Raw genomic sequence first — 71864 nt, 5'->3', positions numbered from 1 at the left:
TGTGGGTTGATCAACTTGATTCACTCTTTGACTTAGTCTTGATCAACCTCTCACAAGACCAATCTTTAGGTAATTCCTTGAATAGCACCTTGGTCAACACAAACTCTCCTTAAACCCAACACATGTACTCCAAGAAAAGCCTATGAACAAAACCTTCAAATATAACTCAAGGCAACCATTAGTCCATAGAGATTGTCATCAATTACCAAAACCAAACATGGGGGCACCACATGTTCTTTCATCAAGTTCTACTTTCCTCCCACTCACTTCTTTCGAGAGAAACTCCTTCTCTAGAAAGGATCCATTCTTAGCAACGAATGTTTTGCCTTCGGATCTGTGATAGAAGGAGTACCCAACAGTTTCTTTTGGGTATCCTATGAAGACACATTTCTCCGATTTGGGTTCGAGCTTATCAGGTTTAAGCTTTTTCACATAAGCATCTGTAACATCCCCAGCATCACACTACTGTAATCCCTTATGATCAGTGCCAAGTCATCTTGACTTATGAAGCTTAACCATGTTGGGATAATATCTCATTTCAAATTCCTTCTCTGAATTCCATTCAAATAAAAAATGCAAAATGAAGTTGATCAAAACTTGTTAGAAAAATGTTCACCTTTTAGCAAATAAACCAAAATTATTTACTGTTAAGGAACACAACATCATCTTCAACTCTAAATGGGCCTAACACATTTTAACAGAGCAAAAATAGCCTTTAAAATGCCCTTTTCTTTATTGTATAAATTCAAATGAACTCCAAAAATGCCCAAACTTTTTGTGGCAGTGCTGGATATTGCAAAGTAATTATGTGACCAAGTTTCACATTTTTGCAAAATCTTATGGAAGCTCAAAATATTACTAAACCCCTTTCTGTAAAAAGAAAATAAAAAAAGGCCACTGTGCACTGGCCTAAGTGCACAGTGCCTAGAGCCCAGCCCACCACGGCCTCCTCCTCCTCCCCCCTGTTCTCTGTTCAAGCGACCGAGGCACGCCCGCCATCGCCGCCAAACCTACCTTGCCGGCCACGCCCCTATAGGTGCCGCGGGTGGATAAAGATCCACCTCTCCTCCCCCTGGCCTCCTCATCCATTCGCCCCCTCCTCGCTCTCCCTCGTTCACCCCTCTTCTTCTCTGTCTCGTTCGCCCATGCGCGGTCGTCGACGCGCCGCCATCGATCCCGCGGCCACCGCCTCCCGATCTCCTCGCCGACGCGCCCTAACGCTCCGCCTCGCTCAGCTGCCTCGACTACACCTCGTCATCGAGCTCAGGAACGACCGCACGCTCGGGATCGACCTCACCTCTCCTTCTCGGTTGCCGGCGCCCGCCGTCGTCTCCGTCCAATGCTACTGCTCCTAAGCTCGCACGGGCCTTTCTTGGCCGCACGGTGAGCTCTTCCCTTCCTCCTTTCCTCTCCTCGCGTCGTGCATTTCGCCGTAGCTAGCTCGCCTGCAAGCCGAGCTCCGCCGTCCGCCATTGCCGTCGTAGGGCTCGCCACCGAGCTCCTCCGCTCGAGCTAGTAGCTCTGACGAGCTCCTGGAGCGCCGTAGACCCCGCCTAGTTGGTTAGTTTGGCCGCTCGCGCGCTCTAACGCTGAACCCGCTCGCGCCCGTACTCCGGCGCCATTTCTACTCGTCGTCGGCGCCGTTCCGGTCGTTCCCGGCCCTGGTCGTCGCCTCCATCTTGCGTACGATGTCGAACCGCGTCGAACGCACCTAGCTACGACCCCGGAAACCTCCTGACGCGCGCCGCCGCGGGAGGCTCGCCGGAGCACTTCCGGCACCGACGCCGGCGAGGCTAACCTAGCGCTAACGTATGGGGCCCGCTGAGCCACTGACGGGTGGGACCAGTTGACTCGTTGACTGAGTCAACGCACTGACATGTGGGGCCGAGTCAATAAAACGATTTAGATAAATAGAAAATCTGTTAATTAAATTGATTAATTAATCTATTCACCAATTAGACACTGATAGTGGGCCCCGCTTGATAATTAGTATTAGATTAGTCCAATTAACACTGTTTAATTAGTCCAGTCACTGACTAGTGGGTCCCACTGGACCCACAGGTCAGGTTTGACCCCAGTCAACCGTCCTGTTGACTGCTGACACCACCTCTACATCATGCTGATGTCACATTCCATTTCTATTAATATAAATAAATCCAGAAAATTGTTTAAACTTTGAAAATTAATAGAAAATAAACCGTAGCTCGGATGAAAATGTTTTCTACATGAAAGTTGCTCAGAAAAATCCAACGAAACCGGATACGCGGTCCGTTCATCTGTCACATGCCCCTAGCATGCTGAACATGGAACATTCCCCCTTCAGTCATCTGTCTGACACAGGTCCGGAACCGGGAAAACCTTCCCGGTTGAATTCCCCCTTCACCTATAACGTCTAGGACCGCGTTAGAACACATCTAGCTATGCTTGTTGTCCTGCTATACACTTGCTTGCTATGTATTTACTCTCCCCCCCCCTTCTCTTCGGTAGACCCTGTGGCGGCTGTCGATACCGCTGTGATCGACTACGTCACCGACGACCCCTCCTTCTTGTCTGAGCAACCAGGCAAGCCCCCCCCCCTTTGATCATCCCGATATCGCCCATTCCATTCTCTCATGCTTGGATTAGATTTTTGCTACCGTTATTGTTTGCTCCTATTCTGATGCATAGCCTGCTTTTGTAACCTGCTCATTGTTACCTACCTGCTTATCCTAAACTGCTTAGTATAGGTTGGTTAGTGACCCATCAGTGACCCCCACCTTGTCCTTGTTGCCCCTGCTTCATCATTGAAGACCCGATCAATGGGATCAAAGACCAGGCCCCGGTACCGCACATCACTTTCCCCTTAGTTGCTCGACACTACTGGGTTACTATAGAGTGCCGAGGGTGAGACCTCTTCAGCACTTCTGTTGTTAACCTGTAGTGATGCTATTCAGTCGTGGTAATCGAGGGTGATTTCCTCCTTAACCACTTCCGACACGGCTCTGTCGTGCAACCCATCAAGTGTGAACCTCGAGGGTGGATCCTCTTACATTCACCTTGATGATTACATCGAGTGGAATTCACCGGGGGTGATTCCTCGGGTTTTCCCCTTGATGTTTGGACACCCGGATACTTTAACTTTACCCCTGTTACTTGGAAAGACGGGTCGACCCTGAGGGGTACCCGCGCGAGCTTAATTGCGAGTGATGTGGAGTCGGGTTGACCTGGAAGGTGCCCACGAGATACTTACGAGGCGTGGCCGGGCATTCTTAGCCCTTGCCGCAAGTACTCGAGATGGGGCGACGGGGTCACATCGATCGTGAGTCTCTGCTCATTACCGTGTGCTCCTAATCCACTACGATTTGGATATTTGATCCGAGGGGCCTCTAGCCTGATAGCACTAACCATCACGTGGGCATAGTATGGGCGTTCTGCGTCGTATACATCAGTCGAAGCTTAATAGACGTCTGCGACTGAGCGGCGCGCGCGGGTTGGACTGGTAAGCACCTACCTTGTTGAAGGAGGTAGCTAGGTATGCTTACCGGCCACGTACGCAACGTGCAGGAGTTCCCGAGGAGATGGCCCATGACCCCTGGGGGCATAGGTTTAGACCGGCGTGCTGGCCTCTCTATTAAGCCTAGGTCAGGTTGCGGCGTATTGTTTGGCCGAGGCCGGGCATTACCAAGGAAAGTGTGTCCGGCCAGAGTTAATCGAGCGTGGTGGGTAAGTTGGTGCGCCCCTGCAGGGAAGAAAACATCTATCGATAGCCTGTCCTACGGTAACGGACACTTGGAGTTGTATCCCGATCGATACAACTAGAACTGGATACTTGTGATGAGAAATGAATGGATTGTGATGAGAAATGGATGGTGATGAGAAATGGATAGTATGGCTCTGGGATTGCCTTCTCGCGGGGAGACGAGAAGGGATCTCTGGCCGAGGTTGATAACACTACTACTACTTTACATTATGTTGATCTGTACTCTTCTATATGCTGCAAGATGCTTGAAGATGCTAGTCTTCAATAGGCTAGGCTTTCCCCTTCCCTTGTGGCATTCTGTAGTTTAGTCCACAGATACAACCCATTCCTTTGAGACAGATGCATACTTAGTTTAGATTTGATGTAAGTCTTGCGAGTACTTTGGATGAGTACTAACGGTTGCTTTGCTACTTCTTTTTCCCCCATACCCGATTGTTGCCACCAGATGATGGATCCCAGGAGCCAGACGACGCCACTGATGACTACTACTACCCGGAGGATGCCTACTACTACGTGAAGACCGCAGACGACTAGGAGTAGTTAGGAGGCTCCCAGGCAGGAGGCCTTGCCTTTTCGATCGTTGTTGCTTTTGTGCTAGCCTTCTTAAGGCAAACTTGTTTAACTTATGTCTGTACTCAGATATTGTTGCTTCCGCTGACTCTTGTGTATTCGAGCTTATGTATTCGAGCCCTCGAGGCCCCTGGCTTGTAATATAAAGCTTGTATTATTTTAATTTGTGTCTAGAGTTGTGTTGTGATATCTTCCCGTGAGTCCTTGATCTTGATCGTACACATTTGCGTGTATGATTAGTGTACGATCAAATCGAGGGCATCACAAGTTGGTATCAGAGCCGACTGCCTGTAGGTAGCCCCCTTTCCAACCCCTTGGCCGAAGTCGAGTCTAGTCACTACAAAAACTTTTACTAACATGGTTGTGTGTCTTACGGGCCCACATTGCCATTGGGTGGTATTAGGATCTTTTACTCCTCGTCTATACTCCGATGCCTCTGCATTATTTCTTCTCCTGATTGAATATCGATACTCACATTAGCTTCGTTGTGGATCGCCAGATCCATTATTGGATTATCATCCGACAGTGTCCTTCATATTCAGAGAACCTCGTGAAGTTCTTTCCCAAATACATAATGTCTTTGGTAATTGTATCCTCTCCTTTTGTCAACCATGCTCTACTTTTGAGCTTGTGTTGTTTACTTTTGGAGTTTGTGGAATAGGTTCCTAAGATGCCCCTATGGGTTGAACCTATGCCATCCCTAATCCGTGTGAACCCGGGAGTTTTCACGAGTCATACTCTTCTGGTGCTTCACCAGATAAATCTTCCGCACTACAAATTCTTCGAAAACAAGGAGTGAATGGAAAGTTATGCATTGAAGAAGTGGGAGTTGACCTTGAACTTTGTGTTCATGCCCATGAACCCGATGTGGAACTTATCATGGAAGCTTCTTGTGATAATAATAATCCCCTTATTATAAGTTCATCTGGTATCTATGTTTGGTCCTTTGCAACCATGGTTCTGACCATGATTGTTCCCCTTTGATTCCTTTTCTCGGACAAGTTAAAGCACTTGTCTTCTACAGATCAATGCATCTCCTCAACCTCTATTTTGATATTCCTTCGAGTATTACCCCTGGTATCCCGAGGATATCATGACATTGCACTACATCTTATGAACTTTTGATGAAGCACTACTGTCGGTGTCAAAACCGGCGGATCTCGGGTAGGGGGTCCCGAACTGTGCGTCTAGGCCGGATGGTAACAGGATGCAGGGGACATGATGTTTTACCCAGGTTCGGGCCCTCTTGATGGAGGTAAACCCTACGTCCTGCTTGATTAATATTGATGATATGTGTAGTACAAGAGTAGATCTACCACGAGATCAGAGAGGCTAAACCCTAGAAGCTAGCCTATGGTATGATTGTATGTTGTGATTGTTGTCCTACGGACTAAAACCCTTCGGTTTATATAGACACCGGAGAGGGTTAGGGTTACACAAGGTCGGTTACAAAGGAGGAGATATCCATATATGTATTGCCTAGCTTGCCTTCCACGCCAAGTAGAGTCCCATCCGGACACGAGACGAAGTCTTCAATCTTGTATCTTCATAGTCTAACAGTCCGGCCAATGGAGATAGTCCGGCTGTCCGGAGACCCCCTAATCCAGGACTCCCTCAACTACCTTTCCCTATCATTGTCACTTCACGGGTTCTGGGTTGTTTATCAATCAAGAACACCGATAAGTGAATCGATTCCGCACTCTGATTCAATAACTCTAAGTAAATTACGTTGCTTACGAGTTTAATAATCGTTCAAGTCATTCCTAGCCTGATCGGCTATATCATTATTGTGCTAAATTTTAACTATGGTGCATGGTCCTTCTTCCCGGAGCACAACTTTTGATGATGAGCTAAGCCTACGTCGATCCTCCTCGTCATATCATTTCATCTTGAACAGCAAGCTTGATTTCGAGTTTGTGTCGTACCTGTGGTTCCAGTAACCTTTCACTTCATCATTCCTTTGACTTGATGTCATCGCTGATCGATTACATCTTTGTGAAATCGCTCGACAAATGTGTCGTGATCATCATCAACATTCTGAGCTCTTTCAGGATATCAATCTAATTCTTGAGGAGAAATACCATCCTTGCCCATCGATGATTCGTGTTGTCATCAACACCATCCTTGACGTCATGCCAATACAGACTTGATCATGTTTTAGTTATATCTTACATTCCATGATATTCTTGGAAATGTTCCTTCATAGCTCTTGTGATCTTCAGATCCAACCCTTACTTGGACTATGTTATTGCTACCTCAAAGCATCACAAAGGTATTCCGAATATCAACAAGAACATTGGAAGCTCATTGCCGAATGTTTCTTGATCTATTATCCAAACACCGTTGTATGGGTAATATCATGATTCTTACCTCATCCCTTTATATAAATGCTTTTTGAACTTGCTGTCATATCATGTATATCCTACTCCGCTTCCCCCTTGGGAAGGATATACTCCCAATTCTTGTGTGTAAACACATTTTCCTTTCCAATGTTCTGATTAATCTAATGATCACCTTTTCTTTTCCTTTGTTTTGTTTAACCTTTCTTGTGGTTTATGAGATCTAAGCAGTAATAGTTCCCTGCTTATGAAAACACCTCGGTGTACAATCCGTGTCAGTAAGACCCTGTTACTATAGTTGATAACATTTCGGTAGCCACTGATGGACGAGAACTTTGCCTATTGGTCCACCTCGTTCAACAAGCAGGAAAATAGTTCTCTCCGTCCCTCGCCCTTGGTACCAATGTTGTTGACCACATAACTGATAGTCTATCATCTGACATGCCTTGCTATCGGCCCCCTTCCTACTCTTAACCCACATGGTGGGCCCATAACCCACAGTTCCACAGGATTGAAACCTGACTCTCCTGTATGTCCTTTATTATGAAGTATCATTTGTTCTTGGCTTTGTGTGTTGTCACGAGCCACCGTCCGAGAGATGATCTATTCATGATGCTCTGAACCCTCCTCACACTCTATTCAGGTATCGATCGTTTGTCCATTCGCTTGAAACTCCCTATTGTACCTTCATATTTTGCTCTCGATGTTTTCTTAAGTTTCTACTTGAGAGATACTTCGGTCACATTTCCTGCATTGTTCACCAGACAATTAACCCCCATAAGGGTCAGTACACCCGAAGTTACTCTTTACTTCCCCACTTAAATCTCGGGACGAGATTTCTTGTAGTGGAGGAGATTTGTAACATCCCCAGCATCACACTACTGTAATCCCTTATGATCAGTGCCAAGTCATCTTGACTTATGAAGCTTAACCATGTTGGGATAATATCTCATTTCAAATTCCTTCTCTCAATTCCATTCAAATAAAAAAAATGCAAAATGAAGTTGATCAAAACTTGTTGGAAAAATGTTCACCTTTTAGCAAATAATCCAAAACTATTTACTGTTAAGGAACACAACATCATCTTCAACTCTAAATGGGCCTAATGCATTTTAATAGAGCAAAAATATTCTTTAAAATGCCCTTTTCTTTATTGTGTAAATTCAAATGAACTCCAAAAATGCCCAAAGTTTTTGTGGCAGTGCTGGATATTGCAAAGTAATTACATGACCAAGTTTCACATTTTTGCAAAATCTTATGGAAGCTCAAAATATTACTAAACCCCTTTCTGTAAAAAGAAAATAAAAAAGGCCATTGTGCACTAGCCTAAGTGCATAGTACCTAGAGCCCAGCCCACCACAGCCTCCTCCTCCTCCCCCCTGTTCTCTGTTCAAGCAACTGAGGCACGCCCGCCGTCGCCGCAAAACCCACCTCGCCGACCACGCCGCTACATGCGCCGCCGGTGGATAAAGATCCACCTCTCCTCCCCTGGCCTCCTCATCCATTTGCCCCCTCCTCGCTCTACCTCATTCACCCCTCTTCTTCTCTGTCTCGTTCGCCCGTGCGCGGTCGTCGACGCGCCGCCATCGATCCCGCGGCCACCGCCTCTTGATCGCCTTGCTGACTGCTACGTCTTGAGCTTGCGTTGGTTTTCCCCGAAGAGGAAGGGATGATGTAGCAGAGTAGTGTAAGTATTTCCCTCAGTTTTTGAGAACCAAGGTATCAATCCAGTAGGAGCCCACGCTCAAGTCCCTCGTACCTGCACAAATCGATAGCTACTCGCAACCAACGGGATTAGGGGTTGTCAATCCCTTCACGGTCACTTACGAGAGTGAGATCTGGTAGATATAATATTTTTGGTATTTTTGGTATAAAGATGCAAAGTAAAAAATTAAAAGCAAAGTAAAAGCAAATCAAGATTAAAGTGATGGAGATTGATATGATGAGAATAGACCCGGGGGCCATAGGTTTCACTAGTGTCTTCTCTCAAGAGCATACGTATTCTACGGTGGGTGAACAAATTATTGTTGAGCAATTGAAAGAATTGAGCATAGTTATGAGAATATCTAGGCATGATCATGTATATAGGCATCACGTCTGTGACAAGTAGATCGAAACGATTCTGCATCTAGTACTATTACTCCACTTATCGACCGCTATCCAGCATGCATCTAGAGTATTAAGTTAAAAACAGAGTAACGCCTTAAGCAAGATGACATGATGTAGAGAGATAAATTCATGCAATATGAAATAAACCCCATCTTGTTATCCTTGATGGCAATGATACAATACGTGCCTTGCTACCCCTTCTGTCACTGGGTAAGGACACCGCAAGATCGAACCCAAAGCTAAGCACTTCTCTCATGGCAAGAACTACCAATCTAGTTGGCCAAACCAAACGGATAATTCGAAGAGACTTGCAAAGATAATCAATCATACATAAAAGAATTCAGAGAAGATTCAAATATTATTCATAGATAGACTTGATCATAAACCCACAATTCATCGGTCTCAACAAACACATCGCAAAAAGAAGATTACATCGAATAGATCTCCACAAGAGAGGGGGAGAACTTTGTATTGAGATTCAAAGAGAGAGAAGAAGCCATCTAGCTACTAACTATGGACCCGAAGGTCTGAGGTAAACTACTCACACTTCATCGGAGAGCCTATGATGATGTAGAAGCCCTCCGTGATGACGGCCCTCTTCCGGCGGAGCTCCGGAACAGGCCCCAAGATGGGATCTCGTGGATATAGAAAGTTGCGGTGGTGGAATTAGGTTTTTGGCTCCTCTTCTGATCGTTTGGGGATACGTGTGTATATATATGAGGAAGAAGTATGCCGGAGGAGCAACGAGGGGCCCACGAGGCAGGGGGCGCCCTAGGGGGGTGCGCCCCCCACCCTCGTGACCGCCTCTTTTGTTCCTTGGAGCAGGGTCCACTTCTCCTGGATCACGTTCGGTGAGAAAATCACGTTCCCGAATATTTTATTCCGTTTGGACTCCGTTTGATATTCCGTTTATCCGAAACACTGAAATAGGCAAAAAAACAGCAATTCTGGGTTGGGCCTCGGGTTAATAGGTTAGTCCCAAAAATAATATAAAAGTGGAAAATAAAGCCCAATATAGTCCAAAACAGTAGATAATATAGCATGGAGCAATCAAAAATTATAGATACGTTGGAGACGTATCAGGCATCCCCAAGCTTAATTCCTGCTCGTCCTCGAGTAGGTAAATGATAAAAAGAGAATTTTTGATGCGGAGTGCTACTTGGCATAATTTTAATGCAAATCTTCTTAATTGTGGTATGAATATTCAGATTAGAAAGATTCAAGACAAAAGTTTATATTGACATAAAAATAATAATACTTCAAGCATACTAACAAAGAAATTATGTCTTCTCAAAATAACATGGCCAAAGAAAGTTATCCCTACAAAATCATATAGTCTGGCTATGCTCCATATTCACCACACAAAGTATTTAAATCATGCACAACCCCGATGACAAGCCAAGCAATTGTTTCATACTCTAACTTTTTCAAAACTTTTTCAATCTTCACGCAATACATGAGCGTGAGCCATGAATATAGCACTATAGGTGGAATAGAATGGTGGTTGTGGAGAAGACAAAAAGGAGAAGATGGTCTCACATCAACTAGGCGTATCAACGGGCTATGGAGATGCCCATCAATAGATATCAATGTGAGTGAGTAGGGATTGCCATGCAACGGGTGCACTAGAGCTATAAATGTATGAAAGCTCAACAAGAAACTAAGTGGGTGTGCATCCAACTTGCTTGCTCACGAAGACCTAAGGAAATTTTGAGGAAGCCCATCATTGGAATATACAAGCCAAGTTCTATAATGTAAAATTCCCACTAGTATATGAAAGTGACAACATATGAGACTCTCTATATGAAGAACATGGTGCTACTTTGGAGCACAATATATGAGACTCGCTATATCATGGTGCTACTTTGAAGCACAAGTGTGGAAAAAGGATAGTAGCATTGCCCCTTTTTATTTATTTTCTTTTTTTTGGGCCTTCTTTTTTTCTTTGGCCTTTCTCTTTTTTTTGGGGACAATGCTCTATTGAATGATGGTCATCACACTTTTATTTATTTACAACTCAATGATTACAACTCGATTCTAAAACAAAGTATGACTCTATATGGATGCCTCCGGTGGTGTACCGGGATATGCAATGAATCAAGAGTGACAAGTATGAATAAATTATGAACGGTGGCTTTGCCACAAATACTATGTCAACTACATGATCATGCTAAGCAATATGACAATGATGAATGTGTCATGATGAACTAGATGGTGGAAAGTTGCTTGGCAATATATCTCAGAATGGCTATGGAAATGCCATAATAGGTAGGTATGGTGGCTGTTTTGAGGAAGGTATATGGTAGGTGTATGATACCGGCGAAAGGTGTGCGGTATTAGAGAGGCTAGCAAAGGTGGAAGGGTGAGAGTGCGTATAATCCATGGACTCAACATTAGTCATAAAGAACTCATATACTTATTGCAAAAATCTAGAAGTTATCAAAGCAAAGTATTACGCGCATGCTCCTAGGGGGATAGATTGGTAGGAAAAGACCATCGCTCGTCCCCGACCGCCACTCATAAGGAAGACAAACAATAAACAAATCATGCTCCGACTTCGTTACATAACAGTTCACCATACGTGCATGCTACGGGAATCACAAATTCTAACACAAGTATTCTTTAAATTCACAACTACTCAACTAGCATGACTTTAATATTATCACCTCCATATCTCAAAACAATTATCATGCTTCAATCTTTTCTTAGTATTCAACACACTCAAAAGAAAGTTTCACAAATCTTGAATACCAAGCATATTATTATTAAGCAAATTACCATGCTATTAAGAGACTCTCAAAATAATTTAAGTGAAGTATGAGAGATCAATAGTTTATTTAAAACAAATCCACCACCGTGCTCTAAAAGATCTAAGTTAAGCACATAGAGCAAAATTATCTAGCTCAAAAGATATAAGTGAAGCACATAGAGTAAAACTACTTAGCTCAAAAGATATAAGTGAAGCACATAGAGTATTCTATAAAATTTTAATTCATGTATGGCTCTCTCAAAAGGTGTGTATAGCAAGAATGATTGTGGAATACTAAGACACAAAGACACAAATAATACAAGACGCTCCAAGCAAAACACGTATCATGTTGGTGAATAAAAATATAGCTCCAAGTAAATTACCGATGGAAGTGGACGAAAGAGGGGATGCCTCCCGGGGCATCCCCAAGCTTTGACTTTTTCGTGTCCTTGGATTATATTGGGGGTGCCATGGGCATCCCAAAGCTTAGGCTCTTGCCACTCCTTGTTCCATGATCCATCAAAAGAATTCACCCAAAACTTGAAAACTTCACAACACAAAAGTCAAAATAGAAAACTCATGAGCTCCGTTAGCGAAAGAAAACAAAAGACCACTTCAAGGTACTGTATTTAACTCATTCTTTATTTATATTGGTGTTAAACCTACTGTATTCCAACTTCTCTATGGATTATAAACTATTTTACTAGCCATAGATTCGTCAAAATAAGCAAACAACACACGAAAAACAGAATCTGTCAAAAAAACAGAACAGTCTGTAGTAATCTGTAGCTAGCGCAAGCTCTGGAACACCAAAAATTCTAAAATAAATTTCTGGACGTGAGTAATTTATCTATTAATCATATTAAAAAAGAATTAACTAAATATCACTCTTCAAATAAAAATGACAGCAGTTCTCGTGAGTGCTATAGTTTCTGTTTTTTACAGCAAGTTCAACAAGACTTTCCCCAAGTCTTCCCAACGGTTCTACTTGGCACAAACACTAATTAAACACAAAAAACACAACCAAAACAGAGGCTAAATAATTTATTTATTACTAAGCAGGAGCAAAAAGCAAGGAATAAAAATAAAATTGGGTTGCCTCCCAACAAGCGCTATCGTTTAACGCCCCTACCTAGGCATAAAAGCGAAGATAGATCTAGGTAGGGATGAAAACGGAGCGGAAACGGACGGAACTGGGTGCTACCATATTTGTTTTCATATTTTTTTGCAGAAGTGCAAATGAATACGGAAACCCCGGAAATGAATACGGAAACAAATACTACCGGAAACAGACACGGAGCGAATACAGAGCGGACACGAAAACAGAACGGTGTGTTGACTGGAACTTAAAACCCCCTTGAATCATAGAGAAATACACACAAAAACAAAGAAATTTAAGAAATTTTTAACATGGCTACATGATAATATGGTTGTGTTGGTAACATAGGGTAGTATTGTAATAGTACATGACAATTCCGTATTGTGTCTAGTTGAGAATGTGTGTGGAAGTAAAAGTTGGTCCTCAAATGATCCAGTCTGCTCATTGTGTCATTGTCTGTTGTTTAGTAATTGGGCTACAAAGCAGCCATGGGCCTATAGTAGAAACAGAAATTCCATATTCACGGAAACGGAAAGTTCTGTTTCCGCGTCTGTTCCACCGGAAAACACCGTTCCGTTTTTGTTTCCGTTTCCGCATAAAAAATTCCACTTCCATTTCCATTTTGCAAATTTCCGTTTCCATTTTCATATTTCCTCTCTGTTTCCATTTTTCCTCCGGAAAAGCGGAAACTTTCCACTCCATTTTCATCCCTAGATCTAGGTATTGCCATCTTTGGTAGGCAATCCATAAGTGGCTCTCATGATAGTTTCATATGGTAATTTTATTTTCTTTCTTGGAAAGTGTTCCATGCCCTTTTTTAATGGAAATTGAAATCTAATATTCCCTTCCTTCATATCAATAATCGCACCAACCGTTCTAAGGAAAGGTCTACCAAGAATAATAGGGCAAGAAGGATTGCAATCTATATCAAGAACAATGAAATCTACGGGCACATAATTCCTATTTGCAACAATAAGAACATCATTAATCCTTCCCATAGGTTTCTTAATAGTGGAATCCGCAAGATGCAAGTTTAGAGAGCAATCATCAAAATTACGGAAATCTAGCAAATCACACAAAGTTTTGGGAATACTAGAGACACTAGCACCCAAATCACACAAAGCATAAAACTCATGATCTTTAATTTTAATTTTAATAGTTGGTTCCCACTCATCATAGAGTTTTCTAGGGATAGAAACTTTCAACTCAAGTTTTTCTTCATAAGATTGCATCAAGGCATCAACAATATGTTCGGTGAAGGCTTTATTTTGACTATAAGCATGTGGAGAATTTAGCACGGATTGCAACAAGGAAATACAATCAATTAAAGAGCAACTTTCATAATTAAATTCCTTGAAATCCAATATAGTGGGTTTAGCAACATCTAGATTTTTATTTCTTTCAATCCCACTTTCGTCAATTTCATCATTAAGATCTAAATACTCAGAATTTTTAGAACGCCTTCTAGGTAAAGGAAGATCATATTCAGTTTCATCAAGATTAATATTGCAAAATAAATATTAATAGGGGACACATCAATAACTTTTAGATCTTCATCTTGATTTTCATAGGAATTGGAGGAACATGCTTTAATAAAGGCATCTTTGGAAGCACGCATCCTAGCGGTTCTTTCTTTGCACTCATCAATGGAAATTCTCATGGCTTTGAGAGACTCATTGATATCATGTTTAGGAGGAATAGATCTAAGCTTTGAAGAATCAATCTCAAGAGAAATTCTATCAACGTTTCTAGCCAAATCATCAACTTTAAGCAATTTCTCCTCAAACAAAGCATTAAAATTCTTTTGTGAATTCATAAACTCTTTAACACTAGTCTCAAATTCACAGGGCATCTTATTATAATTTCCATAAGAGTTGTTGTAGGAATTTCCATAATTATTAGAAGGATTACTAGGATATGGCCTAGGATTAAAATTCCCTCTATAAGCGTTGTTACCAAAATTATTCCTACCAACAAAATTCACATCCATAGATTCATTGTTATTCTCAATCAAAGTAGACAAAGGCATATCATTAGGATCAGAAGAAACACTCTTAGTAGCAAATAATTTCATAAGTTCATCCATCTTTCCACTCAACACATTAATTTCTTCTATCGCGTGCACTTTTTTATTAGAAGATCTTTCAGTATGCCATTGAGAATAATTAACCATAATATTATCTAGGAGTTTAGTAGCATCTCCTAAAGTGATTTCCATAAAAGTGCCTCCCGCGGCCGAATCTAAAAGATTTCTAGAAGCAAAATTCAATCCGGCATAAAAATTTGTATAATCATCCACAAATTCAAACCATGAGTAGGGCAATTACGTATCATTAATTTCATTCTCTCCCAAGCTTGTGCAACATGTTCATGATCAAGTTGTTTAAAGTTCATAATATCGTTTCTAAGAGAGATGATCTTAGCGGGAGGAAAATACTTAGAGATAAAAGCATCTTTGCACTTGTTCCATGAATCAATACTATTCTTAGGCAAAGACGAAAACCAAGCTTTAGCACGATCTCTAAGCGAAAAAGGAAATAGCTTCAATTTAATGACATCATTATTGACATCTTTTTTCTTTTGCATATCACATAAATAAACGAAGCTATTCAGATGAGTAGTGGCATCTTCACTAGGAAGGCCGGCGAATTGATCTTTCATAACAAGATTCAACAAAGCAGTATTAATTTCACAAGATTCAGCATCGGTAAGAGGAGCAATCAGAGTGATAAGGAAATCATTATTATTGGTATTGGTGAAGTCACACAATTTGGTAGTATCTTGAGCCATCGCGACAAACAAGCAAACTAGCACACAAGCAAACAAAAGCAAACGGGCAAAAAGAGGCAAATAGAGAGGGAGGATAGAGAGAGAGAGAGGGCAAATAAAACGGCAAGGGTGAATTGGGGGGAGAGGGAAACGAGAGGCAAATGGCAAATAATGTAATGCGAGAGATAGGGATTGTGATGGGTCCTTGGTATGTTGACTTTTTGCGTAGACTCCCCGGCAACGGCGCGAGAAATCCTTCTTGCTACGTCTTGAGCTTGCGTTGGTTTTCCCCGAAGAGGAAGGGATGATGCAGCAGAGTAGCGTAAGTATTTCCCTCAGTTTTTGAGAACCAAGGTATCAATCCAGTAGGAGCCCACACTCAAGTCCCTTGTACCTGCACAAAGCGATAGCTACTCACAACCAACATGATTAGGGGTTGTCAATCCCTTCATGGTCACTTACGAGAGTTAGATCTGATAGATATAATATTTTTGGTATTTTTGGTATAAAGATGCAAAGTAAAAAGTAAAAGCAAAGTAAAAGCAAAACAAGATTAAAGTGATGCAGATTGATATGATGAGAATAGACCCGGGGGCCATAGGTTTCACTAGTGGCTTCTCTCAAGAGCATACGTATTCTACGGTGGGTGAACAAATTACTGTTGAGCAATTGAAAGAATTGAGCATAGTTATGAGAATATCTAGGCATGATCATGTATATAGGCATCACGTCTGTGACAAGTAGATCGAAACGATTCTGCATCTAGTACTATTACACCACTTATCGACCGCTATCCAGCATGCAACTAGAGTATTAAGTTAAAAACAGAGTAACACCTTAAGCAAGATGACATGATGTAGAGAGATAAATTCATGCAATATGAAGTAAACCCCATCTTGTTATCCTCGATGGCAACGATACAATACGTGCCTTGCTGCCCCTTCTGTCACTGGGTAAGGACACCGCAAGATCGAACCCAAAGCTAAGAACTTCTCCCAAGGCAAGAACTACCAATCTAGTTGGCCAAACCAAACGGATAATTTGAAGAGACTTGCAAAGATAACCAATCATACATAAAAGAATTTAGAGAAGATTCAAATATTATTCATAGATAGACTTGATCATAAACCCACAATTCATCGGTCTCAACAAACGCACCGCAAAAACAAGATTACATCGAATAGATCTCCACAAGAGAGGGGGAGAACTTTGTATTGAGATTCAAAGAGAGAGAAGAAGTCATCTAGCTACTAACTATGGACCCGAAGGTCTGAGGTAAACTACTCACACTTCATCAGAGAGGCTATGATGATGTAGAAGCCCTCCGTGATGACGGCCCTCTTCTGGCAGAGCTCCGGAACAGGCCCCAAGATGGGATCTCATGGATACCGAAAGTTGCGGCGGTGGAATTAGGTTTTTGGCTCCTGTTCTGATCGTTTGGGGGTACGTGTGTATATATAGGAGGAAGAAGTACGTCGGAGGAGCAACGAGGGGCCCACGAGGCAGGGGGCGCGCCCTAGGGGGGCGCGCCCCCCACCCTCATGACCGCCTCTTTTGTTCCTTGGAGCAGGGTCCAAGTCTCCTGGATCACGTTCTGTGAGAAAATCACGTTCCCGGAGATTTTATTCCGTTTGGACTCCGTTTGATATTCCGTTTATCCGAAACACTGAAATAGGCAAAAACAACAATTCTGGGCTGGGCCTCCGGTTAATAGGTTAGTCCCAAAAATAATATAAAAGTGGAAAATAAAGCCCATTATAGTCCAAAACAGTAGATAATATAGCATGGAGCAATCAAAAATTATAGATACGTTGGAGATGTATCACTGACGCGCCCTACCGCTCCGCCTCGCTCGGCTGCCTCAACTACACCTCGTCATCGAGCTCGGGAACGACCGCACGCTCGGGATCGACCTCACCTCTCCTTCTCGGTTGCCGGCGCCCGCCATCGTCTCCGTCCAATGCTGCTGCTCCTAAGCTCGCACGGGCCTTTCTTGGCCGCACGGTGAGCTCCTTCCTTCCTCCTTTCCTCTCCTCGTGCCGTGCATTTCGCCATAGCTAGCTCGCCCGCAAGCCGAGCTCCGCCGTCTGCCATTGCCGTCGTAGGGCTCGCCACCGAGCTCCTCTGCTCGAGCTAGTAGCTCCGACGAGCTCCTGGAGCGCTGTAGACCCCGCCTAGTTGGTTAGTTTGGCCGCTCGCGCACTCTAACGCTGAACCCGCTTGCGCCCGTACTCCGACATTGTTTCTACTCTTCGCCGGCGCCGTTCCGTTCGTTCCCGGCCCCGGTCGTCGCCTCCATCTTGCGTACGACGTCGAACCGCGTCGAACGCACCTAGCTACGACCCCGGAAACCCCCTGTGCGCGAAACCTGACCCCTCTCCCGATGCGCGCCGCCGCGGGAGGCTCGCCGGAGCACTTTCGGCGCCGACGCCGGTGAGGCTGACCTGGCGCTGACGTATGGGGCCCGCTGAGCCACTGACGGGTGGGCCCAGTTGACTCGTTGACTGAGTCAACCCACTAACATGTGGGGCCGAGTCAATAAAACAATTTAGATAAATAGAAAATCTGTTAATTAAATTGATTAATTAATCTATTCACCAATTAGACACTGACAGTGGGCCCTGCTTGATAATTAGTATTAGATTAGTCCAATTAACACTGTTTAATTAGTCCAGTCACTGACCAGTGGGTCCCACTGGACCCACAGGTCAGGTTTGACCCCAGTCAACCGTCTTGTTGACTGCTGACATCACCTCTACATCATGCTAACGTCATATTCCATTTCTGTTAATATAAATAAATCCAGAAAATTGTTTAAACTTTGAAAATTAATAGAAAATAAACCGTAGCTCGGATGAAAATGTTTTCTACATGAAAGTTGCTCAAAAAAATCTAATGAATCTGGATACGTGGTCCGTTCATCTGTCACATGACCCTAGAATGCTGAACATGGAATATTCCCCCTCTGGTCATCTGTCTGACACAGGTCCGGAACTGGGAAAACCTTCCCGGTTGAATTCCCCTTCACCTATAACGTCTAGGACCGCGTTAGAACACGTCTAGCTATGCTTGTTGTCCTGTTATACACTTGCTTGCTATGTATTTACTGTTTCTCCCCCTCTTCTCTTCGGTAGACCCCGTGGCGGCTGCCGATGCCGCTATGATCGACTACGTCACTGACGACCCCTCCTTCTTGTCTGAGCAACCAGGCAAGCCCCCCCTTTGATCATCCCGATACTGCCCATTCCATTCTCTCATGCTTGGATTAGATTTTTGCTACTGTTATTGTTTGCTCCTATTCTGATGCATAGCCTGCTTTTGTAACCTGCTCATTGTTACCTACCTGCTTATCCTAAACTGCTTAGTATAGGTTGGTTAGTGACCCATCAGTGACCCCCACCTTGTCCTTGTTGCCCCTGCTTCATCATTGAAGACCCGATCAATGGGATCAAAGACCAGGCCCCGGTACCGCACATCACTTTCCCCTTAGTTGCTCGACACTACTGGGTTACTATAGAGTGCCGAGGGTGAGACCTCTTCAGCACTTCTGTTGTTAACCTGTAGTGATGCTATTCAGTCATGGTCATCGAGGGTGATTTCCTCCTTAACCACTTCCGATACGGCTCTGTCGTGCAACCCATCAAGTGTGAACCTCGAGGGTGGATCCTCTTACGTTCACCTTGATGATTACATCGAGTGGAATTCACCGGGGGTGATTCCTCGGGTTTTCCCCTTGATGTTTGGACACCCGGATACTTTAACTTTACCCCTGTTACTTGGAAAGACGGGTCGACCCTGAGGGGTACCCGCGCGAGCTTAATTGCGAGTGATGTGGAGTCGGGTTGACCTGGAAGGTGCCCGCGAGATACTTACGAGGCGTGGCCGGGCATTCTTAGCCCTTGCCGCAAGTACTCGAGATGGGGCGACGGGGTCACATTGATCGTGAGTCTCTGCTCGTTGCCGCGTGCTCCTAATCCACTATGATTTGGATATCTGATCCGAGGGGCCTCTAGCCTGATAGCACTAACCATCACGTGGGCATAGTATGGGCATTCTGCGTCGTATACATCAGCCGAAGCTTAATAGACGTCAGGGACTGAGCGGCGCGCGCCGAGTTGGACTGGTAAGCGCCTACCTTATTGAAGGAGGTAGCTAGGTCTACTCACCGGCCGCGTACGCAACGTGCAGGAGTTCCCGGGGAGATGGCCCATGACCCCTGGGGGCATAGGTTTAGACCGGCGTGTTGGCCTCTCTATTAAGCCTAGGTCGGGTTGCGGCGTATTGTTTGGCCGAGGCCAGGCATGACCCAGGAAAGTGTGTCCGGCCGGAGTTAATCGAGCGTGGTGGGTAAGTTGGTGCACCCCTGCAGGGAAGAAAACATCTATCGATAGCCTGTCCTACGGTAACGGACACTTGGAGTTGTATCCCGATCGATACAACTAGAACTGGATACTTGTGATGAGAAATGAATGGATTGTGATGAGAAATGGATGGTGATGAGAAATGGATAGTATGGCTCTGGGATTGCTTTCTCACGGGGAGACGAGAAGGGATCTCTGGCCGAGGTTGATAACACTACTACTACTTTACATTATGTTGATCTGTACTCTTATATATGCTGCAAGATGCTTGAAGATGCTAGTCTTCGATAGGCTAGGATTTCCCCTTCCCTTCTGGCATTCTGCAGTTTAGTCCACAGATACAACCCATTCCTTTGATACAGATGCATACTTAGTTTAGATGTGATGTAAGCCTTGCGAGTACTTTGGATGAGTACTCACGGTTTATTTGCTACTTCTTTTTCCCCCATACCCGATTGTTGCGACCAGATGACGGATCCCAGGAGCCAGACGATGCCACTGATGACTACTACTACCCGGAGGATGCCTACTACTACGTGAAGACCGCAGACGACTAGGAGTAGTTAGGAGGCTCCCAGGCAGGAGGCCTTGCCTTTTTGATCGTTGTTGCTTTTGTGCTAGCCTTCTTAAGGCAAACTTGTTTAACTTATGTCTGTACTCAGATATTGTTGCTTCCGCTGACTCTTGTGTATTCGAGCTTATGTATTCGAGCCCTCGAGGCCCCTGGCTTGTAATATAAAGCTTGTATTATTTTAATTTGTGTCTAGAGTTGTGTTGTGATATCTTCCCGTGAGTCCTTGATCTTGATCGTACACATTTGCGTGTATGATTAGTGTACAGCCAAATCGGGGGCGTCACAACATCGCAGCCCCAAACTTTAAGAAAGGACAACTTTGGTTTCTTGCCAAACCATAGTTCATAAGGTGTCGTCTCAGCGGATTTTGATGGTGCCCTATTTAACGTGAATGCGGCCGTCTCTAAAGCACAACCCCAAAATGATAGCGGTAAATCACTAAGAGACATCATAGATCGCACCATATCTAGTAAAGTACGATTACGACGTTCGGACACACCATTACATTGTGGTGTTCCGGGTGGCGTGAGTTGCGAAACTATTCCGCATTGTTTCAAATGTAGACCAAACTCGTAACTCAAATATTCTCGTCCACGATTAGATCATAGAAACTTTATTTTCTTGTTACAATGATTTTCAACTTCACTATGAAATTCTTTGAACTTTTCAAATGTTTCAGACTTATGTTTCATTAACTAGATATGCCCATATCTGCTTAAATCATCTGTGAAGGTGAGAAAATAACGATACCCGCCGCGAGCCTCAACATTCATTGGACCACATACATCAGTATGTATGATCTCCAACAAATCAGTTGCTCGCTCCATAGTTCCGGAGAATGACGTTTTAGTCATCTTGCCCATGAGGCATGGTTCGCAGGTACCAAGTGATTCATAATCAAGTGATTCCAAAAGTCCATTAGTATGGAGTTTCTTCATGCGCTTTATACCAATATGACCCAAACGGCAGTGCCACAAATAAGTTGCACTATCATTATCAACTCTGCATCTTTTGGTTTCAACATTATGAATATGTGTATCACTACTATCGAGATTCATCAAAAATAGACCACTCTTTAAGGGTGCATGACCATAAAAGATATTACTCATATAAATAGAACAACCATTATTCTTAGATTTAAATGAATAACCGTCTCGCATTAAACAAGATCCAGATAGAATGTTCATGCTCAACGCTAGCACCAAATAACAATTATTTAGGTCTAAAACTAACCCCGAAGGTAGATGTAGAGGTAGTGTGCCGACGGCGATCACATCGACTTTGGAGCCATTTCCCACGCGCATCGTCACCTCGTCCTTAGCCAGTGTTCGCTTAATTTGTAGTCCCTGTTTCGAGTTGCAAATATTAGCAACAGAACCAGTATCAAATACCCAGGTGCTACTTCGAGCTCTGGTAAGGTACACATCAATAACATGTATATCACGTATACCTTTGTTCACCTTGCCACCCTTCTTATCCGCCAAATACTTGGGGCAGTTCTGCTTCCAGTGACCAGTCTGTTTGCAGTGGAAGCGCTCAGTCTCAGGTTTAGGTCTAGACTTGGGTTTCTTCTCCTGAGCAGCAACTTGTTTGATGTTCTTCTTGAAGTTCCCCTTCTTCTTCCCTTTGCCCTTTTTCTTGAAACTGGCGGTCTTATTGACCATCAACACTTGATGCTCCTTTTTGATTTATACCTCCGCAGCCTTTAGCATTGCGAAGAGCTCGGGAATTGTCTTATTCATCCCTTGCATATTATAGTTCATCATGAAGCTTTTGTAGCTTGGTGGCAGTGATTGAAGAACTCTGTCAATGACACTATCAACAGGAAGATTAACTCCCAGTTGAGTCAAGTGATTATGATACCCATACATTTTGAGTATATGCTCACTGACAGAACTATTCTCCTCCATCTTGCAGCTATAGAACTTATTGGAGACTTCATATCTCTCAATCTGGGCATTTGATTGAAATATTAACTTCAACTCCTGGAACATCTCATATGCTCCATGACGTTCAAAGCGTCGTTGAAGTCCTGGCTCTAAGCCGTAAAGCATGGCACACTGAACTATCGAGTAGTCATCAGCTTTGCTCTGCCAGATGTTCATAACATCTGGTGTTGCTCTTGCAGCAGGTTTGGCACTTAGCGGTGCTTCCAGGATGTAATTCTTCTGTGCAGCAATGAGGATAATCCTCAAGTTACTTACCCAGTCCGTGTAATTGCTACCATCATCTTTCAACTTTGCTTTCTCAAGGAACGCATTAAAATTCAACGGAACAACAACACGAGCCATCTATCTACAACAAACATAGACATGCAAAATACTATCAGGTACTAACTTCATGATAAATTTAAGTGCAATTAATCATATTACTTAAGAACTCCCACTTAGATAGACATCCCTCTAATCATCTAAGTGATCACGTGATCCAAATCAACTAAACCATGACCGATCATCACGTGAAATGGAGTAGTTTTCAATGGTGAACATCACTATGTTTATCATATCTACTATATGATTCACGCTCGACCTTTCGGTCTCAGTGTTCCGAGGCCATATCTGCATATGCTAGGCTCTTCAAGTTCAACCTGAGTATTCTGGGTGTGCAAAACTGGCTTGCACCCATTGTAGATGGACGTAGAGCTTATCACACCCGATCATCACGTGGTGTCTGGGCACGACGAACTTTGGCAATGGTGCATACTCAGGGAGAACACTTTTATCTTGAAATTTAGTGAGAGATCATCTTATAATTCTACCGTCAATCAAAGCAAAATAAGATGCATAAAAGATAAACATCACATTCAATCAATATAAGTGATATGATATGGCCATCATCATCTTGTGCTTGTGATCTCCATCTCCGAAGCACCGTCATGATCACCATCATCACTGGCGTGACACCTTGATCTCCATCGTAGCATCGTTGTCGTCTCGCCAACTATTGCTTCTACGACTATCGCTACCGCTTAGTGATAAAGTAAAGCAATTACAGGGCGATTGCATTGCATACAATAAAGCGACAACCATATGGCTCCTGCCAGTTGCCGATAACTCGGTTACAAAACATGATAATCTCATACAATAAAATATAGCATCATGTTTTGACCATATCACATCACAACATGCCCTCCAAAAACAAGTTAGACGTCCTCTACTTTGTTGTTGCAAGTTTTACGTGGCTGCTACGGGCTGAGCAAGAACCGTTCTTACCTATGCATCAAAACCACAATGATAGTTCGTCAAGTTAGTGTTGTTTTAACCTTCTCAAGGACCGGGCGTAGCCACATTCGGTTCAACTAAAGTTGGAGAAACTGACACCCGCCAGCCACCTGTGTGCAAAGCATGTCGGTAGAACCAGTCTCGCGTAAGCGTACGCGTAATGTCGGTCCGGGCCACTTCATCCAACAATACCGCCAAACCGAAGTATGACATGTTGGTAAGCAGTATGACTTGTATCGCCCACAACTCACTTGTGTTCTACTCGTGCATATAACATCAACGCATAAAACCATGCTCGGATGCCGCTGTTGGGGAACATAGTAATTTCAAAAAAATTCCTACGCACACGCAAGATCATGGTGATGCATAGCAACGAGAGGGGAGAGTGTGTCTACGTACCCTCGTAGACCGAAAGCGAAAGCGTTAGCACAACGCGGTTGATGTAGTCGTACGTCTTCATGATCCGACCGATCAAGTACCGAACCTACGGCACCTCCGAGTTCTGCACACGTTCAACTCGATGACGTCCCACGAACTCCGATCCAGCCGAGCTTTGAGGGAGAGTTCCGTTAGCACGACGGGCGTGGTGACGATATTGATGTTCTACCGTCACAGGGCTTCGCCTAAGCACCGCTACAATATTATCAAGGTGGACTATGGTGGAGAGGGGCACCGCACACGACTAAAAGATCCAAGAGATCAATTGTTGTGTCTCCAAGGGGTGCCTCCCTCCTCGTATATAAAGGAGTGGAGGAGGAGGAGGGGGCCGGCCACACTAGGCGCGCCCCATGAGGAGTCCTACTTCCACCGGGAGTAGGACTCCCCCTTTCCATGTGGGAGTAGGAGAGGAGAGGGAAGGAGAGAGAGGGAGAAAGGAAAGGGCCCCCCCCCCCCTCTTGTCCAATTCAGACTGGGGGGAAGGGGGCGCGCGGCTGCCCTTGGCCGCCCCTCCTCTTCTCCACTAGGGCCCAATAGGCCCATTAGTCTCCCTGGGGGGTTCCGGTAACCCCCCCCCCCCAGTACTCTGGTATATGCCCAAAACTCCCCGAAACCATTCCGGTGTCTGAACATAGTCGTCCAATATATCAATCTTTACGTCTCGACCATTTCGAGACTCCTCGTTATGTCCGTTATCACATCCGAGACTCTGAACTACCTTCGGTACATCAAAAACCATAAACTCATAATATAACTGTCATCGAACTTTAAGCGTGCAGACCCTACGGGTTCGAGAACTATGTAGACATGATTGAGACACATCTCCGGTCAATAACCACTAGCGGAACCTGGATGCTCATATTGGCTCCTACATATTCTACGAAGATCTTTATCAGTCAAACCGCATAACAACATACGTTGTTCCCTTTGTCATCGGTATGTTACTTGCCCGAGATTCGATCGTTGGTATCTCAATACCTAGTTCAATCTTGTTACCAGCAAGTCTCTTTACTCATTCCGTAACACATCATCCCGCAACTAACTCATTAGTTGCAATGCTTGCACGGCTTAAGTGATGTGTATTACCGAGTGGGCCCAGAGATACCTCTCCAACAATCGGAGTGACAAATATTAATCTCGAAATACGCCAACCCAACAAGTACCTTTGGAGACACCTGTAGAGCACCTTTATAATCACCCAGTTACATTGTGACGTTTGGTAGCACACAAAGTGTTCCTCCGGTAAACGGGAGTTGCATGATCTCATAGTCATAGGAACATGTATAAGTCATGAAGAAAGCAATAGCAACAAACTAAACAATCAAGTGCTAAGCTAACAGAATGGGTCAAGTCAATCACAACATTCTCCTAATGATTTGATCCCGTTAATCAAATGACAAATCTTTGTCTATGGCTAGGAAACATAACCATCTTTGATCAACGAGCTAGTCAAGTAGAGGCATACTAGTGACACTCTGTTTGTCTATGTATTCACACATGTATCATGTTTCCGGTTAATACAATTCTAGCATGAATAATAAACATTTACCATGATATAAGGAAATAAATAATAACTTTATTATTGCCTCTAGGGCATATTTCCTTTAGAATCACCGCCAAGAGAGAGAAGGAATAGAGATGATCGTTATGAACGAAGATCCTCTCGGCGAGGCAAGGATTCGGAGAGGAAGGACAAATCATCAAAGAGCTACACAAAAATAAGACATCAAGCTCATGTTGGTGAATGGGTATCCGGCTCCGACTCCGACAGTCACTCCGACTCTGAATATACTCAAGATGAAGGTGTTGCCGGTCTAGCACTTGTGTCAACCAACTCCTATGACATATTTGAGTCACCAAATGAAGGAAGTGGAAGATGCTTCATGGCTAAAGGCCCAAAGGTATCACACCCCGAGTATGTTGATTTCAATAGTGATGAAGATGACTTGCTAGGTGATGATGATTTACTTGTTGACAATTCTAGTGATGAAAACTATGATGAACTTGCTATTAATCATGCTAATCAAGACAAAATGAATGACGATGATAAGAAGGAGATTGAGCGTCTAACTAAAGAGCTAAACACTCTTAATTTAGCTCATGAAACTACCTTGGAAAATCATCGAGAGCTTTTAAAGACTCATGAGAAGCTACGCTTTAAAAAGCTCAACCTTGAGCAAGAGCATGAGTTCTTAAAGGCGATCAATGATGATCTTCGCAAGAAAAGTTCTTATTACATTGCCAAGCGTTTACTTTTGTCTACTTACATGCCACAAGTTAAATCTAGCAACAAGAGTAAGAAAGATTCTTCTTCTAGTGGTAACAATAATCATGCTAAACTCAATGATGTTGCTTCTAGTAGTTCTCTTGATTCCACTAATTGTTCTCTTAGCCAAGTTACACTTAAGCAAGAAAATAGCTTATTGAAGGGAATTATAGAGAAAGGTGTTTACAAGAGTCTTGCCAGAAGTAAGCAATTTGAGGAAATTGTACGCAAACAAGGAAGACACCGGAAGAATCAAGGTGTTGGTTTTGAACAAAAGTTCAATGCCAATGGAGTTGAGTGGGAAGAAGATCAATACCCCAAGACGAAATTTGTTCCTCAACAAGAGAAGTATGATCCTACTTCTTTCCAAGGAACACAAGCTCAAGATGATCTTCCACCACAAGACCACAAGCTAAAAGGCAAGGACAAGCTTCAAGAGGAGATTGATGCATTTGAAGAAGCTCCCAAAGCCTTGGTCAAGTGGGTTCCCAAGACTACATCAAGTTCTACTTCATCAAGTACGACTACAAATCCAAGGATTCCCATCAAGATGGTGTGGATCCCGAAGAAGAAGAACTAGAGAGTTCTTGAGGGTGACTCCGCCAACATACTTCACTCATATCATTTTGGCGAGGACAAGTGCAAACAACTTCCATATCTTGCACTAGTTAAAGGAGTCACAAACCCTCTTGTTGGTAAGACAAGGGACAAGGTAACCCAATGCTTTCATGGACATCATCCTATGTGAACATTACTCTATGTCTATGGATATCCTTGTTTGTTCCTTGTGGGACTAACCCGTGTAGGTATTGAAAGTGCAACTCACTCCAAAGGATTGCTCCAAAGGATCTACATCAACATTGAGCATCTACATCTTCAATGCCTACATGAAGTCATCATCGACAAAACCCAAGGTTAATTCATCCCTCTCAGGGGGGATATCACATCTAGGGGGAGCTTTACTCCAATCAATTGAGCTCAAGCAACTCTAATTGTGTGAACACAACAATGCTTTATGTAAAAGTGGCAACCCAACTTGCGCTTAACGATGAGTATGACCTACGATCAAATGTTCTCATTTGACTCCTAAGTCAATATACTCATATATAGATGACCTAGTCATCTCCAAATTGCTTGATAGATGCTAGAGTGTTTGTGCATGCTTTGTCACATATTTCGTTTGCCATCTTATTGTGTGAGCATGTTGGATGCATATTTTACTCATTCAAGGACATCCATTTGTTGCTTTGATTGTTTGGCTTTTTCTCTTCTGCCAAATGGATGGAACAGAATGCCTAAGAACTCCCTCTAGCTATCTATGCTTTCCTCGTCTCAAACTCTATTCATGCTACATCACAAAGTTTGATCAAGTCAGATTCGAACCACTCTGTGTGAGGAGCACTCGGAGTCCCCGATTCGTCATAGACTTAAACTTCCAAAACCTCTTTGTGCATTTCGGTATGACCGAGTCATCCATTTCGGTCACACCGAGACCACTAAGTTGATCTAGGTTTTCAATCTCGGTGCAACCGATTAGAACGTTTCGGTCACACCGAGTTGCGGTAACTGCTTGTAGTTTTGCATCTTGGTGCCACTGAGTCATTCCACTCGGTCACACCGACAGGGTGAGGTTATATATACTGACGGGTCAAATTTTGGAAATTTTTCTGAAACCCCTCACCCGCGCGTAACCTGCTCTGCCTCTTCGGGTCTCCGGGTCGTCCTCTCGCCGCCAGCGACCTCCCGCCCTTGGTCTTCGCCGCCGTCAACAACAATCTGCTCCGCTGTTGCTGCCGGAGCGAACACTCGCCGCTCTAGGGTAAGTGTTCGACCCCTTGTGATGTCTTCTTCACTCCGATTCCTAGCACAAGGACAATGCCATGTTTCTTGCCACGATTGAGATTGATTCATCCAGCTAAAACTTCCTTAGGTCTAGATTGATTCAAAAAATTTAGGTTTAGCTCTCCACAAAACTCATCTCGGACCGACCGAACTGTAGAAATCGGTCTCACCAATTTGGCCTTGGCCATTGCACATGCCCTTTTCGGCCTGACTGAAACGTGCAAATCGGTGTGACCGAGTTCAAGATTCTGTGAAACCCTAGCAATCTCGGTGCCACCGAACAGTGACTCGGCCCTACCGAGTCCACTAGTTTAGGTTCCAAGTGTTGCTTCGGTATCACCGAGTTGGTTAAATTCGGTAGCTCCGAGATCAATTATGTAGAGAACTAAAACTAAGCTTTTTGACTCAATTATTTTGCAAAACCTCCATACTTTGTGATGCTCATCTACTCTACCTCATCTACAACCTATTCACAGGGTCTGCTGACAGTTTGCCTGCAAGATGTCTGATCAAAGTGACAGCTAGAACAAATCTGAAGAACATGTCCAGATGAGTGAGGGCACTAGTCCCTCCAGCTCTTCTGATGATGGAAGCAGGAGCACTCCAAGCAACTTACCTAAGGCAGCAACCAGATCCGGGAAAAAGAAAACCTCAGAATCTGAGGATGAGGATTATGTGGTCATTAAGGATGAGGCCACTTCAAGGAAAAAGGTTCTGAAAAAGGAGTATGGCTCAACTGCTACATTTAAGCCAGGGATGCATAAGAAGGCACCAACAAAGAGAGTTCCTATGTCTAAGGACAGAGCATCCACTGTTGAAACCTCCAAGCCAACTGAAGAGGTAGTTGGAGAAGGGAAGAAAAGGAAGGAAAGGGTCAAGAAGACCACTACCAGAGTGCTTGGCAGATCATCCATAATGAGAGGTTCAGATGAAGAGGATGTTGCACCAGCTCCTAAGGCTCAGAAACTTATGGGAGATGCAATCAAGTCAGGGGCTGCTCCATCTAAGCCCAAACCTGCTCCCAAAGCTGCTGCTCAGAAACCTCCAAAACCCAAGAGGAACACCGGGAGTATACCAGCTGAGGAAAAGAACAAGGCCCCAGTGCCTGAAGCTGCTAAAGAAGAGGATGATGAATCCCATGTTTTGCGGAAGTTGAAGCCCAAAATTCCTGACCATGATGATGCTCATCCAATCGTTGAGGACATGCACATCAGGAAAGATGCATGATTGTGGTTATGGAGACAGTCTGACCCATATGCTGTCAGGAGGAGAACTGTTGTGGATTACAGGTTTCACACAAAGGAACAACAAGATTTCTATGAAACCATTCTTCTTGATAGAAGCCCATAGTGTGTGACATGAAATGGGTGGACTGGTAGTTCATCCGGGAAAATGAAGATCACTTCCCTGGAGTATATGACAGCTTTAAGGCATGTGGAGTTGGTGAATTCGTTAGACAAAAGCTCACCAAGTGGAATGATGAGTTGATCATGCAGTTCTACTCCACTACCCACTTCTATCCAGATGGGAGGATAGTTTGGATGTCTGAGGGTACCAGGTACCAGTCCACAGTTGATAAATGGGCTAAGCTGATCAATGCCCCTGCAGAGCATGAAGATGACTTGGATGTATATGCCAAGAAGAAGAAAGACCACAACTCCATGGAAAACATGTACAAGGAGATCCCCGACAAGGCTTTGGAAACTGACAAGCTTGGATCTGTGCATTTCTTGTTGTCTGGTCTGCCTACGATCAACTGGATCTTGAGGCACACTCTGCTACCCAAGTCAGGAGATCACAAGATGATCGGAGGGCATTCTATCAATCTGCTCCAACTATTTGACGTCCCTCAGAAGTTTAAGATTATGAGCTTAATGGTAGAAACAATCAAGAGGACTACTGCTGACCAGAAGAGAAGTTGTGGGTATGCTCCACACATTCAGGAGCTCATCAACTCTAAGATGGGCACATGAACTTATTTGCTAGATAAGGAGCATCTACCCATATATCCTGATTTTGAAGACAATACCGTTGTGATGACTGAGGAAGATCCATCATCTGTGCAAGCACATGAGAAGAGAGAGAAGGCAAGGGCAGAGAAAGATGCAAGGATGCCAACTGCTGAAGAGGCATCTCAAGTATTCCTACAGAGCAAGCAAGATCAGCTTGGATATCTGATTCAATCTACACTAAGGATTGAGAAGGGCTTGGCCACCCTGACTCAGAATTAGGAGAGCCTGGAGAGGATTGTGGAAACAAAATTCTATGATCTTGATCTGAAGGTGACTGAGATTCAGACTGCAGTTGAGCAGCTTCAAGAGGAAGCAGAGGAGAGGAGAGGAGAGGAGAGGAAAAGCAACCATTGATGCTTTCAAGCGTGTGCCACGAGGTCCAAGGTCTGCTGCAGTGCCAGTCTCAGATGCTAGAGCTTTAGTGTCAGCACCAGCAGCTACAGCTCCAGTGCCACCTCCAGCACCCACTCCAGCAGCTCCAACTACTTCATCGGAAGCCTTCATCCTTGGAGTTCTATCCACACCTCCTCCCGAAGACCAAGCCTGAGAGACGTATAGCACTATGCATTTTCAAACTTTTTGGTAACTTGTTGCCAAAGGGGGAGAAAAATGTATAGATCATAGGCTTCGAGAGAGAGAGTGTCTTGTTTTTTATCTCTCTTGCTATTTTGGTTGAACTACTTCTATTGTGTGCTTGTGTGAGATACCTTATGTCCTTGAGAGATACTTATATGATCATGTGGTTGATCATATGCTACATTAATGTTTGGTTGAATGATGTTATCCTTTATATTTCATATATGATCATTCACTTGCTTGGTGATGAGTGCATGCTTTTAATTTCTATCATTTTGAGCGCTCCACCAAGATGTATGTGACATGGAAGAGTAAGCCATGATCCTAATTGATTGTGCATTTGCATTCAAAAGCAAATTTTAAATAATGCACAAATTTAGGGGGCGCTCTTGCTTATCACATACTTCTCAAAGCGACGATGTTTTTAAATCTTATAATCATTTGTAGAAGCTTTGATCTATATGTTGTCATGAATTACCAAAAAGGGGGGATTGAAAGTGCAACTATCCCCGAGTGGTTTTGGTAATTCCTAACAACATATAGCTCACTGAGCTAATGCTACTTGAAGATAAATATTTCAGGAAAAGCTCAATGATTGGCATGGCATGGATTAGAAAGTGGATCCCTCAAAATGCTAAGGACAAAGGATTAGCTCAAGCTGAAAGCTCAGGACTCTACATTTTTTATTTTAAGTGATCCAAGATCACATTGAGTCCATAGGAAAAGCCAATACTATAAAGAGGGGGTGAGGTGTTGCTTAATGAGTTTCTTGCTCAAAGTGCTTACTGATATGCTTCAAAAACCCTCAACTACTTTCTCACATCCACATATGTCCCAAACCAAAATTCAAACTCGGCCCCACCGAAACTGTCTATCCGAAGTCACCGAGTTCGGTTGACATAGCCACTGCCAGAAACCCTAGACTTTTTGATCTTACCGATAGGGATCTCGGTCTCACTGAGATGGGATTGCAAACTCTTTATTTCCCGTCGTAACGTTTCGGTCAGACCGAGATGAGCAATCGGTCCCACCAAGATTGCAATGCAAACTCTCTGTTTCCCTTTCGTAACGTCTCGGTTCTACCGAGAGAGCGAATCGGTCCCACCGAGTTTTCCTGAGCAACTCTCTGGTTAGTCTATTACCAAAATCGGTCTCACCGAGTTTGTGTAATCAATCTCACCGAGATTACGTTATGCCCTAATCTTAATGATATCAGTCCCACCGAGTTGACAAGTCGGTCCCACCGAAAACCCTAACGGTCACATTATGAACTAAATTGGTCTGACCGAGTTGTATGATTCGGTCCCATCGAGTTTGGTGATTTGTGTGTAACGGTTAGATTTTGTGTGGAGGCTATATATACCCCTCCACCCACTCTTCATTCATGGAGAGAGACATCAGAACATGCCTACATTTCCAACATACATTTTCTGAGAGAGAACCACCTACACTTGTGTTGAGGTCAAGATACTTCATTCCAATCACATAAATCTTGATCTCTAGCCTTCCCCAAGTTGCTTTCCACTCAAATCATATTTCCACCAAATCCTATTCTATGACAGAGTTGAGTGTTGGGGAGACTATCATTTGAAGCACAAGAGCAAGGAGTTCATCATCAACACACCATTTGTTACCTCTTGGAGAGTGGTGTCTCCTAGATTGGTTAGTTATCACTTGGGAGGCTCCATCAAGATTGTGGAGTTGAACAAAGGAGTTTGTACGGGCAAGGAGATCGCCTACTTCGTGAAGATCTACCCTAACGAGGCAAGTCCTTCATGGGCGATGGCCATGGTGGGATAGACAAGGTTGCTTCTTCGTGGACCCTTCGTGGGTGGAGCCCTCCGTGGACTCGTGCAACCGTTACCCTTCGTGGGTTGAAGTCTCCATCAACGTGGATGTACGTTAGCACCACCTATCAGAACCACGCCAAAAATCTCCGTGTCTACATTGTGTTTGCTCCCTCCAAACTCCTCCCTTTACCTTCATATGCAATTGTTTTACATTCCGCTGCTTTACTCTTAGAATTGCATGTGTAGGTTGTTTGCTTGACTTGTGCTAAGTTGCTAAAATCTGCTGTCGGTGTCAAAACCGGCGGATCTCGGGTAGGGGGTCCCGAACTGTGCGTCTAGGCCGGATGGTAACAGGAGGCAAGGGACACGAAGTTTTACCCAGGTTCGGGCCCTCTCGATGGAGGTAAAACCCTACGTCCTGCTTGATTAATATTGATGATATGGGTAGTACAAGAGTAGATCTACCACGAGATCAGAGAGGCTAAACCCTAGAGGCTAGCCTATGGTATGATTGTTAATGTGTATGTTGTCCTACGGACTAAAACCCTCCGGTTTATATAGACACCGGATGGGGTTAGGGTTACATAGAGTCGGTTACAATGGTAGGAGATATGAACATCCGTATCGCCAAGCTTGCCTTCCACGCCAAGGAAAGTCCCTTCCGGACACGGGACGGAGTCTTCAATCTTGTATCTTCATAATCCAGGAGTCCGGCTAAAGGTATAGTTCGGCTATCCGAACACCCCCTAATCCAGGACTCCCTCAGTAGCCCCTGAACCAGGCTTCAATGACGACGAGTCCGGCGTGCAAATTGTCTTCGGCATTGCAAGGCGGGTTCCTCCTCCAAGTACTTCATAGAAGATTTTGAACACAAAGATAGTGTCCGGCTCTGCAAAATAAGTTTCCACATATTGCCATAGAGAGAATAATATTTACACAAATCTAATCTGCTGACGTACTCCGTAGTGTGACATCACACCACGGCCAAGCTTTTATTTGAACCGTTTTACTGTCCCATCTTAGCGTGTTATGCGAGGTGGTGTCCTTGGCACGTCTTGTTAAAGCAGAGATCGTGTCCCCTTATTCCGGGATTCTCATCAATATGGGCGTGGGTAACCCAACCGCGCCATTTATTACAGCGCTTGGAGATAAGCGAGTTTTACCAGGCTGGTGGGGACACGTAGTTGCGTCCACCCATATAAGGGGATAAGGATTCACCTTTTCACCCACGCCTTCTTCCTCCTTTGCCTATCCATTCTTGCGCACTCGAGCTCCAACGCCCAAGTCCGCACTACCACCTCAACCTTCTCCAATCATGTCCGGAGCAGGAGGCAAGTGGATGGTCTCCTCCATCACGGAGGGTGTCGGGGATATACCCCGCAGCGTAAACTGGCCGGAAGTATAACCCGGCCGGACTAGGCGTTTCATTGGTAAACCGCCAGAGGATTGGCGATTTACGTGTCTGGCGGTTCACTGGTATGACGATTCACGAGCCTGAAGACTCATTGGTGACCCAGCTGGACTTGGCGGTTTACTTGAGACCCGGTTTACACTTGGCGATTCACTGGCGACCTGCCCTGACCTGGCGGTTTACAAGCAACCCGCTGGAACATTATGACACACTTGTGACCCGGCAATGGGTCAGATGAATGACAAGGCCCAAGGCCCAGAAGGCCGGTTTATGTCAATGGTGGGCCGGTTTAAGAGGAAAGGCATGAGGAACATTTATCTTACAAGGAGTTAAGACCTGGACTTGTATCCGGTTTGTATTAGAGATAGACTAGTCCTAATCCTAATAGGACTCTACATGTAACCCGCCCCTCCAACATATATAAGGAGGGGCAGGTCTCCCCAAAAGGGAGAAGATTCACAAGTTCCACAAGTTAGGTTTAGACAATAGCTCTCGAGATAGAGCACTCTTGTAACCGTGATCATCCTCATCAATATCAATGAAGCAGGATGTAGGCCTTTACCTCCACCGTGAGGGGCCAAACCTGGGTAAAACATCGCGTCTCTTGTCCCGCTCAACCCCTCTCAAGCTACCACATAGATGCGTTGGCCTCGTGACTAAGTCCTGACACTGAGGACATCTGCCATGACAATTCCACGACAGTTGGCGCCCACCGTGGGGCCTGCATACGGTGGTGTTGAGTTCTTGGAGGGATCTCTCACAGGGATTGAGAAATTTGCAATTTCCAGATGAAGAAGAGCCGGCCAATTCATCATCAGGAGATCAGAATCGTCATCAACTTTGGATCGGATAGTACAATATTTGAGTCCAAAGAGAAGTCAACCGCTGTTGATATGGGCAAACGGTCCAATCACAAGTCACCGAGAACGTCGTTTCTCTGCCGCTGTTTTGGTTTCGCCGACACGTGAACTCGCTGAAAGACATAGGAATACTTCTTAATCGTGAGGCAATTGGAGGCCTAATCTGTTCTTTCAATAAAGACAAAAAAGTACTACTCCAGCCATCAGATCAAGACAAGAGAAAGACGACGGTAGTCGGGCAACGAACCAGCGTCTCGATGGCAGATTTCGTCAAAGACTAGTACAAAGTACAAGTCGGATCAGATTGAAAAAAAAGGAAAGTCACGACCCAGAAAAGGACTTGGACCGTGGTATGAAATCGAACCCTGCCGCTGAGGCCTTCACCGCTGGAACCTGCTACCGCCTGTGGGCCGCTCCTGCGGTCATGCCGCGGTCGTCTCTGCATCCGCGAGTGGCAGCCTCCGCTGGCGAGCTGCCAGCGCCTCCCGGCCTCGTTTCTATCACAAGCAGCTGCTGTAACCGTGGTTTACATCGCCATGCCACGTCAAAACGCTATCGTCTTCGTCGCCAAGCCGCCCTGACCACGCCAAGCCACCTCACTGCGCCTCCATTTCGGAAGTCGCCACCATACGTGTCTCTGGTGATTGAGCCGCCGTCTTCACTGCGACCAAATCGTCGTCGCGGCCTTACCGTCTCCTCCTGCGCGTGCCCCGCCGGCAGCACCGCTCCTCCACTGTGAATCACCATGTGGCCCGCGAGCCGCCGACGTGCCTCCTCCTCATCGGCCCGGCTCGCCCGCGCCACCGCTGTCCCTCGCGCCAACGAAAGCCTCTTCCTGCGTCACGGTACCACAGGGCTGCCGAAGTCGCCGTGTTATCCTCTGCACTCTCCAGCGGTCGGCTCCGTCCCGTGGCTTGTTGCCGGACCATCGCGCCCACGCGCTCCTCCACTGTGAGCCGCCTCCCTGCAGTTTCTCATGGTCTCGAGCCGCCTCGTTCCATCCACTCTGAGCCGCCCCTGCCTTGGAGCCTCTCCGTGTTAAGTCATCAAGCCGCCACCGAAGAGCCGACCCGCACCGTGAGTTGCCGCCGTGTACGGCCCTGTATACTCGACCGTCTGCTTTCTAGGCCTCCATCTCCGCCCGCTTCAGCCACAGCGGGGCCGAGCCGCCGCATGTCTAATCCGCCTTTTGGAGTCACCGCCTGGTCTCCAACCTGTCTCCGGTCCGTCAGCCGCCCGGCTGCCATCCTCTTAAGTCGCAGCTGCATCGAGCCGCCGTCACTGTGGCTCGTCTCGCCAAGTCGCCAGCACCTCCTCTGCCGCATCTCCTAATTCCGGCCGCAGTGCCGCGTGTATACCTGACCGGCTGGCTAATGCTGCTCCTCCACCCGTGATCCACTCCCATCAAGGAAAAATTGTGTGGGTCAAATACTAGTGGAACCTAAGGCACATCATCAAGTACTAGTACACATGTACTAATTGATTTTGGAGAAGTCTGCTTACGTGAAGGTCACCGTGAAAAGTTGTCTCGTCCCTGCAATGAGTCACTACGCGTGGCCTACAACTGTAACCTCACCTCTGTGCTGTGGTTAATCATCCTTTCGGACGGGGTGTCGACCTGTTGGCTGGGCAGCTGAGGTTGCTGCCAGCCCACCCGAGTTCCAGTCCCGGCACGGACACGCAGTGCTCACGGAGTTTCTTCTATAAAGAAAAGCCAACGAGGGTTAGCCTTTGGGTTGGTCTCATTTTTTTGTTAATCACCCTTTCTGCAAGGACGAAAAAGGGCTAAATTGCTATTACAAATAATGAAGGGTGTTCACAGAATGGATCACCTCTCGTCCGGACGAATCAGGTGATATTTCTCCTATATATTTTGTTGAATACATGTTGATTTCTTTCGACAAACAACTACTCTGCCCTGCTGTATTTGTTTTGCGCAGGATAATTATTCACTATAAAGGGATGTCATGCGGCGGATATGGAGCGGGTGCTAGCATCATTGTGCAATGGCGTCTGCGCCCACTCGCTGTTCTATGGGCGCGCGCAAGCCGCCGCCCGGGCAGTTTGGTCTACATCAACTTGTTGGGACTGCACCCGCGATTGACTCATTGTTCACGCACTTGCGATTGTAGCTCATCCGCACCGGCTTACAACAGCGTGGCCGACTCATCTGTCTGCTCCCGCGACCGACTCGGCCGTGATTGATTTCAGCTTCACCATGGTGATCATCAATTCCGCGGTGATAATTACTGACCTGACGCATCAGGTGAAATCCATCCCATATATTTTATATTATATATTTCTTTCTTTAAAAAAATAATTACTCTGGCTTGCAAGTTCTCCAATGCAGGACAAGTTATATCACTGAGATGTTGAATGACTCATACCGATTTATATCACGGTCAAATATGGAGACTCTCAAGCCAACTCCTCCAGTAGTCTTAAGACTCGGGGGCTACAATGACATGACTCAGAAACTCCGGGTCATTGGAGGGAATGATAACCCGGTTCCGGAGGACACCGCCATATTGATGAAAATTTAAAAGCCGTCAGAAAATTGTCGGCTCAAAATAAAGATTCCGGTTTAAAATCCAGTTCAAGAGACATCTTTCTCCCACAAGTTTTGAAGCTCTCAAATCCGGTTCAAAATCCGGCTCAAGGTAAATTTGTCTCCCACAAAGCTTTGAAGCTCCCAATATCCGGTTAAAAATCCCGGTTCAAGAAAGATTTTATCTCTTGCAAAAAGTTAAAGGGTGCCAAAGAGGACCTACTGCCATGATGCGTGGTTCAAACATGGGTATCATGCCTTATTGGCTTATCATATTATTGATCACTTGGGGGCTTGGTCGTATCCGAACCATAGCTACACCTCTTGATCGACGCAATACCACAATATCACTTGGGGGCTTGGTCGTATCCGAACCAATGCAACACCTTTTTGATAGGCGAAAGCCACCAGATCATTTGGGGACATGGTCAAATCTGAACCAGTCATGCCTCTTGGTCGGCCTAAGGCCACAGAATCACTTGGGGGCTTTGGTCGAACCCGAACCATCGTCACCCCTCTTGATCGGTATAATGCCAATGCATCACTTGGGGACTTGTGGTCACGTCTGAACCATAGTCACGCCTCTTGATCGGCCTAGTGCCACAGCATCACTTGGGGGTTTTGGTCGAACCCGAACCATCGCTACACCTCTTGATCAGCGTAATGCCAATGCATCATTTGGGGACCTGGCTGACTCAAACCATAGCTACGCCTTTTGGGGGCTTGGTCGTGTCCGACCATGGTAATGCCTCTTGATCGGCTCAAAGCCTCATTTGCAATGGTTTTATATTTGCCTTTGCTTGAATTTTGTTCTCTTTTAAACTATTTCTTTTGTTGTGTTTTCAAGCCAACATTATTAAACCGGTTCGTCTGTCAATTACAAATTGATGAAATACGGTCAAATCATAATCCGGAGACTATCAGCCCGGTCTGGTTTCGACTATAAGTCGCCAGTATATATTTGGATTGCGCCATTGGAATTATGCGTTTACAAATCATTGGATTATATTATTCAAATTTTCAAATAGCCAACATGGCTGGATTTTATTATGGTTATCAGTAACCAGTATTATGATTAAGGTTTTCAAAGTCGCTTTAGCGCAATGGCTATTATATTATCAATGGATATGATTTATTTTACAATTGAAGGAATAGTCCCAAGTTGCTGCAGGCTTACAACCCGGCACTTGGGGGCTACATTATTCAACTTAAGATTATATCAAATATGCAAGTCGCATGTCGCTGCAAGCATGCACCATGACACTTGGGGGCTAATGCAAAGTCATTTTTTGCTCATATTATTGAAGACCCGACTCATCATATCATAATGAGCCAGCCCTTGGGGGCTACCAATTGCTCCTGTCAACAATTCAAGTCTACATGATCATATCTACAAAGTCCCAGGTTGCTGCAAGCATAACAACCCGGCACTTGGGGGCTACACGTTGCTGTTCAAATCTATATGATCATATCTACAAAGTCCCTGCTCATTATTGCATAATGACCTGGCCCTTGGGGGCTACATTGGTTGAAGTTTTTATGAGTATAAGGCAATTACAAGTCCTAGGTTGCTGCAAGCATAACAACCCGACACTTGGGGGCTACATATGTGGAATATTCAGTTGTGACTAGTAACTGAGATGAACAATCTGGATTTCTTCAAGGTTGCAACATTTATATTGACACAAGTCTTAAGCTATCATTATGTTCTCCTCTTAAGACTTGGGGGCTACAGGTAATATGCATATGAAGGAGGAACATCTTCAAATTCTCAGTTTTTGGCAAATCAGGAAGATTAATTGTGTGATCCGGCATTGGCAACAATCATAACCCGGCGTCTATAAACGGTCATAATCCGGTGCCATCAATATTTATAAACCGGCCATTTTGGTAATATTAAACCGGCAAGTTTTACATCTTCAAACCGGCTGAATATCAGATAAGTACTTCAAGACCCATATTTCTTAAATCGGCGCTTTGGAAGCCGACTCAAGTGGATTATTCTTCACAATATTTCTCTGTGAGAAACCAATGTCAACAAATTGAGTATGAAGCTGGCGTGTTAACCCGGATTTTCTAGAAGGAGGAAATGACAAGGACTTAAGGATCATCAGGTACCGGTTTACAAGAATTCTTAACCCGGAGCATAACCTGTCAAATTTGTTCTTGTGTTTATTTTGCAGCATAAGTTTACCATGGATAAATCCAAGCTAAACTTGGGGGCTAATGTCGGGGATATACCCCGCGGCGTAAACCGGCCGGAAGTATAACCCGGCCGGACTAGGCGTTTCATTGGTAAACCGCCAGAGGGTTGGCGATTTACGTGTTTAACGGTTCACTGGTATGATGATTCACGAGCCTGAAGACTCATTGTTGACCCGTCTGGACTTGGCGGTTTACTTGAGACCCGGTTTACACTTGGCGATTCACTGGCGACCTGCCCTGGCCTGGCGGTTTACAAGCAACCCGCCGGAACATTATGACACACTTGTGACCCGGCAACGGGTCAGATGAGTGACAAGGCCCAAGGATCAGAAGGCCGGTTTATGTCAATGGTGGGCCGGTTTAAGAGGAAAGGCATGAGGAACATTTATCTTACAAGGAGTTAAGACCTGGACTTGTATCCAGTTTGTATTAGAGATAGACTAGTCCTAATCCTAATAGGACTCTACATGTAACTCGCCCCTCCAACATATATAAGGAGGGGCAGGGCTCCCCAAAAGGGAGAAGATTCACAAGTTCCACAAGTTGGACAAGTTAGGTTTAGACAATAGCTCTCGAGATAGAGCACTCTTGTAACCGTGATCATCATCATCAATATCAATGAAGCAGGATGTAGGCTTTTACCTCCACCGTGAGGGGCCGAACCTGGGTAAAACATCGCGTCTCTTGTCCCGCTCAACCCCTCTCAAGCTACCACATAGATGTGTTGGCCTCGCGACTAAGTCCTGACACTAAGGACATCTGCCGTGATAATTCCACGACAGAGGGACACATCAAAAAGCTGAGGAAGGCCGGATATCTGGCTAGCGATATCGTGCACCGGCTTCCCAAAAAGGGGAAGCTCATCCCCACTCCTAGGCCCCATGAGAGGGTGGTATTCCTCCCCCATTTCCTCTGCGGACTGGGCTTCCCTCTGCATCCATTTGTCTGGGGGCTCATGTTCTACTACGGCCTAGATTTCCACGATCTGGCCCTGAACTTCGTCCTCAACATCTCGGCGTTCACCGTCGTGTGCGAGGCGTTCCTCCGCATCCGCCCCCATTTCAGCCTATGGCTTAAGACTTTCAACGTCAAGCCGAAGGTGGTGCGCGGCAGCCAGGCGGAGTGCGGCGGTGCCATGGTTGGCAAGATGGCCAACGTCCTGTGCTTCGAGGACTCCTTTGTGGAGACCCTGAAGGGGTGGCAATCATGGTGGTTTTACGTCACCGAGCCACGCGACGCCGAATGGGTCGCACCCCCTGAGTTTCGATCCGGCCCCCTACGCGGCTCACGTCCTGGAAGGAGACGGGCCTGTCGTGGGGTAACCAAAAGGAGGTGACCGGACTGCAAACATGCATCCAATCCCTGGTGAACAAGCAGCTCAGGCTTGTCAATGTAGTCCAGGTTATGCTCATCCGCCTGATCCTCCCGTGTCAACGACGGGCCTTCAATCTGTGGGAGTTCGACCCGGCGCAGCATCAAACTCTAAACAGGCTCTTCGACACGACGTACGAAGATGCCTGGAGGATGCTTTTCAAGGGCGCTGAGGCTCCCGCATCCGCTACCGAGGATCACGGATTCAGCGTGCAGCGTCACACGCTTGCGGTAAGCTGTTTTTTCCTTTTACAGGGTATCAGTTTTCCATAGTTTGACTCTATGCGGGATCTAAACTCCCTTACCTTTGACAGGATTGGCAGGCGAAGTCCGGACGGATCGACTGTCCGGCGCCTTTGCCCGAAGGCCCAGCGGACGCTCAATTAGCGAAGCTGCTGGTTCCGGCACCCTATGTGGTGCCGGAGAAGAGGGCCAAGAAGAAGGCCACGGGGACTCAAAAGAGTGCCCGACACCCGGAGGTGTCGGATTCACCATCCGATGAATCCGAGGCGCACTCCTCCCATGAAGACGAGGAGGAGGAAGAAGAGACCCCTCCCCCTCCAGCGGGGGAAGGGAAGAAAAGGAAGGTCGCCCCAACTGGGGAGGCCGGAGGGTCCAAGAAGGGGAAAACCCTTTCTCCGGACTACTCCACCGACGACGACGATGGCAGAGAGGAGTGGGCGCCCAGGGCCAAGCCCCTGGCTAAATCGTAAGTATCCGGATACCAAAGTAATTCGTTTATTGCACAGCTTTCCCTTATGTCGAATGTGTTTATGCAGCCCACCCAAAGACCGGCTCGACACGTCGTCGAGCGGCTCACTGGACTCGTCGGACGTGAAGTCACTTCCGACGGCTTCCTCCCCCCGCCCTACGGACGACACCAAAGTGTTGTCCCAACAGGTTCCAATCGGGAGGAGGTGGTCCTGGAGGCACCGCAAGGCGACCTCCCGGACTCCAGGAGTAAAGTGGATGAAACCCCCCAGGGCTCCAAATCCAGCTCTAGGCCGGACACCGCTCCGGAACCTTCAAAGGTTCCGGAGTCCGGCGGGGGACCTCCTTCCAAGAGGAGCAAGTCCACCGTGCCGGCGGTCTCCATCCAACCGGAGGCGCCGGACAATATGTTGGAGGCGCTCCAAGGCGCCTCCATCGACGAGGAGCACCGCACTATTATGAGTGCGGTGGTCCAGAAGGTTCAGTCCGCAAAAAACGGACTGACTGAAGCTTGTACTAGCCTTTTGACAGGCTTCGAGGTAACTAAAGAAAGTGTAAATAATAGTACCGCATAGACAGTAGCCCCTGATGCTCTATTTGGCATTCAGGAAGAAAAGCCGAATAGAGGATCAAATAGAATTCGTAGGAGTCTAACAAAAATGAGTCAATATGCATGTGCAGGCTACCCTGCTTGCGTCCGCCGCTCTGACTGCGGAAGTGGACACGCTGAAGTAGGACCTCGAAAGGTCCGAGCAAGAGCTCGAGCGTGCCAAGAAGCAGCTCGAGGACAATGAAGGTAAGAAATACCTTGTTAAATATATATATATATATATATAAAGGTGCAATTGCGAAAAATGACAGAATTATCGTGGCTATTGTAGGGGCCACTTCTGAGGTGGCGACCCTTAAGCAATCGCTGGACGAGGCCGAGAAGAGGGCAGCCTCGGAGCGCACCGAGCGGGAGAAGTATGAGGCTGAGGTTGGCAAGGTGCGGCAAGAGCTCCAGGCTCTCATGGAAAAACATGAGAGTTTGGAGCGTGACTCGAGGACGCGAGCGTCCGAGCTCGCGGCGGCTATTGAAAGTGCCAAGTCTGCCAAGGCCGAATCCCAAAAGACCCTCCAGGAGTTGGATGAGGTGAAGAAGATAGCGGCGGGTAAGGCATTCTTTATGCAAAGCAAACACATAAGCATGAGTTACTTGTTACTTACCCGAATCCGGAGTTCTCCAAGCGCGTTCGCAGATCTTCCCCGGAGTGTGTCCGATGCCGCCGCATTCTATCGAGCTAAGGAAGGCAGCTCGACAAAGAAGGTGTTCTGGTCTCAGTACGCTGAGGCCGGACACCCCGTGCCCCTGAGCAACCAGCTGAAGCAACTGGTCGAGCTCCACAAGGCGGCCGAACAGGCCATGAAGGGCCTCATAGTTCGGCTGTGGCCTGGAGAGGCTCAGCCTGGGAGCTATTTTGGGCTGGTGCGGCGGCTGGTGGAGGCCTGTCCGAGGCTTGGAGACATCAAGCGCTCCGTCTGCATTGAAGGTGCCCGTAGGGCCCTTGCCCATGCTAAGGTGCACTAGGGCAAGCTGGATGCGGAGAAGCTTGTGAAGGACAGGCCACCGTCGGGGAAAGAGCATCGCAAGCCCGAGAATTATTATAAGGATGTTCTGAAGGGTGCCCGCCTTGTTGCGGATGAATGTACCAAGGATGTATTTTTTGAGTAAAACCCTCTCGTGTTATCCTGTGCGCTGAAAACTTGTCCATATGCGCTAAGCAATGCTGCTTGAATTTAAAATATTACCTTCTGTGCGGCTTTTTATCAATACTGAGAGATGGCGAGTCGTCGGCTTCTGCCCCCATGCCGCTAGTGCTGGGGTGTTCGGGGATAAACCTGAGCGCTCTTTTTCCCATGTTTGGGTCCTTCGAGGGAGGCGCTCAGCCCAACAAACAAGGCAATCGGACTATAATGTGTGAACACTCTCACTTAGCCATAGAATTCTATAATTTTAAATTTCGGCGAAGCCCCTAGTATTCGGAAGACCGAGTTCGGGGCGCTATCCACGCCTTGGCCGGACAGAGCCGGCTCCTCGCCCTAAGTGGCATAAGTCTTTAGGGACTCGAAAAACCTCTCGAACAGCGACCAGCTCTCGCTTCATCATGACGGTCAGTTTTAGCTTTCTCCACTGAGGTGCTCGACCCAGCTCAACCGGGGCACAATCGCAGTGGTTCTCCTAGTGCTACCTTAGCCGATATAGCGGAACGTAAGGCACCAAAACATAGGAGCCGGGCAAACCCAACTATTGACCCAAGACATGATTCGGAGCCGATGCATATAGTGCTATAAGTTCGGGGTGCCGTACTTGTGAAAGCGTTTGGACTTCTCACACCATATTGAGGGGTGCTAAAAGCCCCTGGCGTATTTTGGCCGTACCAAGTTGTACAGGTGCAACATGTCGTTAAAGAACATTTATTTATAAAAGGATAATGCAAAATATAGACAAAAGCTATGCATTGTTTATTAAAAATAGTTGCGATCAAAGCAGAACGATACAAGTAATGCGATAAACGAAAAGTTGGACTATTTAACATGTCTGCGCCAGGGGCAAGCTGCAGAATAGTATGCGAAATAGGTATACTGCTCGTGATAGAGACCACCTGGGATTTCTGTAATGCGGCATGGCTTGTCTGCTTCCCTGGTCCTTGCATCGTTTGTGCGGCAATTGAACTGCCGAACAGGCCTTCCGAAGAGTAGAGTCCTGAAAGTAAGAGAAAAGTAAAGAATCGGCAGCCCCTGGTACGGTTTAAGCCGTGTTTTGGGCGTGCCGTGATGGTGCCCCTCCCCCTATGCCCATGGTATTTCTAGAGCGTAGTTATGTACGCGAAGTACTGGCGTCGCCTTTTTGCGAGGGTTGGGGTTGGGGTCGCATTGCTACGCCTGCTCGAAACGTGTCAGGCGGTCTTGTTGTAGGTTACTCCGGGCGCGCTTGACGGTGTGCGGACGTTTAATGGCCGGACTGGAGAACTGCCTGAAGAGGTTGCTTTGTACTTCCGCTGCAAGGGCTGCCGTGTGCTCCTCCGTTTGGAGGGAGCGTTCAGTGTTTCCATTGATCGTAATTACTCCTCAAGGGCCTGGCATCTTGAGCTTAAGGTATGTGTAATGCGGTACCACATTGAACTTAGCGAATGCGGTTCGCCCGAGCAGTGCGTGATAGCCACTGCAAAACGGGACTATGTCGAAGATTAATTCCTCGCTTCGGAAATTATCCGGAGATCTGAAGACCACTTCAAGTGTGACTGAGCCTGTGCAGTTGGCCTCTACACCTGGTATTACGCCTTTAAAGGTTGTTTTGGTGGGCTTAATCCTCGAGGGATCGATGCCCATTTTTCGCAATGTATCCTGGTAAAGCAGGTTCAGGCTGCTGCCGCCGTCCATGAGGACTCTAGTGAGATGAAATCCGTCAATAATTGGGTCTAGAACCAATGCGGCAAATCCGCCATGACGGATGCTAGTGGGATGGTCTCTTCGATCAAAGGTGATCGGGCAGGAGGACCATGGGTTGAACTTTGGGGCGACTGGCTCTACTGTGTAGACGTCCCTTAACGCACGCTTCCGCTCCCTTTTGGGGACGTGGGTGGCGTATATCATGTTCACCGTCCGCACTTGTGGGGGAAAACCCTTCTATCCATTGTTGTTCGGCGGCCGGGGCTCCTCGTCGTCATCTCTATGCAGCCCCTTGTCTTCATTGTCGGCGCTTAGCTTGCCTGCCTACTTGAACACCCAACAATCCCTGTTGGTGTGATTGGCCGGCTTTTCGGGGGTGCCATGTATTTGGCACAAGCGGTCGAGTATTCGGTCCAAGCTGGACGGGCCCCTAGGATTCCTTTTGAATGGCTTCCTCCGCTGACCGGATTTAGAGCCTCTGAATCTGGCATAAACTGCCGTATCCTCAGCATTGTTGCCGTTAATGCGACGCTTCTGCTTGTTGCGACGCGACCTGCCACTAATTTCCCTGGTGTCCGAACTACCAGGGTTCTTGGTCATATTGTTTCTATGAGTGAGCCAGCTGTCTTCTCCCGCGCAAAAGCGGGTCATGAGTGTCGTGAGTGCTGCCATAGATTTCGGCTTTTCCTGTCCGAGGTGCCGGGCCAGCCACTCGTCACGGATATTGTGCTTGAAGGCTGCTAGGGCTTCAACGTCCGGACAGTCGACTATTTGATTTTTCTTTGTTAGGAACCATGTCCAGAATTGTCTGGCCGATTCCTCTGGCTGCTGGATTACGTGACTTAGGTCATCGGCGTCTGGGGGTCGCACATAAGTGCCCTGGAAATTGTCGAGGAATGCGGCTTCCAGGTCCTCCCAACAACTAATTGACCCTGTTGGCAAGTTGTTGAGCCAATGCCGAGTTGGTCCTTTAAGCTTGAGTGGGAGGTATTTGATGGCGTGAAAATCGTCGCCGCGGGCCATGTGGATATGAAGGAGATAATCCTCGATCCATACCGCAGGGTCTGTTGTGCCATCATATGATTCGATGTTTACGGGTTTGAAACCCTCGGGGATTTGATGATCCATTATTTCGTCTGTAAAGCACAGTGGGTATGCGGCGCCTCTGTACTAGGCGATATCATGATGTAGCTCCAATGAGCTTTGTCTACTGTGTTCGGCCCTGCCGAATGTGTGGCCGGCGTGACGTTTACAGTCTCGAGCCATGGGATGCCCACGCGGTCCGTAGATCGAATGTGTTTGCCTTGCCTTGTCCTCCAACATGTCTCGTAAGTCCGGCGCATATTCCCGTGCCTTGGTACGGGGTGCGGTTTGAGTGGAGGGCCGGGAGGCCTCTCTGTCGCGGCCACGAGGTGGCCGTTCGGCCGCATCAAGTGCTTCCTCCTCTAATTGGGGTAGCAACCTGCGCTTTGGGTAACTCTTGGAGAGGCGTTCGAGTTTATGCTCTTTGGCCGCAAGGACTTCGGTCCATCTGTCGACCAGCAAATCTTGATCAGCTCGGAGTTGTTGCTGTTTTTCTTGAGGCTTCTTCCCGTGGCCATAAGCCTGCGTTGGAAACGCTTTTGCTCAACGGGATCCTCTGGCACGACGAATTCGTCGTCGTCGAGGCTTGCCTCGTCTTCGGAGGGAGGCATATAGTTATCGTCCTCGACCTCTCTGTCTGCCGCTCTCTCATGGGGGCTGGTTTCTCCATCCTCCTGTGCTAAACCTTGCTAGAGGGGGTTTTCTTCGGCACTCTCCGGAGTATTATTATCTCCCGTGCTGGAATCGCCGTTTTTGTGTTGGCGGGATTTTGAGCGGTGCCGCTGACTCCGGCGCTTGGGCTGTTTCTTCGAGGGGTCATCCTCCGCTGTTCCATCGCCCTCTCCCTCTTTTGGGGTGTCCACCATGTATATGTCATATGACGAGGTGGCTTTCCAGGGCCTAGTAGGCGCTGGTGCTTCATCATCTCCTTCATCGGTGTCCATATCGTCGATGTCTTCGGAGTCAAAGTTGAGCATGTCGGTTAAGTCGTCAACAGTGGCTACAAAGTGGGTGGTGGGTGGGTTTTGAATTTCTTCATCGTCCGTACCCCAACCTTGCTGACCGTGGTCCGGCCAGGGCTCTCCTGATAAAGAGAGAGACTTCAGTGACTTCAGGATATCGTCGAAAGGCGAGTGCTGAAAGATGTCTGCGGCAGTGAACTCCATGATCGACGCCCAATCGGATTCAACTGGCAGGGGCGCGGAGGGTTCGGAGTCCGGAGAGGAGTCCGGCTCCTTGGAGTCATGAGCCTTGCAGAGTACGGGGCTGGTGTTTAGCTCAATCGTCGTTTGGATCGCAACCCCCAAGGTGGCGTCCAACCGCCCATCCTCGATCGGCGCGGTCGGCTCCGAACTAAGGGTCGGAGCCGATGCGGGTGCGGCCTCCAGGACACTGTTCGGTGGCAGAGCTAGATCATGCTCGTCGTGACAGTGCGGCGCGCTCGGCAGTAATTCGAATCCGTCGAGGATCAAGTCCCCGCAGATGTCAGCCGTGTAGTTTAAACTTCCAAATCTGACCTGACGGCCAGGGGCGTAGCTTTCGATTTGCTCTAGATGGCCAAGTGAATTGGCCCACAGTGCGAAGCCACCAAAGACGAAGATCTGTCCGGGGAGGAAGGTCTCACCCTAGACTGCATCGCCATTGATGATCGTAGGAGCCATCGGGCCTGACGGCGACGGCACAGAGGAACTCTCAATGAAAGCACCAATGTCGGTGTCAAAATCGGCGGATCTCGGGTAGGGGGTCCCGAACTATGCGTCTAGGCCGGATGGTAATAGGAGGCAAGGGACACGAAGTTTTACCCAGGTTCAGGCCGTCTCGATGGAGGTAAAACCCTACGTCCTGCTTGATTAATATTGATGATATGGGTAGTACAAGAGTAGATCTACCATGAGATCAAAGAGGCTAAACCCTAGAGGCTACCCTATGGTATGATTGTTAATGTGTATGTTGTCCTACGGACTAAAACCCTCCGGTTTATATAGACAACGGATAGGGTTAGGGTTACATAGAGTCGGTTACAATGGTAGGAGATATGAACATCCGTATCGCCAAGCTTGCCTTCCACGCCAAGGAAAGTCCCTTCCGGACATGGGACGGAGTCTTCAATCTTGTATCTTCATAATCCAGGAGTCCGGTTGAAGGTATAGTTCGGCTATCCGAACACCCCCTAATCCAGGACTCCCTCATCTGCCAAGAATTAAAATTGGGAATAGGCTAGATTTTTATTTGGTCAAGTAGTCTAATCACCCCCCCTCTAGACTTACTTTCGATCCTACAAAAGAGAGTTAAGCTGTCCCCAGCAATAGCATCTGACGCCTTTGATTTCCGGCTGGAGACCTTTCCCTGCAAAAGAGAGTTAAGTTTTCTTAACCACCCACATCTGCAGGGGTGGCTTCGAAGCAATGAGTCTAAGTGCAGCATCTGAGAACTCTGGCTTTGGGGCCCTAGAAAATAGTCTTGCGGGAGGTGAATAATACTCATAAGAATAAGCAGAGTAGTTCTTGGTCTTATGAACATGGCGGTTTGATGAAACACACTCATATTCATAGGCCCGAGTATGGTTTCCCTGCAAAACATTTGTGTTAGGGCGACTCTGGTGAGTCCTATGTCTGTATGAAGCCTTTGGTCTAGGGTTTGTCTTCTTCCCAAGTGGTGTCATGATGACATTCACCTGAAGATTTTCAAGACAACTCTTGGGCACCCAGATCTTCTTCAAAGGTGGTCCATTCATGCAGTTAGTACCAATATACCTGGCAAACACTTCACCATTCTGATTCTTAAACAATGTATAGTTTGCATCAAACGATTCATCAATGATAATAGGGTTAGCACAAGTGAAGCCAGATAAGGTAGATGGATCCACTGAAGGTCCCTTTGCAGCAACCCATGTGGTTTTGGGGTACTGCTCAGGCTTCCAGTAAGAACCATCAACTTTCATTTTCCTCTCGAACCCAACACCCTATTTCCTAGGGTTTTGGTTCAGAATCTATTTCTTGAGGACATCACATAGTGTCTGATGCCCTTTGAGACTCTTGTACATTCCTGTTTCAAGCAACGTCTTCAATCTGGCGTTCTCATTAGTCATCAGCAATAGTAGTGGTATCCTCAGCAGAGGGGTTAGTTACCACATCAGCAATTGAAGATATTGCAATAGCAGTAGCAGTAGAACATTCAGCAACAGAAGTAGCATTATCACGCTCAAGGCATTTTAGACATGGTGGTTCAAATCCTTCCTGAGCGGGATTGATCTGTTGAGTGCGAAGTGACTCATTCTCTTTTTGAAGATCTTCATGAGCCGCTCTCAAGTTCTCAAGTTCTTGCTTCCTTTGAAGATAATCGTAGGAGAGCTTTTCATGAGTAATTGAGAGCGTTTCATGACGACTTTCAAGCTCTTCATACTTAACATGAAGATTTTTAATGTCTTCAATTAAGGACTGAGTTCGAGTCATTTCCACGTCCAACAGGTCATCGCTTTTGTCTAACAATTTTTGAATATGTTCCATAGCAGTTTGTTGCTGTGTTGCAATTTTAGCAAGTATTTTGTAGCTAGGTTTAGATTTACATTTAGAGTCATCTTCACTGGATGTTTGATAGTGAGCATTGCGTGAGTTTACCTTGGCACCACGTGCCATGAAGCAGTAGGTGGGTGCAGAGTCATCTTCGTTAGCATCAGCGTTGGTGAAGAGGCCATCGTCTTCAGTGTTGAAGATGGACTTGGAGACGTACGCTGAAGCTAAAGCCAGGCTTGCAACGCCTGAGTCAGATTCCTCTTCAGACTCCATCTCCACCTCCTCAGATGCATACTCCTCCTCTGAATCCATTTCCTTGCCAACAAATGCACGACCCTTGTTAGATGAGCTCTTCTTGCGTGATGAAGACTTTGACGAAGACTTATAAGAAGACTTTAAGGATTTCTTCTTTTTCTTGTCATCAGAATCATATTCCTTTCTCTTCTTCTTGTTGTTGTTCTCATTGTCCCATTGAGGACATTCAGAGATGTAGTGACCAGGTTTCTTGCACTTGTGACACGTTCTCTTCTTGTAGTCACGGGAGGAAGCTTCATCATTTCTTGAGATGGATCTTGAAGACTGTCTGGAGCCTTTCTTCCTAGTGAACCTTTGGAACTTCTTCACGAGCATGGCAAGCTCCTTTTCAATGTCTTCACGATCCTCAGAACTGCAGTCAGATTCTTCTTCAGATGAGGAAACAGCCTTTGCCTTCAAGGCGCGAGCTCGGCCATAGTTGGGACCATAGATGTCTCGTTTTTCAGATAGCTGAAATTCATGTGTGTTGAGCCTCTCAAGTATGTCAGACGGATCGAGAGTCTTGAAATCAGGGCATTCTTGAATCATCAGGGCCAAGGTGTCAAATGAGCTATCGAGTGATCTCAAGAGTGTCTTGACGATTTCATGCTTGGTGATTTCAGTGGCGCCGAGTTCATGAAGCTCATTTGTGATATCAGTGAGGCGATCAAACGTCAGCTGAACATTCTCATTGTCATTTCTCTTGAAGCGGTTGAAGAGATTGCGAAGAACACTGATCCTTGAGTCTCTCTGGGTTGATACGCCTTCATTGACCTTGGAGAGCCAGTCCCAGACTAGCTTTGCAGTTTCCAGAGCACTCACACGGCCATATTGTCCTTTGGTTAGATGACCACAGATAATATTCTTGGTAGTAGAATCCAGTTGAATGAACTTCTTGACATCAGTTGCGGTGACGCCTTCACCAGCCTTGGGAACGCCATTCTTGACGACATACCAGAGGTCGACATCAATGGCTTCAAGTTGCATGCGCATCTTATTCTTCCAGTAAGGGTAATTAGTTCCATCGAAGTCAGGGCACGCAGCAAAGACTTTGATTATCCCTGCAGTCGACATAGCTAAAACTCTAGGTGGTTAAACCGAATCACATAGAACAAGGGAGCACCTTGCTCTGATACCAATTTAAAGTGCTAGCTATCGACTAGGAGGGTGAATAGGCGATTTTTATGAAAGTCTTCAAAACACGGGGGCTTTGAAGACAAATAGTAGAAATGAACCTATTGATATGCAGCGGAAGGTAGACTACACTAGACATGCCATAGTTAAGTAAGCAATGAAGTGAAAGCACGAAGACTATCAGCAGCTAGGTAGTATGGATCAAGATGGAAGAAAGTATGAAATCAATCAACAACAGTCTTCACATAGTGAAGTCAATCATATCATGCAAGTAGGCAATGACTTCACGAAGACAAACTGTAGGTAAAGAGAGAGGTAAGGATAGAACCAGTTGCTTGGTGAGGACAGGTATTTGTTGGACCAGTTCCAATTGTTGTGACAATTGTACGTCTGGTTAGGGAGGCTGAGATTCAACTCAGAAGACCGCGTCTTCACCTTATTCCCCTTGAACTAAGGACACACAGTCCTCGCCCAATCACTCTGGTAAGTCTTCAAGGTAGACTTCCAAACCTTCACAGACTTCGTTCACCGGCGATCCACTATGACTCTTGGATGCTCAGAACGCGACGCCTAACCGGCTGGAGGATTCACAGTCCTCAAGTGTAACAAGTCTTCAGATCACGCAGACAGAAAGACTTCAGTGATGCCTAACACTCTTTGGCTCTGGGTGTTTAGGGCTTTGTCCTCGCAAGGATTTCTCTCTCAAAGGCTTCGAGATGGGTTGCTCTTAAACGACAAAAGCCGTGTACTAACTCTAAGCAGCCACCAATATATGGTGTAGGGGGTGGGCTATTTATAGCCACTAGGCAACCCGACCTGATTTGTCCGAAATGACCCTGGGCCACTAAGGAACTGACACGTGTCTAACGGTCAGATTTCAAACACACGCGACAGCTTGACTTGGGCTACAAGTAAAGCTGACTTATCCAGCTTTGGATAAAATTTGCTCTCATTGTCTTCGCTCGAAGACATAGGATTTGGTTGAGCATCACTTCAGTCACTCTGACTTTGTTCACTTGGACCCTACTTAAGAGTACGGTGGTTCCTATGACTCAACAAAGAAGAAAAGGAAACTACGAAACAACTACGTCTTCGCAATCCATAGTCTTCATACGATGTCTTCTCATGTCATAGTCTTCGATGTGAAACTCTTCATAGACCACCATTGTCTTCAATGTCTTCACACATTTTTAGGGGTCATCTCTGGTAGGTAAACCGAATCAATGAGGGACTACTACCTGTGTTATCCAGCAATTCTCACAAACACATCAGTCCCTCAACCAGATTTGTCGTCAATACTCCAAAACCAACTAAGGGGTGGCACTAGATGCACTTACAGTTGTCCACTGCCTTATCTGATCCCTTAACGAACTTGTCACGGACCAGAGTTCCCATGCGCGAATGCCGTCCCACCCATAAGTTTTGGGCCCACGAATGCGCTACTGTTTCCTACTGTATTTCACTGCATGTCCAATTTTCCACGCTCCGCGTCAGACGCGCCAGAGCGAATTTCACGGATCCCAAGCCATAAACAGACGCCCACGATTTCAGGTGCAACTACGTTCGGGCACCAAATCGATGCGTCGGTTTTTTTGTCTAGTCGTCATCTTTGAGTTCTGAATCTGATAGTGAGGTCATGGACACCAGGAACGATGAGATTGTGTTGATGGTTGCTCAATGGATAGCAGCAAACCGAATGAAGAGGAAGCATGCGGGGTCACAGATGGGTCGTGTGATATTTCACTGGAATAGAGTCGTCGATCATGATAAGATTATGGTCGACTACTTTGTGCCCGGCTGTACCTACCATGGCTACATGTTCTGGCTACGCTTTCATAGGTCTGAACAGTTGTTCTATCAAATTGGTGATGACATGTAAGACAAATAACCGTTCTAAGCAACAGAGAAATGTGTCGGTTCACTAGGCTTTTCTTTTGTTTCTAAAAGGTGATCGCGGCACTTTGAATGTTTCCATATGGCATTGTTGTAGTAATGACTATGAGTATCTTCGAATGACTGAAGATACCATCATAGTATGCACAAAGGTGTTCGTTGATACTATGGTTAGGGTTTATGAAGATCAATATATGTGAGCACCAAATGCCGAGTACACAGAGAGACTTTTAGCAGGGAATGCAAGAGGTTAGCCTTAGATGTTCGGGGATATTGCCTGTATTCGTTGGGGCCTCTTTTGGTTCATAGGATAGGATTATCATAGGAATAGGAATTTTGTAGGAAATGAGATGGCATGTATCTCAAATCCTATGAGTAGAAATAGGAAACGAGATGTCATTTAGTTGACACCAAATGAATTTTTTCATTGAGTCTAGTCTCATTTTTATTTTCTTATTAAATGTGGAGGATAGGAACCAATCCTATATAGGAATAGAAATCTATTATTATGAACCAAAGGGCTCTAAAGAAAAAAAATCCTATAAGAATCCTATCCTCTAAAATTCTTATGAAATTCCTCCAAATCAAAGGAGGCCTGAATGTTGGAAGAAACCCCCTGTGGAGTAATGCTACACGTACAAACGAGTTATAAGCTTTTACAAAGAGGGTTAATTTGATTGGTCAATAGGTGACGAGGCGGCCCACCCCCCTGAAAATCAGGGGGGGCAAGTTTATGATTGATTAATAGAAGAAAAAAATCCTAGTCAGCGTGTAATTGCGTGTAACTCTTTGTATGTTTAGCATTATTGCCTCCTGCGTCTTGGCAGTGCCGCCATAATCCAACAATTATTTTGGAAGCAGTGAGGATTTATGAATTTGACATTGCTATTCTGGATCGCCTGAATCTCACAATGAAATTTTGGCCGGTTGATCGGCGCCTATCCCTCACCAATTATGTTATCCCTTATTACCGATGAATCACTCTGTTTCTTCAAAAAAGAAAATACTGTTGAATCATTCATCGGGCGAGCAGAAAAGGCAAGCAACCTCAACAGCGCCCGACGAAGTCGGCCACGACGGCGAGCTCCTTGACGGCATTGTCGCAGCCGGACTTAAACAAGAAGTAGACATGCTCCTCGCCCTTGGTCTCGTGGAACTCGACCTCTCCGTCCCATCCGCACGCCTTGATCCCCTCCGCGTACGCGCGCGCCCTGTCCACGAACCAGCAGAGCTCCGCCGTGGTGACGAGCACGCGGCCGCACCCGAGCTGGCTCCACTCCCCCGGCGACGTAGCCGGGTTGATGTAAGGGTGGTCGGGGCCGAACTGGCTGCCGCAGGCGACGTCCCACAATCGCTCAAACTCGCCGCGGTAGGCGGCATCCGTGGGCTCCCCGCCCACCTGCTCTGTCCCCCAGAAGTAGGAGTGCAGGAGCGCGACGCCGCTGACACCGTCGCCGTAGCCCTCGATGCGTTCCTTCCGCAGCCTTATGGCCGTGTTGTGCGCGATGTTGCCGCCGGCGCTGTCGCCGGCGAGGACGACGCGGGAGGCGTCGCCATGCGCCGCGAGCCACGGCTCGACGCCGTCCGGGCGGCACGAGGCGACGACCGCCTTAAGCGCGGCGAAGGCGTCGTCGTAGGCGGCGGGGAGGCGGTCCTCGGGAGCGAGGCGGTAGTTGACGGAGACGACGACGGCGGGCGCCGCGGCGGCGAGCGACGCGGTGTAGGCGTGGTAGAACGGGGAGGCCGGGGTTTGGACAAGGAAACCGCCGCCGTGGAAGTAAACGACGACGGGGAGCTTCTTGCCAGGCTCCGCGGCCGGAATGTACAGGCGAGCGGAGATGTTGGCGGAGGCGTCGAGGACGACGTCCTTGGAGGCGACGCCATAGGCGGGGTCCCCGGAGGGGCAGGGCGGGACGGTGTTGGTGTCGGTGCCGTCGAAGCGCTCGACGCGGCCGCTCTTGTACACGCGCACGACGCCGGGCCTCTCGTACTCGATGATGTCGGAGCCAGGGTCCATGACGCCGGCCTTGGCTTGAAGCTGTGGATCAGAAGCGGAAATGGTCACTTCGTTATGTAGAGACAGAGAGACCTGCTGAATCAGGCATGCCCTCACTCCACCAACACCATTATTCTGCCGGTCTACCACCAAAGGCCACTAGACAGAACACAGCACCCTGACAAGCTACAAAATTCCAAAACAAACAAAACTCATCATGAAACCACCAGCAATCGTAGCAGCCTCCATATTTATTGGCAGTATCAACCTTCAGCCTCCCAAGTCCCAAACTCCAAAACAAGCAAAACTCGCCATGAAACCACCAGCAATCGTAGCTGCCTCCATATTTATTGGCAGCATCAACCTTCAGCCTCCCAAGTCCCAACCATGGGCAACATACCTTTTCCTTTTGGTGCTCTGCAAGACTGCAACGGAGGCAAGCAGAGAAGATTGGTGCTAACCAGATTGAAGGTGGTGAGAATAGTAGGGCGGTGGACCAGCACCACCAACTGTTTCTCCATAGAATCATTGTTAAAGAAAAGTACTACTCCTGACCTAACATTGGAGTGTATTATTGGATTAGGTGATATGTTGTTCGGAGGCTTCTATTGTCCTTGGCTCACCTCTCGTGTGCTCCTTGTAGAAGTGCATGCTCTATCAATGCAACCAAAAAACCGATCCCATGGAAGAGACTAGGCAGTACATTATACGTCAACACTTTCTCTCACGTGTGGCTCCCTCAGGCCTAAACATGGACCGAAAGTGGGCAGCAATTTAATTGCGTCAGCTGGGTCTTGAACTCAAGACCTATTGGCTCCGATACCATGTAGAAGTGCATGCTCTAGCCAATGCAACCAAAAGACCGATCTAATAAAAAAGACTAGGCTGCACATTATACGTCAACACTCCGGGAGCACCTTACTTCAAGTGCTCCAAAAAGAGCTCGGTCCTTGGATCTAGATCCCACAGCCACATGAAGAGCTCACGCATATTTGTAAAAAAAAAAAACAAGTCCTATAATTACACATAGGCCCAATAACTCCTCAGCTGATCGTTCGATCTACAAAGGAGTGTGCAAGTGCTCCGGTGACTCCCAATGAAAATGTTTTGGAGACTCCAATTGATTAGAGTTTTGCAACGGCTATCTCATAAATTGATCTTGGTGTTTGAAAGGATGTGGTTCAATTGCACAGAGATAGTGGGAAAAAATGAGAGTCTTTTTCAGTGGTTTTACACTTCAGAAAGAAACCCATCATCACATTCTCCATGATTAGGGCGTTTTGGTGACCGGGCTCCATGGAGGCTGAAATTTTCAAATTTTCAAAATTCAACCTTTCCATTTTCAAAAAAATCTGAAAAAATATTCATGTATATAAGAATGAAATGTACATGTGTGTAAAAAATTCAAGATGATATACCTTGAATTGCGGCTTGTACAAAAAATAAATTCATGGACTTTGGGGATAAAGACTATCATGTGCTAAAAAGCCACATTTTTTTTTCACAGGCCTTATTTCAACGTATTTCATCGTGGAGATTGACACATATGTGCATTATGCCTCCATGTATATATATGTACTTTTTCAGTTTTTTTGAAATGTAAACATATGAATTTTGATTTTTTTTCAAAAAACAACCTCCATGGAGCTTGGCCTCCAAAGGCAATTTTCAATTCTCGACCCCTTTTTGATAGTATCCGCATACATATGGATTCAATGTGATATTGGATCACTAAAATAAAAAGGCTAAGTCTTAGCCAACTTGAAGAAGGGGGGGGGGGGTATCAATCATTTATCTTGTTGTATATTTTGAAATATTAATAATTATGCATGTGGAACGCACGTTTCGACAAATATAACGTACTATAGTAACCCCTACAAAGTACACATTGCATTGGACTTCCATATAACTTTAGAGAAAATCCATGAAACTTGTCACACAAGCATTATGAAATAGTTCCAACTTTCAAACATGCTCACAACACATGCAATCAAAAAATAATCATATTATGGTATAATATAAACCATTTGGTACTTTGTATTCTCCCGTGCAGAAAGTGACTTTCCTTTCTTTTGTGTAAGATATAACTAAATCTAAGAAGGGCTATAAGAAATCAATGCAAATACATACTAAACTATTCACATTACATAGTAATATTGGGCGGTACATCCAAAGATAAGACGTAACGAATATGCTTCTATGATTATCTAAACTAACAAGTAATCTAACATAATTTTCATTCCTTGCATTGCACATGTACGTCTGTCATGGCTGCATAACACACATAGAGAAAAAAGAGGTATGGTATTACAAGAATGCATAAAGCAAAAGGAATTGTATAAGATGCCACAATCCCATCAATTAGACTCCTCTCCCATAAACTTTCACAATAACTATGTGTTTTCCGCAACTATTAAACTTGTTTGCAACTACAAGAACAATCAACTATTCATGGAGGAAAAAAATCGTTCATCTAATATTAGTTAACAAACAATTATTAATATTAGTGGAAAAACAATCAACTATACTGATGGAAGCCATATTAGTTAACAATCAGTTATTAATGTTAGTGGAAGAAGAATAAAAACACAACCATAAAAAAAATCAAAATCGGAAATAAACAAATGCGAACCAACTGGGAAAATAGCAAAAACTAAGCATATGCATACCTCGCAATGGATCACATCAAACAATGTAGTTGTTGATTAATCTATCCTAAAAAATCCGAACTATATTGGATTTTTTTTAAAAACCTTTCTATGCCTCGCAATGGTCATAGAGACAATTAAGTTCTTGCTAAACTTCAAAGGACACAGTGTAGTTATTAGCTTGTTGAAGGAATTCATGAAGTCTGTCATGTTCAAATCAGGGACCTTTTGGAATTCCACATGTCGTTCAGATTTCACTAGTTAATGGTATTCATGCTTCAATTTTGCCCACCGGTGATTAAAATTTTCACCTACAATATTAATCAATAGGGACACATGCGGTGTCATACAACCAAATGATGCATTTCTAAGTGATTTCCATTCTATTGACAAGTAAAATTGCAAGGTACGTAAAAAATATATAATGTACATGCATGTATAAATGAAGTCCCTCGAAGCATTCACAAATGATCGCTCGAACGGAAGATCAAAAGCACGACCTCTCTACAGTTTGCGAGTGTACAGTCTTCACGATCTGGCAGCGCTTCGCCTACAGAGATTGTCGTCGCCGGAGAATTAGAGGGATACGATTAGAACCACACTGGATTTTTAATTATGAGGACTAGAGAGGATTAGGTCGAGCTCTAGTTCGATCAACTAGAACTAGAGAACTAGATGATGCTCCAAAACTCGTGTGTCCAAAATCTCTAGTATATATAAGTTGAAGAAGGGGAGGAGGGCCACAAGGGGGAAGGTTCCGCCTCCCTTGTGCCGGCCCTAGGAGGGACAATCCTCCTCCAATTCGGCCTAAGCTAGGGGGCGCCTCCACCTAATGGAGGCACATTAACTTTTCCTCTATATGCTTCATTAGTATTTTCCTTGGCACATTGATAGTTCCGCAACAGAGAGATTCGGGGTCTGCTGGCCAAGCCCTATTAAGAGCCTCGGCTACTGTCGTAGTCGCCTTGATGCGGGGGTCTAACCCAATTATATAAGAGTGACACCACTTCTTGAATCCCGATTCCATGAAGCTTAGTAGTCCTCCCAAAAATAAGCACCAATGTCATCTCACACGTTAACAAATGCGACCGCACGATAGATAAACAAGGATTCCAGAGGCACAACTATATCAAATTCACGTGTTCAAAAAAAACCTACTATATCAAATTCACACAGTTTGTATACTATTCTTTCTTTTAGGCGTGTTTTTTACTGTGTTTCTTTTAGAGAATTTTACCTTTTTAGCAGATTAAGGAATTATATTGTATTGAGTACTCTACCGTGTTCGTGGAAAAGGGATTTTTTCCCTGCTGGAATGTTTAGTTGGGCTTTATATTAGCCTAAAAGAAAAATCATCTCTTGGGCTCACACGTCTCGAGGCTAAATTTCGTGTTTTGATCCATTTATAAAACCTATTCAAGATTTGATGTTAGTTAAATTTTTTTTTGAGATCTGACCATTTTGCTACCGCCAGGGACCATGGCGGTAGGGTATAACAGCCTACCGTCAAGGTCCCTGGCGATAGGGTTGCATGCCCTACCGTCAAAAACCTCCTAAGTATTAAACACAATGCGTGTTCGTGCCTACCGTCAAGCACTTTGACGGTAGGGTTGTGCAGGCTACCGCCAGCCCGGTTGGCGGTAGCGATGTTTCCTACCGCCAAAGTCCTTGGCGGTAGACTGTTAGATTCTACCGCCATGGATTTTTTCAAACTAGGGTCAAATCTCAAATAGGTTTTAGAAAAGGGTCAAAACACGAAAATTTGCCACGTCTCGATCCCATCTCCTTGACTTCTCTCCGCCTCGCTCCCAAATTATTGCTGCAACCAGATGAAGTGCGGCAGCCGCGGATGGTCCAAATCCCATGCCTCCCTTGGTTTCCCCTGCGTAATCTTTTGGAGATCCTGAGAGAAGGCATCAGACGCGCGCCTCGCTGGTGCCCTCCATACCGTCGCCGCCGACGGCAGGGAGGTGCGCGCAGAAGCCAATTCCCCTGGCTTTGATGGGTTTGAGGCTCTCAACACTGGGCCTCCGACCGTGCTTCTAATCGGCCCATGATCTGCTTTCTACTAGTTCTTTCTACTACAGTCGTACTGTCGTAGTTCCCTTGTCTCAAAAAAAAAAAAGAGAGTCGTAGTTCGTCTCGGACTCGCTGCGGCTTCTCCATCCCTATTCCCGAAACCCTCTCTGGCCGGCAGCGCGACAACCTCCCTTTCTTCTTTGGGGGCTCTCTCCGTGCAGGCGAGGCGCCGAGGACAGGGGCTAGCGGTCCCCGGGCTCCTAGTTATTCCCCGGTTCGCCGGCCATGGCGTCTGCAGCGGAGGCCGCCGGAGACGCCTCCACCTCCGCGGCCGAGGTGCGGGAGAAGCCCGTCGTCGTCCGGGTCAAGCGCAAGCCCTCGCAGGCCCGCCTCGACGCTTTCTGTGAGCACTCCTCCAGCCCTGCTCTTTCCTTCCCGCTGCTCCCCCCTCTCCGTTTCATCAAATTTTACAGTGAAAAGGAAAGGTTTTTCTTAGGTCAATAAAGGTGGTCTTTTTCCTGTGCTTTGTTAGGGCTGGAGATCAATGAGAGGCCCATGAAGAAGGCCATGCTCGATTTCTCGAGCCTCTCCATCTCCCAACCCTCCTCCAGTGCCCAAGGTATGAACCAACCACCTCCTGTTTGCATGTAACCTGTCACTCATGATTTTACCCTATTTAACATAACTCACCACTGATAAGCTTCAGAGGAACCACGGGTGAAGAAGCTTCTTGTCCAGCATGTCGAGACAGTCCATCATTCTGGGGCTGTTGAAGACGTTCTTCACTCCCTTTTGGTAATATTCGTTAAGTCTTGTTGTATTTCTTTCTTGTGAAACTGGTCGAGCATCACACAGGTTTTGTTGGCCACACATTATGAACCGAATAACTTCTCTGAAATTGTTGGGAGATATATGCGACTAGTTGTACTCTACATGCATGGAACAAAGGAATTACTAGTTCCATCAATATGCGGTTGCTCAATGATCAGTAGTAGTTATTCTCAAGATGGGAATGGGCCGATGTTACCCATTGAGACGTTGGTCCGACCCAAAATTTCAAGGTCAATGGGTCTTCTGGGTCGGCTTCGTATGAAAAATGGGCCAGGGGAGCCGGACACCACAGTCCCATCGGGTCATCGGGGCAAGTGGGTCGAGCCAAATTTGGTTGCCCAAAGTTGTAGTAGCCTTTACAGTGGCATATGCATATATGAGGGTTATTAGCCTTGTATTTATAGAAAAATTTAAAGTATTGATCCAAAATTACCTTTGTTCTAGAGTTACAAATATGCTAACGGCTGTATATACGCATTGTTTTTCTTTGAAAAAAATAACTCTAGAGATCCTAACATGCTAAAAAATTCTACCGCTAATGATGCTATTTGTAAAGATGTTGTGTTACTACTTCCTATTTTGTGTCAATTAAAATGGGTCCGACCATGTTACCCAGTGGGGCATGAGGCCGATCACCATTGGACCATTGGGTTGGCTCCATGTCCCTGAACAAAGCAGATCGGCCAATGGTACCAGGTCCGCGCCGGAGCGGGCCGACCCATTCCCATTCTTAACTGTTATTCTATGCATAGTAATACATTTTATAGAACATAATCCCATCTGTTTCTTTTTAGCATTCTGACCTGAGCACCAAAGAGATAAAGAGCAAGACAAAGGAGAGGAATGAAAGAATGAAGCAAGACAAAGTAAGTCCCTTTGCAATTATTTACCTAATTATTATTGTGCTCGTCCCCCTGAGAAGGTTTTAAATAGCGGGTAGCGGGCTGGTAGCGGATTGGGGTCCATGTAGCGGAATGCAGATAGCTGGCGATATTGCAGGCGCTATGTCCGCATAGCCGATTTGTAAGAACACTAGATTATTCTGTATATTTCTAGATCATTGACAAAAGTAATGACATTTAATTTCAGAAATAGCGGCTGCAATAGCGCTACCGCAATAGCGGCCGTTATCTCCGCTATTTAAAACTATGCCCTGAGGACCACTTGAATAATTAAACCTTCTTGTTTCTCTCCTTGAGCGTTTGAATGATCCACTGCTGAACTACGATGTCATAAGCAGAGCTTTCTATTTGGAATTTGGAATGAAGTTACTCAATCAAATTCTAAGATAGTTCTCTTTCAACAGAAACAAGACCAGCTACGTTCAGCAGCCAGACAGAGACATGAGGTAATTTTATTCTGGCTAGTGAACTTCTTATCCTTAAGTTTATGTGTACTAATTATGCACTTAATTTGATGGATCGCTGGGATCAAGCAAATGTATTGTAAAGGGACAGTAAAATTATTTTAGGTGAAAAGGGTTTGGGCAAGTGTTGTATACAGCATGATCAATTTCTAGAGTAAGTGTAGAGTGTTATGGGTGCAACTTACCTATTGGATCAGAGCGGGAGCCGCGCCAGGACAGACCAGCGACGGTGAGACGTGGTGGACGGGAGTACCAGCGTGGTTGTCCTGCGGGTGGTGGACACGGACGATTGTAGCATCAGGGGGCGGAGTCGGACGGGAGGCGCTGGAGAGCAGCGCCAGCAGAGAGGAGGTCAGCACAACCGGCCAAGGAGAAAGGTGGCGGCGCAAGATTAGGTCGAGAGGGCGAGTTGCGACGTCCAAAAAAAATTCCCTAAACCTGGGCCCATGATACCGTGTTATGGATTTAACTTATCTCTATTGCACACAATATATGGCACACAATACTTGGGGTACAAAGAAGGAAACATAGCCTAATAAGGACTCCTAGGCTTATACTGATACTCCTTAACATAGAGCACGCTCTTTTCCTTTCTTATGATTGAGATTCAGCTTGTGTTTTCTTTGGAATAATAATGTGTACCTTTGTATCCTTTGCATAGCTGGTGAGGGCTATTATGCTTTCTTGACAGCAGCACTTTTTTGCCGAGTTCTTATTTTCTTCGCATCCATCAAAGACAGGGGATGATGTTGGTTCTCTGTTTCCCTCATTGTTAGTAATAGTTTTTGTCAATGTCCCTATATAGAATCTTGGAAGAAATGCCCGCTTTGCACAAATATGGAAGAGTCGGAAAGGAGACAATAATGAGGTTGATGAAACACTGAGAGAAATGTGTCATCTTTATGATGCTGTCCAAGTAGATTCTGATGGAGAGAAGCATCCAGCAGAACCACAGTAAGTTTTGTTTTGGATAACTCATCTGTTCTTCTAAAACAAAATGGTGAACAATCATGTGGTTCCTTATGATGCTCTCTGCAGGATGACCTCTGTCGAAGAGGGTGCGATTTTATGCAACTTTCTTCCGCTTCTACGGGAACACTTGCCGTCGGCTGCTGAAGAAATCGAATCTGATATTGTTTCGCTAGCACAGTCAGAAGGTATGTAATTTCTTTCCTTTTAGGTGTTCATGCCACGTAAGCTTTAACAGTGTGTGAAAGAGTTGAGATCATTGGTGTTGATAGCAAAGTGTAATAATGCATTTTATAGTAATCACAAGCATTTTTGCTTGGGCGCAAATATTAATGAGAATATTTTTCCTGGTGAGTAGATTCAGATGTTTATGACATATATACTGTCAAGGAGGTGGATGATACAAACATGGAGGAGGGCGCATCTGCAGCTTCATACCCACTGTAATTTTCATTCAAACGTGTTACTAGATCCCATTCTTTTTCGTGGGGATTCTGTTTGACAAGTCTTCTTATACTAGGTTACAAGTGGACGATGAGGATGGCGAATGTTACGATGATGATGAGTATCCATATGACACGGATGACTCAAATGGTAATTGTACAATCATTCTGCTTCTGTAATTAATTGGTAAGATCTTCATTAGCTTAAAAGTTGTGCGTTGAACATGCAGCCGAAGACAACCCACTCTATGATTATCCTGAAGAACTTTCAGAGGATGAGGATGATGATAGCAGTGACGAGAATCCATTTGCGGATATAGATGGCTCTGGTTCCGAGTACGAGAATGAAGAGGTGGAAAAATCCGATGAGGAGGAGTAGCGGCGGCAGCAAAATAATGTTTTAGCTGGGTGTAATCTTTGACGATGAAATAGGATGAGACAACCTCTTGCGTTCGTAACTCAAGAGGAAATTCATCGCTAGCCCCACTGTCACCGAAACATTGTATTGGCGTTATGAGGAAAGACCGTTGATCTGGTGGACTTCTTTGTGTTTCTTGTTCGGTCAGCAGTGATCTAGCTGGGTTGGTGCTGCTGCTAGTAGCTCCCAAAGATGGGTTGCGTTAGGCGTGTCTGCCTCTGAATCCAGGTTAGTGTTGAAGAAGAGTGGGTTCCTGGAATCTTAGTGATATCTTTTTATCAGATGGGCCCCGCTTCACATACCCTCTGCTTCTTTTTTAGTAGGCTTGCTTAGCTCTGTGCCACTTAACTTTTGATCAGATAAGCAGCAAGTGGATATTACACTTTTTTTTAAGTACAGTAAACACTGTTGACAATACAGCTTTGTTCAGAACTTCTAATGACGAATCAATGAAACGAGCAAGCGTGAAGCCCAACTTCCAGAACAACATCAATCAATATCTTCCGTGCTGTTCACATCAAAACCTTGGCTCGGAATTGCACAGCTGATACATTTACCCCTAAACCATCACTAGAAAATACTCACGTTTCACAGGCAAAAAAGTTGAGGTTGTCTGAGCAATACTATGGAGTAAAACTGAACAGACATAACCTCCATACAAAAAGAATTTTAATACTCCCTTCGTTCCAAAATAAGTGTTTCGACTTTAGTACTCCCTCCGTCTTATAATATAAGATCATTTTGCAAGCTAAAATAGCTTGCAAAACGACCTTATATTATGGGATGGAGGGAGTACAACTTCAACACTTATTTTGGGACAGAGGGAATATTAGACATCTCTTGTTCTTGTTCTTGTAAATTATCTTCAGTTTTGCTAAAGCACATCTAGATGTGCTATAAGTATTGCACATCTAAGTCATATATCATTGATCTTACATTAAGATTCGTGTGAATACTTTCTTTCTCTCTTTTTTTTTCTTTTTATACTTGATTCACTCACTTAGATGTGCAATAACTAAAGTACATCTGGATGTGCCCTAGACACACCAATTATGTTGCCAGTTTGTTACATCGCACAACCTCTAGCCTCTAGGTTTTCTCTTTTTCAAAGGTAACTTGTGGTTTTGCGACAGGCTTGGCAAATTCAACAATCCAAGGTTCAGATCAATATACAGGTCACTAAAATTAATCTAAACATGCAATTTTGCCCAAAGTACCACCACGTTTAGATTGCATAGCTAAAGTTCTGTCTTACACGTTACAACATTAGCGAATTGCTTATGCCAATCCAGATCAACGAAATTGATCACTCATCATTTATTACCCTGTCAAAAGATTGAGCAGAATTTTCCACCATAAAAGGCCATCAAACCATGAAAACAGCAGAGCATTTCGAGTGTTATGAACATGGCATAGCTATTCTATATATAGAAACTATATTTAGTGAACAAAGATTAGCTACTAGTATTATCACAGTGACACAGAAGCTCGAGAAAGAATCATGAGATGCCTAATTATCCGACAGAAACATCCAGTTCTCTAATAAAAATTGATGACAACCAAAAGAGAACTGCATAGGTACTTAATTAAGCAACGTATGAAGCTAGCAAGATGCATAATTGGTCTACTAGTTCTCAAACAGGCAAAACTGTGCCCCAATCCCCAAGAAGCACACACTTCTGATGATTTCAATTGACAAGCACAAGTGATTAGCCACAATTCATCGCAACAACAAGGTAAATGGAAACAGAAAGGGCACCATAATTAAACATGTAGGGTACTTCGGCAGATCTAACTCGTCAGGTAGCAACCACAGCCTCTTTGTTACACACCAAAACCATCTGATCTGATCTGAGACGAAGACGAAACAGGAGCAGGAACCGGATTGATCAGGCGGACGCGGAGGCGGCGGTGCGGGAGCGGTAGAGCTTGCCGAAGACGTGGAGGGCGGTGACGAAGCCGATGAAGCAGACGGACATGACGAGCACCATGGTCGGGGAGAGGCGCAGCCCCGGGGCCTCGTCGGTGTAGAAGCGCAGCATGTTGTTCCCTCCACCGCCGGAGAAGCCTCCGCCACCGGACGCGGAGGAGGAAGTGCGGCCGGGTCGGCGTCGCATGCCGGCCGTGGCGGCGGGCGTACCGCGGGGCCCGGCGGTGGCCGGGCGGGATCCGGCGGCGCCGGCGCCGCCGACGGAGGACTGGGACTGCGAGGACGAGCGGGCCATGAGGGGCTTCGGTTGCGCCGCCGGCTTCGCCTTCGTCTTCTCGTCGGGATCTCCTGCGGATGGAAAGAAAAGTCTCGCTCGCGCTCTCGAGTCTGGATCTCGAGCTAACAAGAGTACAAGACTTGACGACGGAGCTACTGACCGACGAGGCCCACCGGTCAGTGAGCGGACATATACCCAGTTTGTTCCTCGTGCTGTTTGGATTCTTTCCCTTTTGCGAAAAAAAGAGAAAGAAGTTGCCCTCTCAGATTTCCATCCATATCCTCCCCCTCGTATCCTTTTGTTGTACTATCGTTTATGAAAACTCTAGTTTCTTCACTGGACAATTAACCTGGCTTACTTTTCAACCCCTTAGCCGGTGAACGTTTGTTAAAAGAAGAAGGTGGCGTTTGTGAATGATTTCACTTGCATTTTTAGGTGCGAGGGATGGCTATTTCTTCATAGCGACATGACAGTTTTTGTCAAACAAGGCAATTTTTTAAAATTGTCATTGTTTGATCTCATCTCAGAACTAAAACTATCATAAAAAAGGGTTTGCTTGTCACCCCTCTCCTAGCAAACGATCGTCAGATAGGATTTTTGTACTCTTTTTTTTCTCAAATTGTTTCTCTGAAGCACTTTCCGTACTATTGTATTCAAAACATTTTTTTCTTTTTTTGCAAATGTATTAGAACCATTTTAATCGTCGGTTTACAAACGACAAAATCCCACCACAAACAATCTTGCAAAACATCATATGTTTAAACCTATGTGGGATGGAGTGTACGCTTGAAAGGCATTTCACTAGCTATCTAATGGTCATCTTTGCCTATTGTGAATCATCCAGATTGTTCAGAATTGGTCAAGATGACCACCGAACAGGGAGAGAACAGATCTGCATACATGATGATGGTACATGAGATTAAAGCATTGCTTCTTCAGGGTCAGAGGGAATTCATAGTCAAACAAGTTTGGCGAGAACAAAACATTGTTAGTCACTTTTTACCAAACTATGGTAGAATAGAGAAGCGCATTGCGGTGTGATCGGATGAGGTACCTGACCTTTATAATGCAGACTTGGCTGCTTGATGAATGAATTTCCTTTTCCTCGCAAAAAGGCAACAGAGTAGGCTACTGTTTTTTCATAGGTTGCATCCATATTTTAAAAGCACACTTTATACATATATATCTCGTCCCACAAGTTACATTTATGGTTTTTCCCAATCTTTTGTGAAAACCATTTGGTATGATTTTATAGTTGCAAAACTATTCCATAGATTAAAATTCCACAAAGGTAATTTGAGATACAAAGTGTGTACAACTAATAGTTTTGGAAAATGAAGCATAGCATTTACCATAAATAATATGGGACTTAAATGGATCTATTTATTTATTATCGTTCAATTCTTTCCAAAACTAGTGTCATACATCCTCAACAAACCATCTCTGTCATCACCATCTCTCACACACGGTTTGATCTAGGAGTTTATTTATCTCCTCTCCTCTATAGCCAAGGAAGAAGGTGCATCAGAGACCGAAGAACCATCACCAATACTCTTATGAGTTGAGTATTCTTGATGCAACCAAATTGTTTGGCCTATTTAAAACCTGCTAAAATGTGAAATGAATTCACAATACTAATAATGTATGTGCCTTATGTTATGAAGTTTCAGAATCAAGCTCGATATGTAGCTTGATAAACAAAAAAAAAATCAACATTGGTAGTGTTCTTTTTTTGTGAAAAGGATTGGATCTATTATAAAAGCATCTCAAACAAAAACCACCAACATTGGTAGTGTTAATGGGCCAAATTCATAGTCAATTTGAACTAGCTACTATTCATAAGCACATTTGTCTTTTTATAATAGTGTTTTGGATTTATATCCAGTTTTTGTGATATGATTTGTATATATTCATGACTTCTATAGTGAAATGTGCGGATTTGGAATACTAAGAGTACCTCACATGTGGGACTACAAGATACATTTTCACTCGGACTACATGTTTTTTTAGGGGACTCGGACTACACGTGTAATGGCATGGGTCAGTCATGGGCTGTGGGTAAAAGAATTTTTGGACTGAGTTTATATGTGGACAAGTTGTGCAGAGAGACCAAGTGTGGTCTTAGAGCATTTTCAACGCAAACACTAAAACCGCCGCAAACATTCGAACCGCATGGTCCGGATGTGTTTTTCCATTCAGCGCGGTGGTCTAGACGCATTTTTCCCTGTAAACCGGAGACAAACTATGGGGCTTTGTGGTCTCTGGACGGCTGGCACGTCCGCTTCTAACTACCCTGGCCCATCATTAACCCCCTCCCACGTTCGTGTGCGCTTCCCGCCTGAAATAGTCAACGCCGCTCTAGAGCGTCAGTGCCACATTCATGCCTGGCCAGAGCGGGCACGACCTCTCACCGCTGCTCGCATTGAAGCAGTGTGCCACTTTCCGGTGCAGGCGATTGCTTCACGTTCAAACGATGCCTTGTCGGTTCCTTGCCCTACATTAATGATATGGTTGTGGAGGAGCCTACTCCGGTGCCACCCGTTCATCCATCTGTCGGCCACCAATAACCACATCGCCGCGGCCCATTGCCACCAAATGGACACTAATCATACAAGCAGTGCCCTTGAGGGCTCGAATACATAAGCTCGAATACAAACGAGTCAGCGGAAGCAACAATATCTGAGTACAGACATAAAGTAAACAGGTTCGCCTTAAGAAGACTAGCACAAATGATAACAACGATGGAAAAGGAAAGGCCTCCTGCCTGGGAGCCTCCTAACTACTCATGGCCGTCGGCGGCCTCCACGTAGTAGTAGGCACCTTCGGGGTAGTAGTAGTCGTTAGTGGTGGCATGCGGCTCTTCAGATTCGTCATCTGATCGCAGCAATCGGGTATAGGTGAAAAGAAGTAGCAAAGTAACAGTAAGTACTCGCAAGACTTACATCAGATCTATGCTAAGTATGCATCGGTAGCAAAGGAATGGGATATATCTTTGGACTGAACTGCAGAAATGCCAGAATAAAGGGAAAGCCTAGACTATCGAAGACTAGCACCTTGAAGCATCTTGCAGCATTAAAAGAGTGCAAATTAGCATAATATAAAGTAGTAAGTTGTAGTAACGCCCAGAGATTCTTTCTCGACTCCCTACGAGAAAGCAATCCCGGAGCCATCTAATGACCCACAAGTATAGGGGATCAATCATAGTCCTTTCGATAAGTAAGAGTGTCGAACCCAACGAGGAGTAGAAGTAAATGACGAGCGGTTTTCAGCAAGGTAATGTCTGCAAGCACTGTAATTGCCAGTAACAAGTAGTTTAATAGTAAGATAATTTGTAACGGGCAAGTAACGGTAATGGTAAATAAAGTGCAGCAAGGTAGCCCAATCCTTTTTGTAGCAAGGGACAGGCTGGAACGATCTCTTATAATAAGCAAAGCGTTCTTGAGGACACACGGGAATTTCATCTAGTCACTTTCATCATGTTGGTTTGATTCACGTTCGCTACTTTGATAATTTGATATGTGGGTGGACCGGTGCTTGGATGATGTTCTTACTTGAACAAGCCTCCCACTTATGATTAACCCCCTCGCAAGCATCCACAACTACGAAAGAAGAATTAAGATAACAATCTAACCATAACATTAAACATATGGATCCAAATCACCCCCTTACGAAATAGCGCATAAACTAGGGTTTAAGCTTCTGTCACTCTAGCAACCCATCATCTAATAATTACTTCGCAATGCATTTCCTTAGGCCCAAAGATGGTGAAGTGTCATGTAGTCGACGTTCACATAACACCACTAAGGGAATCACAACATACATATCATCAAAATATCGAACGAATATCAAATTCACATGATTACTTGCAAGATGACTTCTCCCGTGGCCTCAAGAACAAGGGCAACTACTCACAAATAATATTCATGCCCAAGATGAGAGGGATATTAAATATCATAATGGATCTGAACATATAATCTTCCACCAAATAAACCATCTAGCATCACTACGAGATGTAATCAACACTACTAGTCACCCATAGGTACCAATCTGAGGTTTTGATACAAAGATTGAACACAAGAGATGAACTAGGGTTTGAGATGAGATGGTGTTGTTGAAGATGTTGATGAAGATTGGCATCCCAAAGATGAGAGGGTTGTTGGTGATGACGATGGCTTCGATTTCCCCCTCTCGGAGGGAATTTCCCCGGCGGAATCGCTCCGCCGGAGGGCAAAAATGCTCCTGCCCAAGTTCTGCCTTGAGACGGCGGCGCTCCATCCCGAAAATCTTCTCCTTATTTTTTTCTAGGTCAAAAGACCTTATATACTAGAAGATGGGCACTAGAGGTGGGCCAGGGCCCCTGATACGTCTCCATCGTATCTACTTTTCCAAACTCTTTTGCCCTTGTTTTGGACTCTAATTTGCATGATTTCAATGGAACTAACCCGGACTGATGCAGTTTTCAGCAGAATTGCCTTGGTGTTATTTTGTGCAGAAATAAAAGTTCTGGGAATGACCTAGAAATTTATGGAGAATATTTTTGGAATATATAAAAAATATTGGCGAAAGAATCAACCAGAGGGGACCCACCAGCTGACCACAAGGGTGGGGGGGGGGGGCGCCACCTACCTTGTGGGTCCCCTGGACCTCCACTGACCTCAACTGTATATATTCACGTTCGAGGAGAAAAAATAGAGAGAAGGATTCATCACATTTTACGATATGGAGCCGCCGCCTCCTCCTGTTCTTCATCGGGAGGGCTGATCTAGAGTTCGTTCAGGGCTCCAGAGAGGGGGATCCGTCGCCATCATCATCACCAACCTTCCTCCATCACCAATTTCATGATGCTCACCGCTGTGTGTGAGTAATTCCATCGTAGGCTTGCTGGACGGTGATGGGTTGGATGAGATTTATCATGTAATTGAGTTAGTTTTGTTAGGGTTTGATCCCTAGTATCCATTATATTTTGAGATTGATGTTGCTATGACTTTGCTATGCTTAATGCTTGTCACTAGGGCCCGAGTGCCATGATTTCATATCTGAACCTATTACGTTTTCATGAGTATATTTGTGTTCATGATCCGATCTTGCAAGTTGTAGACACCTATTATGTGTTATGATCCGCATACCCCAAGGTGACAATAATTGGGATTCTTTCTGGTGATTACCGTAGTTTGAGGAGTTCATGTATTCACTAAGTGCTAATGCTTTGTTCTGGTTCTATTAAAAGGATGCCTTAATATCCCTTAGTTTCCACTAGGACCCCGCTGCCACGGGAGGGTAGGACAAAATATGTCATGCAAGTTCTTTTCCATAAGCACGTATGACTATATACGGAATACATGCCTACATTATATTGATGAATTGGAGCTAGTTCTGTGTCACCCTAGGTTATAACTGTTGCATGATGAATGCCATCTGACATAATTATCCATCATCGATCCATTGCCAACGAGTTCATTTCATATTGATCTTTACTAAGCTACTTTTCCGTTGCCACTATTACGATTGTTACAAAACTATTACTGTTACTTTTGCCACCATTGCCGTTACTTCCATACTACTTTGCTACTAAATACTTTGCTGTAGATATTAAGTCTTGCAGGTGTGGTTGAATTGACAACTCAGCTGCTAATACTTGAGTATATTGTTTGGCTCCCCTTGTGTCGAATCAATAAATTTAGGCTGAATACTCCACCCTCGAAAACTATTGCGATCCCCTATACTTGTGGGTTATCAAGACCTTTTTCTCGTGCCATTGCCGGGGAGCATAGCTCTATTCTTTGAGTCACTTGGGATTTATATCTATTGATCACTATGAGGAATCTGAAGACAACAAATCCAAGATGTAACCCTCTACTACGAGGGAAGGTAAGGAACTGCCGTTTGAAGGAAATATGCCCTAGAGGCAATAATAAAGTTGTTATTTTATATTTCCTTATTCATTATAAAGGTTTATTATTCATGCTAGAATTGTACTGATCGGAAACTTAAATACATGTGTGAATACATAAACAAACACCTTGTCCCTAGTGAGCCTCTACTAGACTAGCTCGTTGATC

The 71864-nt window shown here is 45.5% G+C and overlaps 3 protein-coding genes across 5 annotated transcripts; 1 reads left to right on the top strand and 2 right to left on the bottom strand.

Annotated features, from left to right (window-relative positions):
* Positions 1-53775: 53775 nt before the first annotated feature.
* On the bottom strand, positions 53776-55488 carry LOC123086348 (probable carboxylesterase 12). Of its 2 annotated transcripts, none has more exons than XM_044508104.1 (2): positions 55305-55488; positions 53776-54946 (listed from the first exon to the last, which is right to left on the bottom strand). In XM_044508104.1, exons 1-2 carry the CDS (start codon positions 55431-55433, stop codon positions 53957-53959), a joined length of 1119 nt encoding a protein of 372 aa, XP_044364039.1. In that variant the 5' UTR covers positions 55434-55488; the 3' UTR covers positions 53776-53956. The 2 variants fall into 2 exon arrangements, with proteins under 2 accessions (XP_044364039.1, XP_044364040.1); XM_044508105.1 differs by having other exon boundaries at positions 53776-55090; positions 55173-55413.
* A 3927-nt stretch (positions 55489-59415) lies between these two features.
* LOC123086347 (RNA-directed DNA methylation 4) lies at positions 59416-63879 on the top strand. Of its 2 annotated transcripts, none has more exons than XM_044508102.1 (10): positions 59416-59974; positions 60104-60190; positions 60272-60366; positions 61197-61268; positions 61709-61750; positions 62574-62722; positions 62807-62925; positions 63096-63180; positions 63258-63331; positions 63411-63879. In XM_044508102.1, the coding sequence occupies exons 1-10, from the start codon at positions 59857-59859 to the stop codon at positions 63557-63559; spliced, it is 990 nt and encodes a 329-aa protein (XP_044364037.1). In that variant the 5' UTR covers positions 59416-59856; the 3' UTR covers positions 63560-63879. The 2 variants fall into 2 exon arrangements, with proteins under 2 accessions (XP_044364037.1, XP_044364038.1); XM_044508103.1 differs by having other exon boundaries at positions 59418-59974; positions 60278-60366.
* A 1353-nt stretch (positions 63880-65232) lies between these two features.
* On the bottom strand, positions 65233-65952 carry LOC123086346 (protein transport protein Sec61 subunit beta). Its single transcript, XM_044508101.1, has one exon. The coding sequence runs from the start codon at positions 65821-65823 to the stop codon at positions 65488-65490; it is 336 nt and encodes a 111-aa protein (XP_044364036.1). The 5' UTR covers positions 65824-65952; the 3' UTR covers positions 65233-65487.
* Positions 65953-71864: the final 5912 nt, after the last annotated feature.

This window comes from Triticum aestivum, chromosome 4A (genome assembly GCF_018294505.1).
Source record: "Triticum aestivum cultivar Chinese Spring chromosome 4A, IWGSC CS RefSeq v2.1, whole genome shotgun sequence".
Classification (NCBI taxonomy): Eukaryota; Viridiplantae; Streptophyta; class Magnoliopsida; order Poales; family Poaceae; genus Triticum; species Triticum aestivum.
Note: the sequence above shows the minus strand (reverse complement) of the source record. Positions and strands in the feature narration are given on the sequence as shown.

What these genes read in the sequence shown, in the direction of transcription:
- LOC123086347 (XM_044508102.1), top strand. Translation starts at nt 59,857, where the DNA reads ATGGCGTCTGCAGCGGAGGCCGCCGGAGACGCCTCCACCTCCGCGGCC. An exon ending in GGCCCGCCTCGACGCTTTCT is followed by an intron (nt 59,975 to 60,103) that starts GTGAGCACTCCT and finishes GTGCTTTGTTAG; the next exon opens with GGCTGGAGATCAATGAGAGG. An exon ending in AAGCATCCAGCAGAACCACA is followed by an intron (nt 62,723 to 62,806) that starts GTAAGTTTTGTT and finishes TGCTCTCTGCAG; the next exon opens with GATGACCTCTGTCGAAGAGG.
- LOC123086346 (XM_044508101.1), bottom strand. Translation starts at nt 65,823, where the DNA reads ATGGCCCGCTCGTCCTCGCAGTCCCAGTCCTCCGTCGGCGGCGCCGGC.
- LOC123086348 (XM_044508104.1), bottom strand. Translation starts at nt 55,433, where the DNA reads ATGATTCTATGGAGAAACAGTTGGTGGTGCTGGTCCACCGCCCTACTA. An exon ending in CAGAGCACCAAAAGGAAAAG is followed by an intron (nt 54,947 to 55,304) that starts GTATGTTGCCCA and finishes TCTGATCCACAG; the next exon opens with CTTCAAGCCAAGGCCGGCGT.